The sequence below is a fragment of the Podarcis filfolensis genome, assembly GCF_964270895.1.
Source record: "Podarcis filfolensis genome assembly, chromosome: 10".
Classification (NCBI taxonomy): domain Eukaryota; kingdom Metazoa; phylum Chordata; class Lepidosauria; order Squamata; family Lacertidae; genus Podarcis; species Podarcis filfolensis.
Genome location: NC_139612.1, coordinates 18,868,329 through 18,940,417, shown reverse-complemented (window position 1 = coordinate 18,940,417; position 72,089 = coordinate 18,868,329). Strand labels below are relative to the sequence as shown.

General features: G+C 44.4%; 1 long non-coding RNA gene across 1 annotated transcript; it reads left to right on the top strand.

Annotated features, from left to right (window-relative positions):
* The first annotated feature begins 59,719 nt into the window (after nucleotides 1–59,719).
* On the top strand, nucleotides 59,720–61,239 carry LOC310743988. Its single transcript, XR_014539302.1, has 2 exons — nucleotides 59,720–60,158; nucleotides 60,845–61,239. It is a non-coding gene; the product is annotated as an uncharacterized lncRNA (long non-coding RNA).
* Nucleotides 61,240–72,089: the final 10,850 nt, after the last annotated feature.

Genomic DNA, 72,089 nt, shown 5'->3' with positions numbered 1-72,089 from the left:
CATGAATTTTTATTTTTTATTTTAAAAAAGTTTTTGAAACTGGCTTCTGTAGGCAAAACTAATTGTTCAATCTGGGACTGGAGGTCCATTGCAGATAATTTTGCTATAGAAAAATGGATCACCAAGGACTTTTAAAAGTTGCTGCTAAACATACTGTAGCATATATAGATTTTCTTCAACTCTTTTACCTCTTTCTTTGCTTGTGCATTTTCTCCTTTTTGGCAAACAGTAAGCTGCTATTCTACCCGCTTTTTAACCCTCGGAAAAGAAGACTCACTTTTCCAAGTCAGAGACACAAGTCACAGCAAGGGCACTGAGGAAATTTGGTCCTAAAATGCCCCACGACAGCTTCCAGGTTGGGGCTAGTTTGCAAGGAGAGAATCCCTTGGTTAGATGCTGGTGGGTGAAGGGACTGGTGGCTGCCCAGTCCACTAGGGGGCGCAACACTTACCTTGCCCCGGGCACCGGCAATGCACGCTGGCCCCTGGCTAAGAGAGCTGGTTAGATCTTTACAAGCAAATGAATTTGAACATCCCTTTCAACACATGCATTCCCCGCCACAACTTGTGAAGACCTAAGTCAGGGGTCAGCAAACTATTTCAGCAGGGGCTGGTCCACTGTCCCTCAGACCTTGTGGGGGGCCGGACTATATTTTTTTTTGTGGGGGAGAACAAATTCCTATGCCCCACAAATAACCCAGAGATGCATTTTAAATAAAAGCACACATTCTATTCATGTGAAAACACCAGGCAGGCCTCACAAATAACCCAGAGATGCATTTTAAATAAAAGGACACATTCTACTCATGTAAAAACACGCTGATTCCTGGACTGTCCACGGGCCGGATTGAGAAGGCGATTGGGCCGGATCTGGCCCCCGGGCCTTAGTTTGCCTACCCATGACTAAGTTGTTAATGAGTGGGGGTTGTCATGCAAAACGTAAAATAAAATTTACAATAGATGCATAGGATAACTCAAGAGGAGAAGTCGTCTGCAACAGTTACTAGCAATGGAAGATTTTGCTTGGTTGGGTTTAAGAGATCATAATTTACAGCACATCAAGCCTCATTAAGTGCATTTCTGAATGCCCAGATATTTCCTTCAGAGTATGCATTTTTTCTCAATGGTGTGGTGCTAGATGGGTTCCTCTTACTTTCCCTTCCGAGTCTTTCCTTTCAAACACCAACTCCCCACCTTCTGCACCAGACCAAGCCGGGAAACAGGAAAGCTGGGTGGAACTTCCTCCTATTCTCCTGGCTAATCTATGTGCCGAGATATGCTGAGGCCAGGCCCAGTGAAACTTCAAGGCTCTCCATGAGAATTTTAACTCTTTGTTCTCACAAAGAAAGCTATGGTGAGCCTAGGAACCTGCTCAGCTAGTGGAAACCACAAACTAAGCAGGTTTGCAACTGAAATGGTTCTGATCTCGAGGTTGCCCTTTGGGTTGCTTCCATAATGTTTATTGTCATTGTCCCATATAGAACAACGAAATTGAAAAAATCTGCATCAGACATTCAAAAACCAACAAACCTGCTATCCCAACTATCCCAGTCTAGTTAGCCCCTAAAAACTCCGATACCCAATAACTGAATACAATATACTCACATAGAGACTACATTGCGTCTTTCCAAACTCAGATGCCTCCAGAAGGGGAACAGAAGGACAAGAGAAGGAGGCCCTCTTCTGCTCTGTATTCTTCCTCCTCCATCCACCCCCAGGTTTCTACTAGGGAAGTAGACACTCTGCTAGAGAAGTGGACCCTCTGCTAGGGAAGAAAACCAGCCTTTGAGAGCACGTATCACAAGGTTAAGGTATAAAAATAAACCCCAAGCCCAGGTCGTTGTTGGAAGGAAAGGCTTTGTGGGGTTGGAGCTTTCACAGTTTTGTATTCTACCTTTCTGTTATCCTGTTGGCAGTAGCAATCATACTCCCTGCTGCTACTGGGTGTGATGTGCTTCACCCACAACACAGTCATACCTTTGTTTTCGTACGGCTTAGTTCTCAAACGTTTAGGCTCCCGAATGCCGCAAACCTGGAAGTGAGTCTTACGGTTTGCGAACATTCTTTGGAACCCAAATGTCTGACGGGGCTCCTGTGGCTTCTGATTGGCTGCAGGAGCTTCCTGCAGCCAATCAGAAGCCATGATTTGGTTTTTGAACATTTTGGCAGTCAGACACACTTCCGGAAAGGATTCCGTTCAACTTCCAAGGTACGACTGTATTACAGTTTAAAGGCTTGAAGTTTTGCTCTCATTCTGTTTTGGCTTCAGATGCTATCACTTGATGATGTCATAAAGCCAAATTGGAGCAAGGGCAATGCTTCCTGCCCTCATTTTTGGGCTCTTAAATAATAACAATCATTCATTCATCCCCCCCATGTCCTACTTTGAAACCCATGAACAGGGTGGTGAAGTTTGGGAGAAGGTAGCACTTTGGCTTAGAGCAATAAAAAACAACTTTCCAGAAACCACAAGTTGCACCAGTTTGCACCCCTAAAAAAGTTCTGAAGCAGTGAATGCAGATTGAGAATGAGTTAAAATCTCTCCTGAACACCTGGCCTACCTGGCAGCAAGTCAGTATGTCAAGTCCCCAGTTCAGGGTCAATCCAGGTGCCCAAAGCCCAGTCCCATTGAGATTCTGGAGCATCCAAGCGGAGGCCTTGCAGCATGGACAGTTGAGCAGTTCCAGCACCTCAGCTCTGCTTCCCTTTTGTCTTTAGCATGCTAATTCCAGCATCTGGGCTTGACGAGGCAGATTGTGCTGATCCCGGGGGCTAACCGAGAGGCGAGGTCCGAGTCCAGTCCGAGGTCAATGGTGCAGTGTGGAGACTGTCTGTCAAAGCTGTAGCTGGGTCCAAGGCGGGGAGTCGGGAGGAGTCAGGAACTCTGGCAGAAGAGCAGGACAGGGTGCAGGCAGGAACGGGTGAGCAACAACGTTGCTCCCGCAACCTGGGACTGGGGCTGACTGGCTTTTATCTGCCCCAAGGCATAGGGCGGCCCCGATCCACAGGTGACTCGCCTCTCCTGGCCTGGAGGCGAGCATTCCTCCTGCAGGAACTTAGTTCCCTCCGCCTCTCTGCCCTGAGCCTCTGCAGCTCAGGAGAGGCTGGAGGGTTATCGGACCCAGAGGCAACCTCCTCTTCCCCTGAAGGGGGCTGAGAGTGCAGGCAATGGGTCTTCCATCACCTCAGGAGCCAGAGCAGACTCAGCTGGTGCCTGCACCTGAGGAGCCAGCGCAGGTGAGGACCCTTCAGGCTCAGGCCCCAGCCCTGGCTCAGCTGGTTCTGGAGGTGGGGACTCCTGTGCAGGCTGGGATTCCTCAGGTTCAGCCTCTGAGTCTGAATCCCAGGCCATCACACAGATGAAACTCACCTGCTACAAGCTGAGGAATCACACACTTTCTCTCAGAGCTAGCGAGCCCCACCTGGCCAACTATGGAGCTGGGCTGTGGGCCCTTGCCTGCCTCTGCCTTCAGGAGCACCCTGCCAGCTTTTCCCTATTCCTCAGAATCCACCATGGTCATGGAGACAGGGGCCTCTCTGGCTCTGGTGATGGGTCCTGCTGCTCTGGTTCCTTTGCAGTGACCCCCATTCCCTCATCATCCTCTGTCACCCTATGAGTATTTTCTACACCAACCCCTCCTTCCCCATCCCCAGCTTGGCCCAGTGTGTCCCAGTCCCAGTTGCACCCCTTGCCGGGGTCCTCTTCCTTCTGCCCATTGTCCTGCCAGTTCATGACAAAATATCAGCCCATGTGACCACAGAGCAGGAAGACCCACACAATATTGATGGGGAAAAGGAAGGAAGCAGCGTTATCCTGAGTGGGCGAGTGGGTGAGAATGGAAGTACAGTGGTACCTCAGGTTACATACGCTTCAGGTTACAGACTCCGCTAACCCAGAAATAGTACCTCGGGTTAAGAACTTTGCTTCAGGATGAGAACAGAAATTGTGCAGTGACGGCACGGCGGCAGCGGGAGGCCCCATTAGCTAAAGTGGTGCTTCAGGTTAAGAATAGTTTCAGGTTAAGAACGGACCTCCAGAACCAATTAAGTACTTAACCCGAGGTTCCACTGTATATTTGTGGTGAGTGAATGGACGTTTCCCTTCTGGCAGTTCCCTCACTGCGAGAAGTGAAGCTATAGGAAACCAGGCAGAGGGCCTTCTCAGTAGTAGTGCCTGCCCTGTGGAATGCCCTCCCATTAGATGCCAAGGAAATAAACAACTATGACTTTTAGAAGACATCTGGAGGCAGCCCTGTTTAGGGAAGTTTTTAATGTTTGATGTTTTATCGTGTTTTTAATATTCTGTTGGGAGCTGCCCAGAGTGGCTGGGAGAAACCCAGCCAGGATGGGTGGGGTATAAATAATAAATGCTTGTGGTGATGTGTACAGAAGTTGCACAGTGTGTGAATGAATAGTGTGCATTTGCGTGAGAATGGATATTTGTGTGAGGAATGCAGACTGATCTCAAGACTGTGTCACACAAAAAAGACAACCCTACATTGTTATTATTATTATTTATTTACATGTTTATAAACCACTTCACTGCCTGAGGCCATCAGAGCAGTCATAAATATAAAAAATACACATTTTAAAAACAATTACAACAATTCCTTCATGCAGTCGTACCTTGGATCTCAAACGCCTTGGCTCCCGAACAAATCGGCTCCCGAACGCCGCAAACCCAGAAGTGAGTGTTCCAGTTTGTGAACTATTTTTGGAAGCCGAACGTCCGACGCGGCTTCTGTGGCTTCCGATTGGTTGCAGGAGCTTCCTGCAGCCAATCGGAAGCCGTGCTTTGGTTTCAGAACATTTTGGAAGTCGAACGGACTTCCAGAACGGATTCCGTTTGACTTCCAAGCTACGACTGTACTCTAAAATGCATAGATGTACAATTAATATTTCATAAATGACTGAGCCGCACCTCCTCGAGGTCACACCTGAAGGAAAGCCTTCTTAAACAAGAATGCCATCACATCTCTGCTTGTGGTGTGTGTGTGTGTGCATACACCGGCACACAATTCATTTTGCCTTCCTAGCACGCATTTGGTAATCATCACATCAATAGCTACGGTGTAAAATGACACACTGGCCGATTAAAATGGTAAAACAGTTGCATCAGGCGTGACACCAGTGTGTAATAAATGCACTTGATTCTCAGCAGGCTTTACTGAGAGAGGCGCTTTATACATTGATTGCCTGGGATGCAACTGGCATCTGGTAATTTTCTACGTGGAGACTGATTATATCTGCAGCAGAACAGGATCTTTAAAAGGCATTACTGGAAGAGAAATGATCTTCATAACTAATTTATGATCAAAGTGGATTTTGAGAGAGATGTATTAGACCAAAGACTTCTTCCACCCACTCATCCGCAGCTTGGAATTAGCCTACTGGTTAACTATGTTGTTAAAAGAGAAGTGTTCCAATAATCAGAGCGCTCCCAACCTTGAGCTGTTCCAAGGCTCACATTGCATGCAAATGCCCAGTACACACACACACACACACACACACACACACACAGGCATTCTGCCATCCTTACGGAAGCATCCCATGGGAACCATACTCTTCTCAACAGCATGGACAGAGCACTAGCAACAAAAGCACCAGCAGTAGAAACATAGTATCGCAAGATCTAGGCAATACAGTGGTACCTTGGTTCTCAAAATGCTTTGGTACTCAAACAACTTGGAACCCAAATACTGCAAACCTGGAAGTAAGTGTAACTTTTTTCAGAAGCCGAACGTGCTCCATTTTGAGTGTTATGCTTCCACTTTGAGTGCCACACTTCCGTTTTGAGTGTTACACTGAGGTCTGTCTGCTTTTGCTATTTATTTTGCATTTTTGTTTTTGTGGCTTCTTTTGTTTTGTTTTTGTGACTGTGTGGAACCCAGTTCAGCTACTGATTGATTGATTGATTGTGTGATTGCAGTACATTGTTTATTGCTTTCATTTTATGGATCAATGGTCTCGTTAGATAGTAAAATTCATGTTAAATTGCTGTTTTAGGGGTTGTTTTTAAATGTCTGAAGGCTCCAGAACAGAAGAATACCCCTCAGCCAGTCCAACCTGAGCGTGGCATCCCAGAATAACAGAAGCCATCTCAGCTTCTTATTGGATCCTGGATTGTCTCAATCTGAGTGCCAAACCAAAGACACTTGATTTTTGCTCTTGTGTCAATCAGCTACCTCATGCCAGAGCGTCAGACCCAATTTTGATCAGTGGGCTGTTGGAGGGTATGCAGAAGTCAATTTTGCAAAATTAGACTCCAAAGTCTTCCAATCCATTAAGGCCTTTGCTTCCACAGCGGTACTAGAGAAGAATGCTTCTAGAAGAGGACGAATATTCTTAAACAAATGTATATTTCCAGCTGTTCTCCTGAATTTGATTTGTGCCCCACTATGAGTTCATATGCAACTGTTTAAATGCAGTCTTGATCTATCTTCTTCAAGGAAAGATAACCAGAAGCAAACACACAGGAATGCATAAGGAATGTCTTAGTCCCTCTAGTTACAGATAGGTAGCTGTGTTGGTCTGCCATAGTCAAAACAAAAAATTTTTTTCCCTTCCAGTAGCACCTTAAAGACCAACTAAGTTAGTTCTTGGTATGAGCTTTCGTGTGCATGCACACTTCTTCAGATACACTGGAGCTTTCGTGTGCATGCACACTTCTTCAGATACACTCCAGTGTATCTTCTTCAAGGAAAGAAACAGCCTTACCTGCAGACACCTGGGGCCTTTGCAAAGCAGTTCCTCTACCAGTGAGCTACAGCTGATTCTATCTTAAGTGAGTTATGACAAAGACCCCACCAAAACTAATGATTTCATTTCGGGTGCTACTTATTCCCTGCTTTTCAAGGGAAGAACATTACAGTGGTACCTCGGGTTACATATGCTTCAGGTTACAGACTCTGCTAACCCAGAAATAGTACCTCGGGTTAAGAGCGTTGCTTCAGGATGAGAACAGAAATCGTGCTCCGTCGGCACAGCGGCAGTGGGAGGCCCCATTAGCTAAAGTGGTGCTTCAGGTTAAGAACAGTTTCAGGTTAAGAACGGACCTCCAGAATGGAGAATGGAATGGCAGGCTAAATTTTTTGAGTATACAGAATTAGCTAAAATGACTTACAGAATTCGAGACAAAAAAGGGAAAAAGTTTGAAGAAGAGTGGGGTAAATTTGTGGCATATATAAGAACTAACTGCACAATTTTAAAAACTATAACAGGGTTGACATAAATCCAGTGATGTGTATAGAAGGTGAATAAGAATCTACAAGAGAAGATATATATTAAGAAAACTGAAGCGGGAAGGAAGGAAGTCTGGGCGTGAATATGCGCAGTAAAATAAGACGACATAAAATGATGACTGTAAAAGATTGTTTTATTTTGTTTTATTTTTGTTTGTGAAAAACTCAATAAAAAGCATTAAAAAAAAGAAAGAACGGACCTCCAGAATGAATTAAGTTCTTAACCCGAGGTACCACTGTAGTTGTGACCAGTTAACATTCAGCTGTTTTTACTGAGACATGCAACCTTTGCTTAAGCGCATGTGACTCCTCTGAATTCAGTGGGATCTAATCTCAGATACGCATGCAGCCCTGTGACAAACCACAGCCACACGACTGTCACAAACTATAGTGTATGCCGCTTTTCTAACAAGCAAAGGAAGTCACTTAATTAAGTGGCAAGCATTTCATCTTCCTCAGCCTAGTCTGGATTTGTCAGCGTCAATAATTTTAATTTCCTTTTCCACGAAGGCATACCGTGGCTATTAAAACTCCCACCTGAATGATAGAAATACACTGCTCTCGGTTTGCAAACAGATCCTGGCCTAAGCCACCATCATGTACCGTAGATTCCCTTTTTTTGCACACCGCAGTTACCTCACAGTCTTTATCTGTTGTAAACAGAACGCACACTTAAACAGCCTGGATTGGGTGGTTAAATGAGAGTCAATTCAATACACGGAACCAAACTCACAAAGGACAAGGAATAAAATATGAGCTCCAGTGGGGGGTGGTGAAACCTAATGATGGCCATATGCTCTCATTATTTGCTCTTTGCCTTCCCACTGTTAGCCCCCCAACCCCCAGCTGCTTATAGTTCTGATTTTCCCTTTTTGCCCTTTCTTTAATGGCAAGACCCACTCAACGGTCACTTCTCATTTTAATAGGTTTTCCTATTCAGCTGTGCCTGGTGCTTCTGTTATTATCTTCATATTTAAACAACACACAACCACTTCCTGCGGTATGAAGCAGGGGCACCCTATTCAACACTAATAATAATAATAATAATAATAATAATAATAATAATAATAATAATATTTATACCCTACCCACCTGACTGGGTTGCCCCAGCCACTCTGGGCAGCTTCCAACATATATAAAAACATCTTAAACATTAAAAAAACTTCCCTGTACAGTGGTACCTCGGGTTAAGTACTTAATTCGTTCCAGAGGTCTGTTCTTAACCTGAAACTGTTCTTAACCTGAAGCACCATTTTAGCTAATGGGGCCTCCTGCTGCCGCCGCGCCGCCAGAGCACGATTTCTGTTCTCATCCTGAAGCAAAGTTCTTAACCTGAAGCACTATTTCTGGGTTAGCGGAGTCTGTAACCTAAAGCGTATGTAACCTGAAGAATATGTAACCTGAGGTACCACTGTATTGGGCTGCCTTCAGCTGTCTTCGAAAGGTTGTACAGTTACTTATCTCCTTGGCTCGGGAGGTCCAACATTTCTCTGATGAAAATAGGGATGTCCTAAGGAAAAGCTGGACATTCTGGGATCGAATAAAAAACTGGGGGTGGCTTCTGCAAATCCTGGACTGTCCCTGGAAAATAGAGACACTTGGAGGGTCTGAAAGCTCCCTACACAGTATATATGCCAAAGGGTAGCATTTGGGTGCGGGGTGGGGTGGGAGAAATGAGCTCCCACCATTTTTCAAATCACGTGTGATAATTCCCCAGGTAGAATTATACCTCTGGTTATTATGAGCTATAAAGGCCAAAAATGTCACCTTTACAATTTACGAAAAGAATACATTCAAATGCTCTTAATTCATGCTGATTTACCTTTCCCTCTCCACACCTTTTAATACTGAAGAGTCGACTGTTGGTCTTGCTGTGGTTTTCGTTCCTCCCCACCGCCACCTGAAATGTTATTTCTCCTTTCATGGCATTTCTTTTTCCAATAGGTGACGATGGGAATGTGTGCGCAGAATGCCAGAGATGGCTCCCGAAACCTGGAGACACTGCGCAGATCAAGTCAGACACGGCACATCTGTGAAACTCAGAAGTGCGGAACAGACTTTTGATTGCACTGTTGGCAAAACAGAGCAGAATACATTGACATATGCAAGCAAGGGAAACATGGCTATGTTTCTAGAAAAATACAAACAAACAAACAAACAAACAGGCAAAAGCACATCTACAAAGAACAGGAGCTTGCTGTAAAACTGAAATTCAGGGTCCTGTAGGATTTTTTGCAGCAGAAAAGATCGTACTCCTCTCAGACCCTCCAATTGTCCCTATTTTCCAGGGATAGTCCAGATTTACAGAAGCTGTCCCGGTTTCTGATTTGATCCTGGAATCTCCCACTTTTCCTTGGGACATCCCTATTTTCACTGGAGAAATGTTGGAGAAAGATGTCATGATTCTATCTTAGTAAACAATACATCCAAGGAAAAAAATACCAGTCTGGTGGGGCTCTTTATTTAATTAATTGCCTTGCATTGGCTCGTTAAATAGCCTCTATGCAAAGAAAGGGATGTGTGTGGCAGTGTGGGTTAAACCACAGAGCCTAGGACCTGCCGATCAGCAGGTCGGCAGTTGGAATCCCCATGACGGGGTGAGCTCCCGTTGCTCGGTCCCAGCTCCTGCCAAGCTATCAGTTCGAAAGCACGTCAAAATGCAAGTAGATAAATAGGTACCGCTTTGGCGGGAAGGTAAACAGCGTTTCTGTGCGCTGCTCTGGTTTGCCAGAAGCAGCTTAGTCATGCTGGCCACATGATCTGGAAGCTGTACGCCGGCTCCCTCGGTCAATAAAGGAAGATGAGCGCCGTAACCCTAGAGTCGGTCACAGCTGGACCTAATGGTCAGGGGTCCCTTTACCTTTGCCTATGCAAAGAAAAGAAGGCAATTCTCTGCACCACCCATCGGACACCTCCATTTTCATTATTATTTTGTTCAAAAGGAGAGGGGAAACTACACTCTCTTCCCAGTCCACACAAGCATGTGATTAGGGATCAAGCTTTACCAGGCTTTTCTGTATGTGGAAGAAGTATTGCACGTTTAACTGATGCTTCCTGTCCTCAACCCGCAAATAGCAACATGGGATGGGCAGGTGCTGTCAGAGTTGCACGCAGTCACCAATGCCATCCTCACCATACTGTCGACATGCAGAGGGCCAGGAGGCCAGCTGATAAGCCCCCGCTGTGCCGTCTCCTTCCATAGGCCCATGCTCCGACGTAACTCAGTGACCCAGACTTCAAAAGCCAGGGCATGCAATTAGCAGAGTGTACTGCGCACACAGAAGTAGGCGTGAGGCTGTGCAAATGTTCTATTACTACAGATTTATTAAACATAAATCAGAACAAAGAAACACGCCGTCTCTTTCTCTCATGTCATCTCAGAGGGAACAGCAAAAGCAAAAGCTATACACAAACAGAAGTTCCCAGCAAGCTGTGCTGGAATGTAAACAGACATGTGACACACACCTGCTCCTTAAGGTGGAATGGAAATGTCAACACATACAACAAGCCCACAAGTGGAATGCTAGAGCCAAGGACGGTTCACACTAGCAAAGACTGCACTGAAATTATGGTGAAAGTTTTAAGAAACCCAACAACTATGTGAGAAATGAAGACCAGTGGCGTAGCATGGGTTGCCAGTGCCCAGGGCCACCTGGAGGGAGTGGGTGGGAGGGAAACGGACAGAGTACGCATGCACATCCAACTGCCTAACAGCATCCATGCCACCCAGGAGATCACAGCCACAGAGTTAAGAAAACAAAAGTGGTTCCAATGTCCAGAGAGGTCACTTCCTGGTCTGCATGGAGAAGCCATTTTCAACGGAGCCCAGCAACGGAAGTGCACAGCTGTACAGAGGTAGCACCAGGTGCTGAAATTTTGCGCCCCCTAACAATTTTGCACCCGGGGCAACCGCCCCGTGGGTCCCCCCCATACTACACCACTGATGAAGACTTGGACCAAAAGTGGCAACTAGGAGAACACAGGAATGACACTCTTTGGGGTTAGGAATGGACTTATTTCTGAGGAATAAAGGGGCAAGTAAGAAGGTCAATAAACTGAGAAAACATTCTTTTCATCGCTTAAACTACTGTTCATTAGTGGTCAGGCTGACAATGCATTCAACATGGTGCCCTGAGTTTTTAAGCAGTCATTCACCAGGTCATCTACAGAGAATAAGAAAAGCTTCCATGGAAACAGACAAGGAAGGTTTTTGAGGAGTTTCTGGGAATCATAAGTGAGCATGCTGCTGCACTCAACTCCTGCTTGTGGGTTTTTCATATGCTGGGGTTCCTAAACGTTCTCTCCTCACTGAGGCCCACCAGTCACAAACTGTGGTGTTGAGGGCAGAGTCTGTCACAAAATGGTGGCAGATAGAACTGGCAATGACTGACATTGCTCATAATCCACCTTTGGAAATTGCTAAATTCTTTGCCACAGCATTTTCCTTGTGGCAAGAAGTCCCATAGTTTCCTCAGGCTAAGTACAGACATTGGGTTGTATCCAACTAAGTTATCCTCAGAGTAAAGGTAAAGGTATCCTTGACCGTTAGGTCCAGTCAGGGACGACTCTGGGAGTTGCGCGCTCATCTCACTCTATAGGCCAAGGGAGCCGGCATTTGTTCGCAGACAGCTTCTGGGTCATGTGGCCAGCATGACTAAGCCACTTCTGGAGAACCAGAGCAGTGCACGGAAACGCCGTTTACCTTCCTGCCAGAGCGGTACCTATTTATCTACTTGCACTTGACGTGCTTTTGAACTGCTAGGTGGGCAGGAGCTGGGACCGAACAACGGGTGCTCACCCTGTAGCGGGGATTCGAACTGCCAACATTCCGATCAGCAAGCCCTAGGCTCTGTGATTTAGACCACAGCACCACCCGCGTCGCTTATCCTCAGAGTAGGCCCTTGAAATAAATGGACCCAAATTAGTCATGTAAATTAATTTCTGTAGGCCTACTTTGACTAACTCAAGGCCCGCTGATTGAAAAACAGTGCTATGGGTATCTGCTTAGCCACTGTGAGGACAGGATATTGGACTAGACAGACTTTGGCCTGATCCCGCAGGGCTCTTGTTATGTTCTTAAGTTAGTCAGAAATGATTAACACCAGGTAGCTTGTGGCCTACTAAGAATTCTTATGGGCAAGTTATTTTTGTGGGTTGATTAGAATGCCTGTTTTTAACAATGGCATAGCAACTGGTATGCAGTTGTCAGGGTCTGGGCAGAGGAGGAATGGTGGAGACCGCCTCCCCAGCCTGACCCTTCCAGAGAAGAAGACAGTTCAGAAATACAACAGGGGTTTGAGGGAGGTCACAGCTCAGAGGCAGATGAGGAGGAAAGCTGGGAAATAACGAAAGAAGAGGAAGAAGAAGCACTGGAGGGGTGACAGCTGACAGACTCAGTGTCTTTAGAAAGCATTCCAGACCCCCCTCTCCCAGAACCCAGTGAGCAATGAAAGTAGGAGAACAGAAGGCTCAGAAGCAGAGGGTACTTCTCAGCACCCATAGTGATGACACATGAAAGAAGAGAAGGAGGGGGTGGAGACTCACTCAGGGCAACACCATTATTCCAAAGAGGCTGCATTTCCAAGCCTCTCTCTGTGAATACTGAATCAAAAGCAGCTGGTAAGAACTTTTCCTTGTCTTATCTGTTCCTGGCGACCTGCCATGGGGGTTGGATCTTCTGCCACCTGACAGTTAAAGTTCTCCTTTTCTCCTCTTTCCCATTTTAAATGCTCTCCACATTTCTAAAGCCAATTGCTTTTTTTTTAAAGAAACCCATGAACATTTTAGTGTGAATTTCTCAGAATATAGCTGTTATGCAGTATGGATTTCCTCTGAGAGGATGCCCTTTTGCATGCTATTTACACCAATGTATACATTTTTATGCACAGTTTGCCTTAATATACACATTTTGTACACATTATTTGGCTAAAAAGCTGCAGTGCAAAATTCAGAAATGTGAAAATTTCAAAAGATGGTAGTGTTCTGTTTGCAAACTGGAAAGCACAAATCAGTGTGCACTGAAATGGATTTCTCCTCCATACCCCAACCACGAGGCAACCAAAGCACACTCTGGCTAACAACTAGGCAATCAAGGATCACTAGGAGGCTGAACCCCCTGCCCCCCAGGAAGACTCCATGGCAAAGGCAAGACCAGCTTGGGCCACCCATCGATCAGAAATGAAGCACCTTCAGGGAACTTGCTTCATGCTCTCTACCAGAAAGAGCATTCAGCTCCTGCTGACAATCCCCTTTGGATGGCAACATCAGAGGTAAGCATCACCCACCAGCCAATCCACCTGAACAAAGTCATTTAGTGGCTTTGGGCATTTCCCTGATGAGATTAGAATACACAAGCGCTACCTGCAACATAATGTTGCAGCACTGAATTAATTTGTTCAGGGTTCAGTACTTCATTTTGGGCACTTCCATGTGACCTTTTTTGTGTGTGCTAGTGTTTACCCTGTCATTAATTTCAGTGGGTTTACTCTGAGTAGAAATCAGTTGGATACTGATAGTTGCTTTTCTGTCCCTGCTTAGTTGACAAACCATAACCAAAAATCCATAAAAAGGATGGATTGCCATTTTACTTCCTGTATCTTTTGTTCTCATATAGTGTTTTTCTACACTCACGAGCATTTTATGAAAACACTTGTAGGACTTTCTTAAGAACCATGTTTCCATTCTAAATCCATTGGCAGGTCCATCATATTCAGAAGTTAAGAAGGCTTTTTCTCCAGAAGGGTTTGCTTTACAGAATCTGGAAGGGAATATGCACTCCAGAAAAGTGGAATGGGTATTTATCATCTGAATAATCCTCGTGGGATGTAATGTCATCAATCTGTTGCCCCTGGCAATCAGTGTGCTTGTGTACATTTTTTCTTACCAGAAAGGCTAAATACAACATGCCTGTTCTACAAAGGTTATGCGCAGTTTCTAACGTGTGCCATTGTTTTGAGAAAATTGGTTTAATGAACAGATGCATTCTGCAAAAAACAAAAAAACAAAACAGGCCCTGCAAGGCTGACATTATTCCAAAATCGAAGATTTCAGTTTGCAAGTAAATAGTGGGATTTTCTAACTGCAAACCTAGAAACTCAAAGCAAGCTGGGAGGAAAGCTGTAATCCTTTGGTTTAATCATTATTGATCAGTGATTGCATTTTTGCAAATCTCTTTTTCCACACAAAATGAACAGAGTAAAGGAGGGAAAGTGGTCAACAATAGTTGAGATTGCAGAGATCCCATCTCTGAGGAAGGAAAGCATCATTCTTACATGGGAAATATACTGTAGCTGTGGAGTAGTAAATATAAGCTGCAGAATCAATTGATAAAGCTGTTTTTCAACTGCAATACTTCTAACCAGGTTTGAATACTCCCCTATACAGTAAATTTCAAGCACATGCAAAACAAGCCCGTTGTGGAGAACGATGCCTGACATGATACAATCTAGGAAACTCTTCTATTACTCTGATTATGCTGAATAAATAAATTGGCCCCAGTTCAGATGCTGAGATGATGCAAAGTTGCTCACGTTTTGAATTTCAGACCAAGATTAGGCACCTTGTAGAATTTGCATTTGGAGCAGAGGAAGGCTTATCTTGAGTGAGTCATTCTTCAAGCTTCCTTAAGGGCTGAATGAAAATAGAAGAATGCTGCATTTGCTTTCATGAGGACTTGAACTTTGACTTGACAGGGATTTGTTCCAGCAGAATGAGCTTTGAACTGACAAATAATGATGGGCTGGTTGGATGCAGAGGAATGATGGAAGGAACCAGCTGGGGAAGAACCAAGGGAAGAAGGCTCAGAGCCCAAGGAGTGCTGGGACAATGATGAGTGGTCACAGGGAGAAGACTGGGAAGAGGAGTTGTTGGAAGCTGAAGAGGTAACACGGTTTAGTGAGCTGGGAGAGTCTGTGGCAGAGAGAAGTTCAGAATCAGGGGCAGAAGCTGAAGCTGAAGCAGTAGGATGGGATGAGGAAGGCCAGGAGACAGAGGTGGGTTAGGCTGGCGAAGAGTCATGGGTGTCTTCCCCTACTGTTGTGACAAGCTCCCCTCCTCGCTTGTGTCCCAGAACCAGAAGAGGCATGAAAAGAGCAGTGAAGAGGTTGGCTGAATGCAGTCACAGTCTCTGATTGCTTGGGGAAAGTCCTGGAGAGGAAGGGACCTAGACCAGGCATAGGCAAACTTGCCCCTCCAGATGTTTGGGGACTGCAACTCCCATGATCCCTAGCTAACAGGACCAGTGGTCAGGGATGATGAGAATTGTAGTCCCAAAACATCTGGAGAGCCGAGTTTGCCTATGCCTGACTTAGACAGCTGTGAGGAGGCAGGGAATTAAAGTCTTGGCAACTGATTTTCATGAAGACCACCAGGAATAAGTTGTTCTTCTCATTAGGCTTGATGCTTAACCAACTCTGTGGAGGTTGTGGTTTTGCCAATAAAACTTTGAACTGTGTGATTACTGACCAGCACACTCCTATGACAGCCAGCCCACATGGTTCCCTACAGATGTTCTTAGATTCAAACTCCCATCGGCCCCAGCCAACATGTAGACCCACAACATCTGGAGTTGGCTACCCCCAAGTCCTGCTGTATCATCTTAGTGTTATGCATGTTTCCTTAGGCACAATTCCCATCAAATGCTCAGTTTAGCAAATTTAGGAAAATCCTAAAATAATTCAACCTATTGATTACTGTAGATGGTGACAGCAGCCACGAAATTAAAAGACGCCTGCTTCTTGGAAGAAAAGCAATGACAAAGCTAGACAGCATCTTAAAAAGTAGAGACATCACCTTGCCAACAAAGGTCCATATAGTAAAAGCTATGGTTTTCCCAGTAGTGATGTATGGAAGTGAAAGCTGGACCATAAAGAAGGCCGAAGAATTGATGCTTTTGAATTATGGTGCTGGAGGAGACTCTTGGGAGTCCCATGGACTGCAAGAAGATCAAACCTATCCATTCTTAAGGAAATCAGCCCTGAGTGCTCACTGGAAGGACAGATCGTGAAGATGAGGCTCCAGTATTTTGGCCACCTCATGAGAAGAGAAGACTCCCTGGAAAAGACCCTGATGTTGGGAAAAATGGAGGGCACAAGGCGAAGGGGACGACAGAGGATGAGATGGTTGGACAGTGTTCTCGAAGCTACTAACATGAGTTTGACCAAACTGGGGGAGGCAGTGGAAGACAGAAGTGCCTGGTGTGCTCTGGTCCATGGGGTCACGAAGAGTTGGACACGACTAAATGACTAAACAACTAAACAACAACAACATTTCTTTGCTCAGTAGCTTTTACTTGTTGTGGCTGCTTTTAACACAACAATGGACATCCTTGATTATAAACGCTGACGGCAGCCATATTTCCAAGCTGGACAAACACAGCCCATTCATATTGTCAAAACGGGCATCTCATAATTAAACAGTTGGTTTTGGAAATAGCTCAAAGCCATCTGGAAGGCTTAGAAAGAAGGAATCGGCTGGCAAACTCGCTGCAGGGGAAACAAATAAGGCTTCTCTCCCCCCCCACCCTTTATTGTTTTTCATAAGTTGCTAATGGGGGGGGGGGAACCACACAAACAATTTGAGCAACCAGATGACAAACTTGCGTAACAGTCACTGTAAAGAAAAATTAGACACAAAATGTAATCTAAGTCGTTTTGCTTTTAATGGTTATTATATAAGTATAATGAAGCCATTGTTTTGAAGATTAATAACTGGACCTCAGGCCCAATCTGAAGCTAGCAACATCTGCGAACGCCTGTCCATTGATTTTAAAGTTAGATAGATAAATCAGGCCCATTAATTTAAGAACAAAATTACTGCAAAAAACTGGGAGGGAGGAAGCCCCCTTCCATGCCTTGACTGCATCTTGTTTAAATGAATTCTTTATTAGTTAATTTAACTTGTGCCACACTAAGATGCCCTACAGTCGTCGCCAGAATTGATTATTGCTTTGTGATGCACATTAATCTCTTGGTCAAAAGAGAGGGAAGGGAAGGAGAGGAAAAGAGTAAGATTTAGTCATAGACAACCTCTGTAAAATTCTGCTGTTTGCAACAGTCCAATTTGATTCGAAACATCTCACAATAGCACCAATTGTTAACTATTGTATTTCAGCACCCTTTGTAACCATGATGAGATTGAATTACATTATCACTATAAAAATCAGATTTCTTTGTTGGAATGATGAACTGGTAATATATTTCACTTGGAGTATGTGTGTGTGCGCTAAAGCCCCCCCCCCCGCACTTCTCATATTACTAAATCACTCAGCACATCGCAAGAGGCCAAGTTTGTGTTTTTCTTTCATATTATATTCAAGAAGAAGAATTTTGGATTTATGCTTCACCAGTGTCCTCACATTTGATCTCCCCCCCAACCTCAGTTGCAAAATTGATTGAACAATATTGTACGCAGCTTGAATTGGCAAAAATGATTTAAATAGCCTCTCTGTTTGAGGAGCCTGAGTGGAATTCAGAAGGGTAAAGATATTTTCTAGGAGGGCGTTGAGATGATTTCTCTACACATCCGAGTGCCGCAGCCTGAGTAAAGATGATGAGCAAATCGTTCCGGCAGAGTGGAAAGGAACCAGGTGCAATGAATTCTGGGTCGTCTTAGGGATGCAAAAGACAAGAATAACAGACAAATACTTGTCTGGAATACTGGCAGAAAACCAAAAACGCCAAACACTTGCTATTTTTAGTTGTCTTGGAGAAAAATCCAGGACTGAAACATGGGTGCCTCCTTTTCAGCGTAAGGGGTCCTGTTTATATTTATTCCAGATTTACTGAACCCGGAGCAGCTGGGATTTGCAGTACTGCCAGGAGCTGACCCCATTGTTCCTGGGTAGGTGGCTTAGAATACAGTTGCATGGTTGGTTGGTGGGTGTAGGATTAGGCAAGCAGGGCGTGGAACAAAAGACTCCAGTCAGCCAATAACATCTCTCCGACCCACACGAGGTAATTTGGAGGCTATGATGGGGGTAATTAGCCTCCTAAACCCCACCCCCCAGGATTATGGGGGGGACGGCCCTTGCCTGCTGTGCCCTATACCACCCCCGAATTTGTGGGGGTGGGGGCACTAGGCACAAAGCCCTCCTGTGGGATTCCGGCACTCCTTGATGCCGTCTCCGATCCGCGCCTCTAGTTTGCAAGAATCTTCAAAAGAAACAATTTGGACGAGATAAATTGCACATACTTCAAGGAAAAAGGGGGAGTAAAGACTGCTGACAGAAGAGATCTCTGATGACAAGGCAAGAATAAAATATGAGAAGATACGACAAGATACGGTATTGCAAATGACTGAGGGGGGGGGGAACCTTCCATTCCTTTTCACGTGATTTAACAAGAATCCCCTCCCCTAATAAGTCAGAACTTTAAGGACTTAAGCTGTGATTTAAGGCTGTGTGGAGATAAACTTTCGAACCAAAGCAATGTTTCAAGACGAAGCTGGAAAGTTAAGAGTTTTGGAATGACGCAGTTAAAAATGCCGTCGCCATCTTGGGAGGCATTGTTGGAGCTCTTGGGTCTGGGAGGAGAAAGAGAGAAATAGTGCTGTTTATATATCGTGGATAAATTCCTCTGTGGGATTTAAGAGCGAAAAATGCCTGATTTATGATGGAAAGAGTGATGTTATCTACGAAGGAGATATATGGAAACCATCTGGACTTAGATTGGAAGAACGGGAAATTCACACAGGATTATTATATTTGCTTATCTGCTTAAGCAGACTAACAGAAGAGATCGTAAAAGAAAAAGAGAAATTATATGAACAAGATATGATGTGGAAACACCAAGATAAGACTGGATAGAATTATGAACTTTGTCTGGACTGATTGGGACTGATTTGGACACTAACGCAGTAATAAGAAGATGATTTGAATCCCCCTTTGGATCTTGAAGTATGGGTTCCCCCAACAAAATTTAAAAATTTGGCTTTGTAATTTGGAATTTATGTGATGTGATTTAATTTGATGTGATTGGCCAGTTAATAAAAATTATTTAAAAAAAACAAACAAAAGACTCCAGTCAGCAATGGCTATAACCACCTGCCTTTTCCACCCCTGCTTGGCTTCTGCCCGTTCTTCTCTCACTTCCATCTCCACTTCTCAGTCGGAACAAATCTCCTGAAATCTCCCTTCTTTGTGGTTCATTCCCACATATTCTGACCCAAAAATAGTTTGGAATGTTTCCACTGCTCCAGTCCTCGAGAATGACAATGTTAGCATGCCGCATGAAGAAAAATAAACACAATAGCACCTTTAAATTAAAAAGGATGCGGGTGGCGCTGTGGGTTAAACCACAGAGCCTAGGATTTGCTGATCAGAAGATCAGCGGTTTGAATCCCCGCGATGGGGTGAGCTCCTGTTGCTCGGTCCCTGCTCCTGCCAACCTAGCAGTTCGAAAGCACGTCAAAGTGCAAGGAGATAACTAGGCACCGCTCCAGTGGGAAGGTAAACAGTGTTTCCGTGCGCTGCTCTGGTTTGCCAGAAGTGGCTTAGTCATCCTGGCCACATGACCCAGAAGCTGTACATTGGCTTCCTCGGCCAATAAAGCAAGATGAGTGCCACAACCCCAGAGTCAGCCATGACTGGACCTAATGGTCAGGGGTCCCTTTAGCTTTACCTTTAAATTGCAAAGATAGGGAGAGGGACGTATTAAGTGACAAAAATCAGGAAAGAGGGGGGCAGTTTGAGCTTTAGACCTTTGGCCTTCCAGATGTTGATTTCCAGTTCCCCAGCATCATTCTTGACCATTGGGCTAAGCTGGTTGGTTGGTTGGTTGGGGGTGATGGGTATTGGAGTCACATTTCCTCGTGGACAACTTACTAGACGGTAGTGAGTGGGGTCAAAGATAAAAGTGGGGAGGACCAGAGATGTGACTCTTTGTACAAGAGGCGGTTTTTGACCTTTAAAGCCCTTTGTGGCTTAGGGCGCTTGTATTTACAGGACTGCCTCTCCTGGTATGCCCCGCAGAGGACCTTAAGGTCCATGAATAACCATAGTTTAGAGGTCCCGGGCCCTAAGGAAGTCAGACTATCCTCCACCAGGGCCAGGGCCTTCTCAGTGATGGTTCCAACCTGGTGGAATGCTCTGTCCCATGAGACTAGGGCCCTTCAGGATTTAACCTCCTTCCGTCGGGCCTGTAAGACAGAGCTATTCCGCCTGGCCTTTAATTTGAATTCAGCCCGATCTTTTATTTCCCTTCTCTTCCCTCCCTCTCCCCTTTTATGAAGATTACCCGCTCTGAGACCCCACAGCTAATTCTCCCCTGGCCTTCTCGCTGGCTCAAGTAGGACCAATTCAGCCAGCTAGCCCTGGTGACTATCTAATGCTTATTAGATGGATTTCTGAATTGATTTCTGAACTTTGCATTTTATTGTTATTCATGTTTTTATACTGTATTTTATGCTGCTTTTACAATTAAGTGTTTCAAATTTGTTGTTAGCTGCCCTGAGCCCGGTCTTCTGAACCAGGAAGGGCGGGGTATAAATAAATTATTATTATTATTATTTCAGTCATGCAAGAGCCCGGGTCACAATGTCCCCTCCATCCTTTATCCAGACAAGCAAGTGGCATTGTCTCAGGATACATCCTAGCCAGGCAAAAACACTACAGGAAAACACAGGGCAAGGCCAGTGAGGAGGGTGACTTGGGTTTGGGTAGGTATGTGTCAAAGTGAGGGGCCCTAGAGGGTTAGTTGGACAGCGAGACTAGATATCCATATTTAGCTCCCAGGCCCACCAACATCACTAGGTAAGAGGAAGAGGGCAGTGATCGAGTCTGGTTAGCTTTGTGATGGAAAGAGAAACACACAACTAGTTAGGGCTCTCTGCTTTGCAGTTTCCCAAAACGAACCTTTGGTCACTGTAAAACAGCAGCCTATGCCAAGCAAACTCAGACCCTCCAAGTGTCCCTATTTTCTAGCGACAGTCCCAGATTTACAGAAGCCTTCCTGGTTTCTGATTTGATCCTGGAATGTCCCCCCTTTCCCTTATGACGTCCCTATTTTTATCAGAGAAATGTTGGAGGGTATGGCAAGATGGCCCTATTTTCCTCAGAGAAATGTTGGGGGGTATGGAGTTATGTGACCCCCGAGCCATTTGAAGGCAGCACTGTATCAGGAAGTATTTTTTTTAAAAAAAATGTTTACTGTTTTATTATGTTGGAAGCTGATCAGAGTGACTGGGGCAACCCAATCAGATTTGTGGGGTATAAATATAAAAATTATCACCATGGAATAGGATGTCCCTATTTTCATCAGAGAAATGTTGGAGGATATGGAACAAGAGTTTAAAAACATTGCTCCTGTTCACATTTACATGTATGCTTGTTTTTTTCTGAGCAATTCACGAAGCCCACAAAAGGAAGTAATTGGTAATCCAGTATATTTGATCAGGCCTTTTATTTTCCCCATGGGTGGGGGTTATTAAAACAAGCTGACAGGCATTACAGCTTAATCAACAATACAGAAAGAAATCAAAATGGTTAGGCAGAGACAGGAAGGAAATAAAATTATATGGTTTTAGTGAATTTGACCTTAACTCTTGACTCAGTAACTTTCCTCTTTCTTCCAGACCACACTTACTTTCACAGTTTGGGATTGCTCTGCATTATTTAACCTATGGTCACCCTGCTGGAGGTCACGGCCATTTCTTCAGGGAAGCTCAGAAGGGCTTCTTTCCCATCTAAAGATCTCTGAAAAGAGGTTGCCTGTAGCATACATCAGAACAAGGTCACCATAATTGCAGAAAGGGCTGCACCTGGGACCCCTGAGCTTCTGAACTGACAAATTAGCAAAACAGAGGGTAATGGTTGTGCAGCCGTAAATAATGCTGTAAGTAGACTGTTTGGTTACACAAACTGCCCGTCCTCCCTGTTTTTGTAGTGCTTGGCATTTGACAGTGAATAATAGGATCATGATTAATGATCTGTCGTGGCCAAGGATAACTCCAAGCTTCTAGCATGCGGATGACATCCCACTTGTTTCAGCGAGAAATGATGAAACAGTTGTTTGAAGTTTTGAATCCATGCTCAAATTACAGAGCTGTTATGTACTGAGCTGAATCCTAGAACGATAGGATCCAGAATGCAGCCGTCTGATTGGTCTGCAGGAGCCACCCAATCCAGCTCCAGGTGGAAGTGAACCAGTGACCTGATTGGCCTGCAGGAGGGCGGGTGACATTGCACGCCCCTGGATGCTCGCTGCATGGGCGGTGGGCCGCTAGGGATGATGCTGCCACTGTTGGCTAGCGGTGCCCCCTGGCACTCGGCGGCAGACGACTAGGGAAGCTCGCCGTATGGGCAGCAAATGGTGCCCCCCCCCATGCTCCCCATATGGGCAGCAGGCGGCTGGGGACGGGCGGCTAGCAGGGGCCCCCATGCTCACCACACAGGCAGTGGTCAGCTAAGGACACTCGTCGTGCAAGTGGCTAGCCCTGCCCCTGCGGGTCATCTAGCCCCGTCCCACTCCAGGAGTCAGGGCAGGTAGCTCCGCCCCTGGCTACTGGCCATTTCCTGTGGGAGAGAGTACCACAGTTCAACTATGTACTGCATGAAGAAGTGCTTTCTTTTCTCTGTCCTGAACCTTCCGACTTTCAGCTTCAGGGGTGCCAACTAGATGGACCTGGGGGACCGAGCTCCTCCCCCCAAATTTTCAAGGAGGGGACTGGGCCCCCTCAAAATTCTGTGATGGCCATGCATGCACACAATGCAACGTGCTCACCTCACTTGCGCATGCCGCACGGCGTGCTCGCATCACTTGTGCACGCCGTGTTATGTCCGCACGACACATCGGCATGTCGGCCGGCGTGCACGAGTGAAGTCAGCCATTCCACACACCCCACCCAGTGTGTGCAAGTGATGTCAGCACATCACACAGTGTGCACGCATGGCGAGAGCATGACGTGCTTGCACACTTGTTCAGCTTCATTGAATGTACAAGACTTCTAATGTTATGAGAGAGGGAGAATTTCTCTCTCTCTCTCTGCTTCCTCCAAGCTATGCACAATTTTACAAACTTCTAGCATGGCACCTCTTACCCAACTTTCCTGTCATCTAAAAGTCCCTTTCAACTGCAATCTTTCTTCATGGGGAGTTGCTCAATCCTCTTGAACATTTTGCTTTCCCTTTTCTGAATCTTTTCCTACTCAATATGCTTTTGGAGGTGGAGAAACCAGACCTGCAAACAGTCTTCCAAATGTGATCACCCCAGAGATTTCTATAGTGACATTATGATAGTGGAAGTCTTATTTCCAATTTATTTTATTTTTATTTTCAATTTCTAAACTACACTGATTCCTCCCCCCCCCCTGAATTCCCAAGCAACGCTGGGTATGAGGCTGCTAATAAATAATGAATGTAGTCAGCTGGCAATGCATAAAATTATGGAAGCGGGTGGTGCTGTGGTCTAAAGCACTGAGCCTCTTGGGTTGCTCTTTCCCAGCTTCTGCCAACCTCGCAGTTCGAAAGCACACCAGCGCAAGTAGATAAATAGGTACCACTGTGGCAGGAAGATAAATGGCATTTCCGTGGGCTCTGGCTTCCCTCACGGTGTTCCATTGCGCCAGAAGCGGTTTAGATGACTAAACCACATGACTGGCCACATGACCCGGAAAGCTGTCTGTGGACAAACGCCAGCTCCCTCAGCCTGAAAGCGAGATGAGCGCTGCAACCCCATAGTCGCCTTTGACTGGACTTAACTGTTCAGGGGTCCTTTACCCTTTTACCTTTTACATAAGATGATAACATTTAACCATGAAATACAATACAAAGCAAGACTCACAGAGAGGAGGCAGATTCTTTACCTATGAAATGCAAGCAAAGGCTATGTGCTACTTTGCATGAAAAGCTTAAGGGCAGGTCAAAACTAGACCTTTGACACCATCTGCATAGTCTGAAGCACACGGGATATAGCACATATATCATCTTCAAAGTTAATTGCTAGCTAGCACAATTAAAAGATAGGAGGAAGCTATCTAAATCAAGGAAAGATTTCAAAAATTCTACAGAACCTCAGAACACTGAAATTAATTCCAAGTGTGAGATAAGGCGTGTGTTTCTATACATCATTCTATACACCAACAGTTCTGTATATTTTGCCGTGGCAAAGATACCAGAGTATGGCTGGCTGCTTTCTTTGTTTGTCTTTTGATTCATGTGGGCATCTTGGCTTGTTTTATGGTTTTATTATTTTGTAGTTTCATGGTAGGGGAAATATCTGGTCTCCATCTCCTGCACCTGTTTCTCTTTTTTCTTTTTACTGTCTAAAGCCAAAAGGTTGTTACATGTGCATTTTATTGCTTATCTTCTGCTTCACAGAGATGCTTGTGTCTAGAAAAGAGCCAGCTTTCATTCTCTGAGCAATAGTTCAAACTGACCAGAATTGGGCCGGGGAAAATGTTTAACTGGATCTGGTGCCTTAGTCACTTTGATACAGGTACGCCCCATTGAAGAAAATATTGGGGTCACAGGATTAATATTTTTCATTGACAAAAATATTGGGGTGACAGGATTTCCTCTACTCGCTCCACCCCCCTGCACACATACCCCTTCCAGCTCCAATCCCAGAGGCCATAAGAAATGATGTCAGAGGTTTTTGTCCAATCCCAGCTCTCTTGCCACCCAGCAACCCTTTTACAAGTTTGTTTACGGGGCTTGTTGGGAAATGAAGTCCAAACATGTAAAAGAAAGAAAAGCAGAGATGCCTGTTAACTTGGGTGGGGGCTCAAATGCTTTATGGGGTGGGCAGGAGAAGGGAGTTGGAGCCTATGCTCTGATACAACAAAGAATAGTTTGTCCCTAACCTGCTACAGGTGTGCCAGGATTTGTATCCACCTTCTTTGCAACAGGTGTGTGGTGGCACCCTGACCTTGGAAGGCCATCTCCAAGGAGACATGCTTGATATCAGCACGGCAAGGACAATTTCAGTTTCTCATTTTCCCAGTCTCAGATTCAGTTCTCTGCAGCTTTGGAAATTAGCCCATTTCTTTTCTATCCTTCGCACGGCTTTGGTGCTTCTATTTTCAGCTTCTATTTTTATTGCTGCTTGGGTTGATCGAGATTGCATTATTCCATGGCTATTTAATTCTTTTTTTTCCAGATTGTGAAGCGCTTTTGGAATGAGCAAGGAAAGTTCTAAAATGAAGATATATGTAAATTGTGCCATCACGTCGGAAGATTGTGGCCCACACCTGGGATACAGTTCCCACCTCTGTTTTTTTAAGTCAGCTTGGAAGGTACTGGTGACAAATTGTGGAACAGTGAGGACGTGTTTTCTCCATTGTTTGCTGTTATGTACTGAGTTGAATAGGATCCAAATTGCAGCAGTCTGATTGGTCCTAGAACAATAGGATGCAGAATGCAGCAGTCTGATTGGTCCGCAGGAGTCACCCAATCCAACTCCAGGTGGAAGTGAATCCGCAACCTGATTGGCCTACAGGAGAATCCCGGAACTAGCCAATCATGTGGGGCCCATTGTGTAAATAATGTATATAAAGCAGACATTTCAGAGGAACTTCCATTCCTCACTACTATGAGCTGAATAAAGAGCATGAAATCCACACTTGACTCAGAGTATATTTCATTTGCTGAGGTACATTTGTTCTATTATGTCACTTCGTTTAAGCATTGATTCATACATTATGGTTGTCATCCATCAGTCTTGAGAGACAATGGAGTGCACTTCTGGGGGTGAAGTCAATTCACTACATTAGTGGTTTGTAAGCCTAGGCAGTGTGTATGGAAATCCTGGGCTACACAGGTAACAAGATCCCACCCCCCTGGCCTTGCTGATGTGGTCCAAAGGAAAGGAAAGCAATATGTTTGGCATCAGCTTCACCACAGGAGTTGCTGGAAGGTGGTGTACAAGGAGCTATCCAACTGTCTCAGGGACTCTGCTCTGGATTTATGTAGAGTTGGTTTACTTCCTCAACCTTGGCCCTCCAGATGTTTTTGGCCTACAACTCCCATGATCCCTAGCTAGCAGGATCAGTGGTCAGGGATGATGGGAATTGTAGTCTCAAAGCATCTGGAGGGCCGAGGTTGAGGAAGCCTGGTTTACTCGTTAGCTTTTCCTTCTCCTGAAGATACCCCGCAAGGCAACGGAGGTATAGGATCATAGTTTACCTTCTCCTAGATGGGCGACCTTCTCAGGTTGGTGAGCCCCATCTGCACTTCATGCATTTATGATTAATTATTGTAATCATTTAATAGATTTCCAGGGTTGAGTGTGTGTGTAGGTTCAGTGCAAAAGCATACACCAGGGATGTATGCTTATACATCAGTGATGGCAAACCTATGGCCCTGCTGGACTACAAATCCCATCAGTCCCAGCCAGCATGGTGTGGGATGTCAATGAGTTGTAGTCAAACAATATCCGAAAGGCCACAGATCCTTGTGATACACAGTTCCCTGGGAATAAGGCCGCAATAGTACATGCAGTTCCCAGAGAGTGAAGTCAATGGGGCTTATTACTGAGTAGCCATAGAACTGCACTCCTAGTGACAAAGGCAGTAAAGTGGTCCTCTCACGACCTCCCTAGAGAATTTAGACTGGTTCCCTCCTTGTTGTCCTTCCACCAGCTGGAAGGTCTTTTCCCCAGCAGGCTTTTGGGAACTGACAGCTTTTAATGCAAGGGGCTGGTGCGGTGCTGTTTTTATTGCAATGATTTGTGTGGTTTTAATAGATTTTATATACTTTTAAATCTATTCATGTTTAATTTTTTGGTTTCTTTTTTTTAAAAAAAAAGATTGCTTTTTTCCCTGTGTTTTTAGTGGTTCTTGATTTTATCTATAAACCACCTTGAGTCCCGTTGAGGGAAAAGGCAGGGTATAAACAAATATATAACAACAACAATAATAAAGTCTGCTCTTGCCAATGTCAAACATCAAGCAAAATTTCCCTTGAAGCTCACAGTTTGAAGTGTGTTGGAACTCTTCCAGATAAATAAGATGTGCAGCCGATTGAGATATCACTCTCCCCTCCTCCTGGCGTCAGATCAGCTACAATGGCTGAGTGCAAAGCTGCTCCGCGGTACTCGATTGGATGGAGAGAGAACCGCGAAGAGGCTCAATTTGGGCTGGGTAACAGATGTTACCCAGATGAGAAGAGAAGACTCCCTGGAAAAGGCCCTGATGTTGGGAAAGATGGTGGGCACAAGGAGAAGGGGACAACAGAGGATGAGAAGGCCGGATAGTGTTCTCAAAGCTACCAGCATGAGTTTGACCAAACTGCAGGAGGCAGTGGAAGACAGGAGTGCCTGGCATGCTCTGGTCCATGGGGTCACGAAGAGTCGGACACAACTAAACGACTAAACTACAACAACAACAACAGATGTGGTATGTGGAAAGTAGGCCTGCCGTATTCTGAAGAGCAAAAAAGAGGACGCATTTGTTGACTTCTACTTTTAACCAGTGCTTTTTTCCTGGGGGGACGCAGGAGGACGCATACCCCTAAACATTTCAGATTCAGGTAGGTAGCCGTGTTGGTCTGACGCTGTCGAAATAAATTAAAAAATTGTCCAGTAGCACCTTAGAGACCAGCATTCCTGGGATGCAAGGAGGCCTCTCAACAGTTGGTGCTACTGCCAGATAAGTGGGAAGATGGCAATGGGCAGGGTCCAGGGATGAAGTGAATCTCTTTCCCAGCTCAGATTTTGATCTGACCCAAAAAATAACTCAAGCAGCATGTGTGGTGTTCGGCTTACTCAAAATTGGGCCACTTGGTATTCTGAATCGTCTCCCCTTCCTGAGTTTTGGCGATATCAATTTTGATTCCTCGCAGCCCTACCCACAAGGTCTCCTTTAGTCCCCACATGTAATCTTGTCTTTTGTCTACATGCACACAACTGCAAACCTCCACAAAGAGATTTACTTGTCAGACATCTCAGAAACACTGACATTTACAAGACAAAAAAAAAGTGTTTTTAATATAACTGTCATCACTTCCTGCAACTTGGCTTCAGTTCAAAATCTATAATGAATTGGAATGTCTGGCTGATGAGAATGTTTCTGAGACATTTTCCAGAATATGACAAGAAATCTATTTAATACCTTAAAAAAAACCACAACACATAGCCTGGTGCTGGGCTTTCGCATTTGGATTTAGGAATAATTCCCCAATCAGTATGATTATTCATATCCAGCAACTATTCTTTTTAGTAGGTACAATTGAGCATACTGTCCCCAGATGTTTAGCCTCATAAAAGCAAATATTTGCACTGTGTGTAACTTAAAAAGGAATTAAATCGATGCTAGATTCAACTCCCCTCCATTCCCCCCAATTTACTGGCATACTATAAAGAGAATTCTAGAGATCCACGTTCAAATATCAATTGAAAAATGAAAGGTTTCTATCTGACAAGGAAATTCAGACATTGCAGTACTAACTATAGTGAGCAACAGTGCCATCTAGTAGGTTAGTCTGCATTTCATGCATATTTAGGAAAAACAGGGAGATGTCTTAAGTGTGGTTAGAATCATAGAGTTAAAAGGGACCATGAGGGTCATCTAGTCCAACCCCCTGGGATGAAGGAATCTTTTGCGCAACGTGGGGCTCGAACTCATGGCATATACATCCCAGCATTGTAAGTTAATCTGTGGCAGGCTTTGGATGCACATGCTTTGGATGCAGAAGGTCCCTGATTCAATCTCTGGTATTTCCAGGTAGAATTGTTGAAGAGATTGAGACTGAGGTCCAGTGCCGAGGGCCTTCTGGCGGTTCCCTCGGTGCAAGAAGCCAGGTTACAGGGAACCAGGCAGAGGGCCTTCTCGGTAGTGGCACCCGCCCTGTGGAATGTCCTCCCACCAGATGTCAAAGAGAAAAACAACTACCAGACTTTTAGAAGACATCTGAAGGCTGCCCTGTTTAGGGAAGCTTTTAATGTTTAACAGACTATTGTAGTTTAATATTCTGTTGAAAGCCGCCCAGAGTGGCTGGGGAAACCCAGCCAGATGGGTGGGGTATAAATAATAAATTATTATTATTATATTATATGAGATATTGTTGAACCCCATCAGCCTCAGGCAGCATAGCCAGTGGTGGGAGTCGTAGTCCAACAACGTCCACAGGGCCACAGACTCTCCATACTTGTCGTAAACCCCCTGTCAGCTGGTGAAGACAATGCTATGCTAGATGGACCAATGATATGATTTGCTATAAGGCAGCTATATTACTCCAGTGTACAACTGCTCAGGACCGCAATACCTCAAGGACCACCTCTTTCCATATGAACCTACTTGGACCTCAGATCACCTTCTGAGGCCCTCCTTCGTGTGCCTCCTCCTTGAGAGGTCTGAAGGGTGGTGACACAAAAACGGGCCTTCTCTGCAGTGGCTCCCCATCTGCGGAATGCTCTCCCCAGGGAAGTTGGCCTGGAGCTTTCATTATACACTTTTAGGCACCAGGCAATAATGTTCCTTTTTAATTAGGCCTTTGGTTGATTTGACTGACATCCTATGCCCTTTTAAAATGGGTTGGGGGGAGTTTATTGAGCTGTTTTTGTTTTGAGTATGTATTTTGTGGTTTTATATTCTGATTTTATTCTGTGAACCCTGAGACCTGCAGGTATAGGGCGGTATATAAATTCAACAAATAAATAAAGAAATAATTTGAGGAGAAAGCATCAGAGAGGTTCGGTGTTTCTTATGTCAGACCTTGAACATAGCAGGGAGACAGTCAACCAAACGTACAGTGGCAAAATAAAAAAAATCCCTAACAACTGCACAGCCAATCAGGGCATGTGATACCTCAGTAAACATCACGCTACTCTGCCCGGTTGCTAAGCAACATCTCCCCTCCCTCCCCTAGTTGACTTTGACAGAATTATCTCTTAAGCTGCACACAGAATCATCTCTGCTGTTTTGTTTCCACCATCCCTCACATTGTTCTTGTTATACAGTGGTACCTCTGGTTACGAACACTTCTGGTTACACACGCTTTGGGTTACGAGCTCCGCTAACCCGGAAGTAGTTGCCCCTGGTTGCGAACTTTGCCCCAGGATGAGAGTAGAAGTTGCGCACCAGAAGCACGCATGCAGCGAGAGGCGCCATTAGCGAAAGCGCACCTCAGAATAAGAATGGTTTCAGCTTAAGAACGGACCTCCGGAACAAATTAAGTTCGAAACCAGAGGTACCACTGTAGTTTGGCACTCGCAGGGCAAAGACGTATAGGTCAAAACCTGCATGTAGAATTGTTGTTAAAGATACAGTGGTACCTCGGGTTAAGAACTTAATTCGTTCCGGAGGTCCGTTCTTAAACTGAAACTGTTCTTAATCTGAAGCAGCACTTTAGCTAATGGCACCTCCCGCTGCCACCACGCCACCGGAGCACAAATAATAATAATAATAATAATACTAACAATAATAATAATATTAATATTAATAATAATAATAATAATAATAATAATAATAATAATATCTTTATTGTCATTGCCCCCTCTCGGGGACAACGAAATTACTTGACTGCTCCATAAAAACACTAATTAAACAATACAGTATAGTACAGCAAGGAAGATTAGATGACTTTCAAAGTCCAGGCTTCCCATTCAGGGCCGAGATCGCTCTGGAGAAGAAGCTGTTCTTAAGACGGCTCGTTCTTGTCTTCATCGTCCTGTATCTCCGTCCCGACGGCAGAAGCTCGAAGAGACAGTGACCAGGATGCGATGGATCTTTTACTATGTCCAGTGCCTTCCTATGGCACCTTGTGGCATAAATCTGCTCTAAGGTGGAGAGTGGGCAGCCAACAATGCTCTCTGCTGCCTTAATTTCTGTTGTTATCCTGAAGCAAAGTTCTTAACCCTTATTTCTGGATTAGCGGAATGTGTAACCTGAAGCATCTGTAACCTGAAGTGTCTGTAACCCGAGGTACCACTGTATTGGGGAAGATCTGCAAATAAAGTTCGCAGCAGCAAAGGAGACAAATGTCTGCAAAACAAAGCAGCCTTCCAGACTGGCAGATAGCACTTCAATCCTCCTTCTCATCTAACTGAAGATCAGCAAGGGATATAGACTGCTGGTTAATTGGAACAAATAATTTTAACAAGCCAACTGTCAATATGTAAGTATTCCATCAAATGAATGGGCAGAGGGAAATCAATAGAAGATCAGCAGGAAGCAGTTAGTAATTGGCAATTGGAGAGTTAATTGAAGAGAGGGGCTCTCCCTAAATAAGAGTCAGATCAGAGGATAACATAAAGAGACACATAGAGAGATCCAAGCCTTCCACTCAGCTTAAAAAAACATTGGACGTTTTTTTCCTTTTAAACAAAGCTTCTGCTGAGATTCAGTGGAGTCTTAACAACTTTGCATGGTAGAAAAGAAGTTACACAACATCAGTGCTATTTTTCTAGAAAAAGAGGAGCTGGAAATCACCAGAAATGCCTCCCTTGTTCCCTTAAAATGACAATGGCGCCCACCTGAGAGGGGCTGGAGTTCCAGTGAGTTCCGGCTGAAAAAACACAACCCTGCATGATTAAGCTTGCTCTGTTGTCAGGCTTCAGGGAATCAGCTTCCTCCCCCATGGCCACAAATGGGCAGATCAAACTAAAGGAATTCTTACCAGTTAGTCTCTTTAATAAACACAGCTAAGGACAAAGAAAGCATCCGCCCAGAATGGCGGTGCTCCCAATTAAGCTTACATCCCCTCCATCCCTATTAATCTACGTCACTCCTGCGTTTCATAACCTGAGTTTGTACCCTCTGTGCTTTCTGTTCTGAAACTTCCTGAGCCCTTCGTGAACTTGGGGAGATTAGAGGAATGCTATCCAGCAACTGTGAATCAGTTAATCCTCTCTCTTCTGGTGTTTCTTCACCTAGCTGTTCCCCATCCAGTATTCCCCAACTTCTGCCTTCTGAACTATGCCCCTCTACAAACCACTGTTCCAAATCTATACTGTTCTCCTGCTCTTGGGGAGATTCAGGATCCCGATCAGGATCAGGGGGAAGGGGTGGCTCCCACCATGCCTCCTCAGTGCAGCCCTCCTCAGCACGGTCCTGGACAGCTGCCTACAGGGGTCCCTTTACCTTTATATTCGAAGGGACACAGGTGGTGCTGTGGGTTAAACCACAGAGCCTAGGGCTTGCCGATCAGAAGGTCAGCGGTTCAAATCCCCGTGACGGGGTGAGCTCCTGTTGCTCAGTCCCAGCTCCTACCAACCTAGCAGTTCGAAAGCACGTCAAAGTGCAAGTAGATAAATAGGTACCACTCCGGCGGGAAGGTAAACGGCGTTTCCGTGTGCTGCTCTGGTTTGTCAGAAGTGGCTTAGTCATGCTGGCCACATGACCCAGAAGCTGTACACCGGCTCCCTCGGCCAATAAAGTGAGATGAGTGCCACAACCCCAGAGTTGGCCATGACTGGACCTAATGGTCAGGGGTCCCTTTACCTTTATATTCAGAAAATAAGAGTTGCCTTGATTTGGTGCCAAACAGTGCAGTCATAGGTGGCAGTAGACCTGCAGCAGCGATGCGGGTGCATGCAGTCAGGTAAGCATCACCAGCCACAATTGAGAAAGTCTACCTGGGGTTACATATCTTTAGGTTACAGGCAAAAATATTCCTCTTTTCCAGTGCTTTGGCTAATTAAACAATCAATGGCCCTTTTAACTATGTAGGGGGCATTGATTTTGCTTGTTACTATGTTGTGTATTTTTGCATTTTTTTAAAATTGTAAACCACCCCACGATCCTCAGATGAAGGGTTGCATCATAGGCAACTCTATGGGACTGAGGACATGTGAGGCCCCCCCCCAAAGTATGTGGGGACAGGGCTGAGCTCCCCAATTTTGATGGGCTGGGTTGCAGTGGTGATGGCACGCCCTGTTGTGCTTCCCCCACAATGGCGGAGGGCCCCACTGGTCCTCCATATAGGGGCAGAGGGCCCCATCAGGCCTCACGACCTCCTCCTGATGCACATGATGTAACACACACATGATGAACCTCCCCCCCATGTCAGGTAGAACTCGCAGCCTCTGGGTGGTATAGAAATCTAATAAACTCAATAGATACTCTTATTAATGCAATGAGAAACAGCTACTTTCCTCTCAAGGTCAGTGTAGTAATTGACAATATAGTCTTAGCAAGGTACTGTTATGGTCCCTGTGCCCAGGCCCCAGTGTCTCCCCCAGGAAAGATTTGAATCCAGAGGAATCACAAGTCTCCCCACCCAGCTTTTGGCCCTCCTTCCTATACTGTCCTGGCCCAAGTACATTGCTTTCTCATCATCCTCGCACTAAAGGGATGATTTCCTGTGGTTTCTCCTATTCCACAATAGAATCAAGTGATTACAGAACTGGTTACAGGTCCTTTAAGGATTACAGACAGCAGTGGCGTAGCGTGGGTTGTCAGCACCCGGGGCAATGCAAGTAATCTGCGCCCCCTAACCCGTGGATTTGTGCCCCGTAACCCGTGGATTTGCGCCCCCTAACCCCCAGATGTTGCGCCCGGTGCGGCCGGCCCCCCCTGCACCCCCCACGCTACGCCACTGACAGACAGCAGAACCACTGGACTTGCCAACTTTTTGAAGGCTTAAGTTGCTTCTGGTCCTCTGTAGAGGAAACAACCTTTGAGTGGAGAACATTTGGAGCTGTCCATGGTCCTGCTCACTAGTCATCAGAACCTACTGTGATCAAGCCAAGCACTGCCTTGCTTTGCCTTGCCTTTTCATACCTAGACCTGACTCAAGTTGACTTTGACCTGACTCATTTGATCAGATGCAACTTACTGCGGAGGCAGTTTTTGAGTAGCACAACCGGTTCAGCCACACTGGGCAAGGTCTCCTAGGTTTTCACATGTTTTGGGTGACACTGGAAATGAATTGGGAGAGAAAGGATTTCCTTTCAGACAAAAACTAGTACACAATCACTAATCTCAAACCAAGCATTTTACAACAGGAACTAGCAATACAGTAACCAGTAACCATGCAATCATCATATGTAACTCTTAAATATTCACTCCAGACCATTGTTTGGTTTTTAAAAGCCCTAATTAGACTGGTTTTCTATTCTCTTAAGAGTTCTGTTCAAATGCCTATAAATACTATGTAAAAAAAACAACATCATTTGTCTAATTCTTACAACTTGCTATTGCTTTGAATGCTGCATGTTTGATATTTTCTTTTAAAAACACTCGCTTTTATACAATATTTATAGCAGCTTCTTATGAGAATATTGCTCAGCTTTCATATTGGCATGAATAAGAATTTGTTTCTTTAATTTAAAACCAAAAATAAAGAATGATGTGAGCCTTTATGTGAACATTGGTATCAATATATTGGGAACTTTATATAAAACAGAGTTGAGAGCAGTGGGCTTAAGTGCTCTCAACTCTTTATTGGACCGTAGCCTGCAAGGAATAGCTTCATCCTGTTGGAAAATTATACTTGCTTGACATTATGATATTTTGTCTGGCAGCATTGCCATCTGCAGACATCAGGATGCAACATCTGTTGAGTGTATTAAATCTATTCACATGTTTTAAAAGAGCCAAGAGCCACCTGATTGTGCAATTAAAATATATCAGCAAGCAAAATTGCTAGATCAAATCTGTTGCCGCCACACCTAATTCAGTGCATTTATGTTAAATGTTTAAGGACAAACACATTGTTTCTCCAGGGAAAACAATCAAATTAAAGCAAAAACAAGCATTATTTTTTACAATCAACCCAGTAAATTTAATATTTGCACTGGCAAACAGAAGTTCGGACTCTGATCATCTAAACTGGACACTCTAGTTAATGGAAGCAACTGATTTCAACTCTTTTCATCGCCTGCAAATTGACCAAAGGGATTTCTGTAATGACTTTGTTTTGCTAACTTCCCATTTCTCATTGTGTCAAGCTTTCCTGCGAGGGCTCAGGTTCATCTTCTTTCCTGCTTCTTGCTATTTAGCAGCTGCTGAAAAGACCAGATTAATAGAGAAGGCAAGCAAAGGCGAGTATATTGCGTTGGGCAACACATACTGTGTTATGTGTTTTCCTTCATAGTAAGCCAAGGGGGGAGGAAATCATTGTGAGCATTTATACATTTTAAATGAGCTCATGTAGATAAGAAATTGACTTAGCCAGACCAGTTTCAGTTCTTGTGGAGTAAACACATTTCCAGAGGACAGGCTGAGCGTCAACAGCCTTTCACGTGATGAAGGGATTAGTTTGAGACCTTGGTAAAGTGGTAAACATCGCCCTAGAATATAGAACAATAGCAGGCGACAAAATTCCTGGATACTATCTTTACCTTGTGCTACTGATGTGCCATAACGTATCCACGGGTCAATTATTGCAGGGGATTGAAGTTTTAGTGGCTTGAAGATAATGTTTGTTTACAGAAAGTGGCTTTGTGTTTTTATATAGCGGACAGATGAGGAATCAGAAGTCCTTTCATTTCTGAACCTTATTTTTCTATCTTTCTCTTTCAACCTCTATTCTTTTCTCTCTTTTCCGCCTTCTCTATTCTGCCCCCCTTTTGTGTTTTTATTGAATCTATATAAAAGTCTTAGTTTGGTTTTTAAAAAAGGGGAAAGGTATTACATTTTGTATTTTTCTCTATAAACCTTAATAAATTTATTTTAGAAACAAGAACCATGTGGCATTTGGGAAGGGATGTGGCTCACTGGTTCTTTGCTTTGCATGCAAAGAACCCCAGGTTCAATTCTTGGCAGCTCCAGGTAGGGCTTCCTGAAACCCTGGAGAGCAGCTGTCAGTCAGCAGAGGCAACAATGAGCTAAGCAAACTAATGGTCTGATTCAGTATAAGGAGTATGTGTATACGAACACAGGAAACTGCCTATGTTCACAGGGGGTGAAACTGGGTAGACAGTTTTGCTGAATATTCTTCTGGGTAGGACAGAAATTCTCAAATAGTTCAGGAAAAGAAAAGAAAAAAGAAAAAGACGAAAAGAAAAGAAAAGAAAAGAAAAGGGAGGAAGAGGAGAGGATCAGAACTTTCCCAACAAATGCAGGCTAAGCCTCTAAACCAGGGGTCAGCAACCTTTTTCAGCCATGGGCCGGTCCACCATCCCTCAGACCATGTGATGGGCCAGACTATCTTTTGAAGAAAAAAATGAACGAATTCCTACGCCCCACAAATAACCCAGAGATGCATTTTAAATAAAAGAACACATTCTACTCATGTAAAAACACCAGGCAGGCCTCACAAATACCCCAGAGATGCATTTTAAATAAAAGCACACATTCTACTCATGTAAAAACACCAGGCAGGCCCCACGAATAACCAAGAGATACATTTTAAATAAAAGGACACATTCTATTCATGTAAAGACACGCTGATTCCCGGACCATCCATGGGCTGGATTTAGAAGGCGATTGGGCCGCATCCGGCCCCCGGGCCTTAGGTTGCCTACCTCTGCTCTAAACCAAGTCCTTATTGCAAAACACATTATTTTTCTTAGTTGTTTGCTGTTTCAGAGTCCATGCTCTCTTCAGGACAAAAATTCACAGTGTTAGGAAAACGTCGGTGTAAAGTTTACATGCACTTTCTGTTGTACAAAGGTCAGGGAAAAGGGATCCTTCGCATGGTTTACTTCCCCGTTCTCACTAGACTTCTAGAATTTAAAGCATGAGCCGCTTGGATTCAGCAACTCAGAAGCAGACTCTGAGGAAACTGCAATAGCCAACACATGCAATTCCTTGCAATCTTTCAAAACAGGAGACATCCTAATTAACGCAATCCAACTTTTCTGGCAAGAAGGCTCTTTGTTCCATTTTTAGAAAACTCCTTTCCATGGCAGCTAGGATAATGCTCCTTCCACAGCTCTGTCTTAATGGATCTCAAACAGAATGCAATGCTATTCAGATCGACCCCTCTCTGACACGTCCCTTCCCCAAGTACACTTTCTCCTTTAATCAATCCCATCATTTTCATCCTAAATTAATATTCATGGCTTATAGCTCGCAGTCTAAATCAAATTCATTTACAGAGCACAGAGCAGTATGACACCATAATTGCCCTGTGCATATATTGGCGAAGCTATTGTCCTTTGAACTGTTATGCTCGATTTCAGCTACCTCGCACTTTTGAGTTTGTCCTCAGCAATTCAAAGGAAGTTTTTTCAATCCCATTTCCTATGTTGCACATACAAATGACTATATTTCTGAACAGAACTAAGAGCACTAAACATGTATCCGACTTCATTTTCCTATATCTTGCCAATAGAAGATGCAAGGTGACATGGGAGACTGCATATTATGTAAACCTAAAAGGCAAATACAAAGGTCCGTATAGTTAAAGCTATGGTTTTCCCAGTAGTGATGTATGGAAGTGAGAGCTGGACCATAAAAAAGGCTGCTCGCCGAAGAATTGATGCTTTTGAATTATGGTGTTGGAGGAGACTCTTGAGAGTACCATGGACTGCAAGAAGATCAAACTTATCCATTCTGAAGGAAATCAGCCCAGAGTGCTCACTTGAAGGACAGATCGTGAAGCTGAGGCTCCAGTACTTTGGCCACCTCATGAGAAGAGAAGACTCCCTGGAAAAGACCCTGATACTGGGAAAGATGGAGGGCACAAGGAGAAGGGGACGACAGAGGACGAGATGGTTGGACAGTGTTCTCGAAGCCACTAACATGAGTTTGACCAAACTGGGGGAGGCAGTGGAAGACAGGAGTGCCTGGCGTGCTCTGGTCCATGGGGTCACGAAGAGTCAGACAGGACTAAACGACTAAACAACAACAAAAGGCAAATTACAATTTAAAATCAAATACTTGGGAGTAAGTGGGGTGTGTGTGTGAAAAGCAGCTCTGGGAGGGAGTGATTTTGAGCAGCAAGAGGGGGTGCTTAATGCTTTCCCCACCAGGCATTCTGTTCAAAATAGACAAAGATGTGTTTGGGCTTGCAGGGTTCTAAATGCACATTTACCACCACACACACTCTTGAAACACTGCAGGGGGGGTAGCCAATGTGGTGCCCTTCAGATGTTGCAAACTACAACTCCCATCAGCCCCAGCCAGCAGGAAGCCAACCAAGGATGCTTCTTCCCCAGAGATGGAAAGAAGAAGGACCGACCAGAGAAGAGTGGCAGACCAAGCTGATGGATTACGCAGAAATGGCAAGACTGACGGGAGAGATCAAAAATCAGGAAGACCAATGTTTTTTTAAAAGACTGGAATAACCTTCTAACATATCTGAGAGATCACTGTAAACAGCTGAAATCATTGGCAAGAACACAAGGACACTTGTAACGTAACATGGATTTTGGATACTATGATTATATAATGGATAGAAAGATGCATGAATAAAATAGAATTGGAACCCATGGAGGGAAGGAAGGAGGTTTCAAAGTTCGAAAGAACCCTTTTTTTAATGTGTGGAAATTTTATGTTTATGGTGTACAGTGGTACCTCAGGTTAAGTACTTAATTCGTTCTGGAGGTCCGTACTTAACCTGAAACTGTTCTTAACCTGAAGCACCACTTTAGCTAATGGGGCCTCCTGCTGCCGCTGCGCCACCAGAGCACGATTTCTGTTCTCGTCCTGAAGCAAAGTTCTTAACCTGAGATAATATTTCTGGGTTAGCGGAGTCTGTAACCTGAAGCATATGTAACCTGAAGTGTATGTAACCCGAGGTACCACTGTATAACTTTTATGTAAAATGAATAAAAATTATTTTTTTAATAAAGCATGGAAGCCAACCAGGGAAGATGATAATTGTCGTTCAACGTCTGAAAGACACCATGTTGGCTGCTATAAAAGGGAAAGCAGCCCAAGGTGACAATTTTGCGTGAGAAAGTGGTGGGGAGGGAAAGGATTAAGTAGCACCTCTTTCCTCCAGGCTGCTTCTCCGCTCAAATCCATGCCTCCTGAAGATGCTTTTCTTTAAAAGGCAAAGCTGTTGGAGCTTCCATTCACCTTTGTGTACATGGCATAAAGTTTGGCTCTGACGGTGAAATTGTTTTGCCCATACCAGTGTTTCTGGTTTAATTTCTCGTGATATTTGCAGACAAACTTGGTGACTACCAAAAGTAGGAGGAAATCAATGCATCTCCCCTCCTGACTCCACCTCGGAAACTTCCTCACAGCCCTTACAGAATATGACAATTTAGCTTGATTCCTCAATATTACCAAGTCAGCTGAATTCCAAATTTTCACCTACTTTGTCGTTTTCGTTTTGCAGCACAATGCCGTATTGTTCCTGGATTAACTTCACCAGAATCCTTTTAAAGACATTTACCATGCAATCTAATTCAGAACTAAGCCCCGATGAATCCAGTGGGGTTTACTCCCTGGTAAGCATGCCTAGGGCTGGAGCCTCAGTCTGTCATATAAAGGCTGGGGAAAACAAACCACCATAACAATATTACTTTGCAATTATATGGCAGAAAATGCTCAATTTGTTTCACTTTACCTCAGTAATCTCCATATTATCCATGGGGACTGAGGTTGAGTGCCAGTGGCTTGGCAAAGTTTAAAGCCACTAGAACACAGGGAGATGTTGTTTTGTTTTGCCTTGCCAAAGAGGCTGTTCTACAAAGCAATCTAGTTCTTCCTTCCAAATTATCATCATTCTGCAACAAAGGAAGAAGAAGAAAACAATCTCATCTTACCAAACACACTCTTTTTACTCTTGAAAAAGCTCTTGCAAGACTGTGGCTCAGTGGTACAGCCCTTCCCCATACCCCCCAACATCTCTGCACCTTTCAGTCAGGCAAGCAAAAGGCTTGTGACTATGGACTCTCTTTGGGGGTATCACTGCAGGGGCATCACAATAAGCTCCCCCGCTTCAAATTTTACCACCACATCTCTGGCATTTAGGATCTGGGAGGTTCACTGATCCTTCCTAAGATTCCCTTCAAAGCCTAACCTGCAGTCACGCTCATAACCGACAGCAGTTGTGTGCCACAGCTTATTTCAGTGGATTTTCAACTAAAGGAGAAGGCTCAGCTCTCTATCAGCACCGGCTGAACTCTCCACACAAAATGATTTCTTGCCAGGCAACATGATGGAGAGCTCAAGCTCAGAATTTTATGAAGCTCTAAGCAGAGCATCCATAAAGGTACCATTGCCCCAATGACCTGACACTCAACGTTTTTTGATGTATCTCAGTAGTGGTGCTGGACAGTAAGTTCACTTCAGACATTAGCATCCCTCCGCTGCACTTTTTGATGTTTCTGTCATGCTTAGCAGATGGTTCCTTTTGTAATCTTGCATCCGCCTTTCTGGGGGAATGCTTGGTGCACGGCCAAGAGGTTTATTTGTTGTAGCTCTTTACTTTAAAGCTTTAGAGCTAACAGTTTCAACATATTTGTTGTAGAAAGATAAACACTTTTAAATGAAAATGTTCATAAAGCAATTTGGGTTCGGGTGCTCTGGCTGTGAAAGTGGGAGGGGAGAGGGAGCGGAGCCTTAAATGGTGATTTACATAATCTGCCATTTGTCTGTTATCGGGAACATTTTCTAAAGCAAAATCGTAGAATTTAAAATGTCATCTCATGAACTCATCTTAGCCAAATGAAATAAGTTCCACTTAGCTCATAGTATAAAGCAGCCAGCAAAGCATACTTTTAAAAGGCAAAATTGCATTTTGTTTTGAGGTCGCCCTGTTGGTTTACCTCTCGTATTTGAAGCTTGTGCACTATATGCATGGAAACTACTTAGAATTGTTATTCAGGCTTCCTTCTTTCCACCCTGAAAACATATGTAATATTCTTGGCGAGTGTTTTCACCACTGGTGTGAACCTGTCTGCTCACCTTCCCTGGTGGGTGATGTTGCGGCCAGGCATCCGGGACCTTCCAGTGACCCAGCTGGAGGGTGGAGGGACACCGCCCGCATCCTGGGGACTCCCCGCCATGTCATGCCCCCGGCTGTCCAATCGACACGGCCAGGGCATGGCCCCAGTCTCTTTAAACTGTGGCATGGCCAAGGACATCCTCCTTTCGCCTCCTCACCGGATCTCCCAGCTCATCCGGTTGCTATGACAGCGATCTTGCTATGGACATATGTTGGCCGCCATATTGATGGGGCCGGGTAGAAATTTTTCCACTTGGCAAATTGGCACCAGCCATTTGGTTTTGTCTACCTTTTAGCAATTGTGAGGTCAGGCATTGGGTAAGCCTTTGTTTATGGGAGGGGAGGTTGTAGCCTCCTCCTGCCCCTCCTTGATAAGGGCATCCTTTTAAAGGGATCTGGAGGTGTGGATCCTGTCCAAAGCCTAGACGTGAGCCACAGCCATGCCACAATCCCATTGGGGACCCTGGGGGTGCACCGATTTGATGTATGTCATAGGCCTCCCCCTACTGGTGGTTTACCCTTAGTGAGACTCCCTGCGGATGGGCAGGAGTTGGGATATAGTTTCACCCAATGCCTAAGCCAAACTGCTCACATCTATAACCAATAAAGCTGTGGCCTATTTTATCCCATTAACCTAAAATATTCGTGTCCGTGTCTTTATTATATAAGGGACCTGTGAGGCCTGGGGCCTTGACAAGCAATTTGCATGGCACATGCAAGTTCTATCAAGTCCAATGCTGTTTCATGCGATTGTGTCAAGATTTATGTGGGCTGCCTGCCTTTTTATTTTTATTTTATTTTTAAGCATCATATATGAGCCCATTCATCACCCTCCCCTTTATTAGAAAGCCCCCAACAACCTGGATATATACATATATATTCAGAAAGGCTGCAAAACATCTTCAGGAATGGTGTGTGTTTTGGAAATGACACGGGTTCTAACCAGATGGCAGCATTCAGAACTGACTTTTGCTGCAGCTTTATCCTACTGATTCCCCACTTCCAATGACTCCACATTGGAGAGAGAAATGTAGTGAAATGTGATTCTCCTTCACCTCTTTTTTTATTTGGAAATGGCTTAGCAAACTATGGTGGCAATATAATAGAGACAGGCAGGGCTTCTCCTCTAGAAAAACAGGTGCCTGTAATTAATAATAATAATAATAAAATTTTATTTATATCCCACCCTCCCCAGCTGAAGCCAGGCTCAGAGCAGCTAACAACAGTAAAAATAACACAGTTTACATAAAATCACAATCAATTAATTGAAATACATTCTAAAATCAATTCAGAGTCAAATTAATGGCAATCATTGGGCTAGAGTTCTATGAGGATTACAGAAGGAGGGGGTCAGACTGTGCCTTGGCCAAAGGCCTGGTGGAACAGCTCCGTCTTGCCGGCCCTGCAGAAAGATATCAAGTCCCACAGGGCCCTAGTCTCTTGTGACAGAGCATTCCACCAGATCGGGGCCACGGCTGAGAAAGCCCTGGCTCTGGTTGAGGCCAGCCTAACCTCCCTGTGGCCCAGGATCTCCAAGATGTTTTTATTTGAAGATTGTAAGATCCTCCGTGGGACATACCAGGAGAATGTATGTACTCACCATGAAGTTGTTACAGTAAGTGCCATACTTTTTAATAACAAAGGAAGAGGTGCTGGTACTGCGTACCCTGGAGTACCCCTTTAAAAAGTACGGGATATGGGAAATTCTTAAAGCAAAACATTTCAGCTTCTACTTTCTTCAGTAGATGCTGTAGTCAAGGCAGCAGTTAGACAACACCGAGGATGGGATACAGAGAAGAGTGGCATTTGCTGTAGGCGAATGATGTCAAGAATTAACCCACAGGTTGAAGCCACACAGGGTAAAGCTATCAAGCCTATAGTTTCAGCACTTATCTTTTGTTCCCAATCTTCTTGGTTCAGATGGCATTTTCTGTTACAATAACTGACCAATAAGAGAAACTGTGATTAAGACATAGACCCCTTTCCCACTTCTCTTCAAAAAGAGATGGCATTCCTTTCTTTTGCGATATTAGAAAAACTGAGAAGTAGAATGGTGGTTTTCTGAATAGTCCATGGGACTACAAATCAATACATGACCTTAGAAAAAAAGTTGTGCCACCATTTCTCCAAGTAACCGAACACCACCTAAATATAACCACCTTCCATATACCTTCAGTTGTAAACGTAAGGGTTTTTCTTCCCCGGACCATTAGCTTGCAGTTTCTTTGTTGACACCATTCTCATAACTTATTTTCACATATGCAATCACAGAAACCGTGGGGATGGGAAAAATATGTTGACTGGAAGGGTTTTTTCTTTCAAAAATAAAGGAAACAGCACATCCACTGGTAATTAAAGTTCCATTAATCTAAAAGTGATTTAGGCACTGCTTTCAGCTTCAGAGGTGTGAAGTATTAAATTTATGGTTTAAGATGATAATATCCACGTATTAGGAAATTCAGCTCCCTCTTTATTACCTTCAACCTTGAAGTTTACTTTTTACTTTTAATTTTTATATATTAAAAAGTGAAGCCTAAAAAAAAAGGAGGTTATCTTTCACCAGGCAGCCATCGCTATTCTATTTCATTGCAAGACTTTTTGTTGTTGTTAAAAAAAAGGCTGCATGTCACTCCTACAGGCTATTATTGTAATATATCACCAGCAAAAGGGCTAGCTGAAATGTTCTCTTCCATTATGGACCTCTTTCATAAGTTTTATTAAAAAGAAAAAAATATATATAATGGAAAAGTTGCACTGGGAGTTTGGCAGAGCTATTAATAGTCTATATAGACCCATAAAACATTTCAAACAACATGGGCAATTTCTTTCTCTCTGGAAGTAAAATACATTTAAACATTTTAATAGTGGTGGAATATGACTGCATTTCAAGTAGCTGGTAACCCCAGTGGATAAAAACCCCCACATTTCCTCGCCTAAAATATCACTGGGGGCAGGAGTTCTAAGGCTCTTTCCAGGTCTTGTTCTACCCAGGGGTTGAAAAGTTATATTGGTAAAACCTATTTGGTGTTTCGCAACTTCCTGACTAGTTGCAGGACCTTAGTCAGACCTAGCAGAGTACACGCAGAAGCAATTGGCGACTTTAGATGAAGCAGGAACCAAGAACTTGTAGTTAGGTGTTTATTATACACAGTGGACTACTTACAGGAACAGAACACGGATCTTTTGCTAGCTCTCTCTGACACAACTCACAACTCCTACACTGACACAGAACTCTGAACTCACGAACCACGAATGCATTCCAGTTAGTAGGCCATTAATTACCACTCCCTTAAGAGAGCTTGACCAATCAGGGAGCGGTCTCCATGTCTCTGTTATCTCCAGGCAGACTTACTCCTTCAGATTGCCTTCTGGCTGTCTGCTAAACCTTAATTGACTCTGTGTGAGTAGCTGCATGTACACAGTTTCCCAACAAGTTATTGCCATATTTTAAAATGCATTCTGCCCACCAACCAAACCAGGATCTACTGATCTGTCCCATCTATACCATTATTATACAAAGAGGACATAATCCAGTTCTAGCAGTATGCAACATCTAGGCCACATTCGTATCAAACATTTAAAGCACTATGATACGATTAAGGGGCTATCTTTGGAGGTGACCCGGAAACTACAACTAATCCAGAATGCAGCAGCTAGTCTAGTGACTAAGAGTGGCTGCCGAGACCATATAACACTAGTCCTGAAAGACCTACATTGGCTCCCAGTGTGTTTCTGAGCACAATTCAAAGTGTTGGTGCTGAACTTTAAAGCCCTAAATGGCCTTGGCCCGATATATCTGAAGGAGCGTCTCCACCCCCATCGTTCTGTCCGGACATCGAGGTCCAGCTCCAAGGGCCTTCTGGCAGTTCCCTCACTGCGAGAAGTGAGGTTACAGGGAACCAGGCAGAGGGCCTTCTTGGTAGTGTCGCCTGCCCTGTGGAATGCCCTCCCATCAGATGTCAAGGAAATAAACAACTATCTGACTTTTAGAAGACATCTGAAGGCAGCCATGTTTAGGAAAATTTTAAATGTTTGATGTTTTATTGTGTTTTTAATATTCTGTTGGGAGCCACCCAGAGTGCTGGGAAAACCCAGCCAGATGGGCAGGGTATAAATAACTTATTATATTATTATACAGTCATGGCTTCCCTCAAAGGATTATGGGAAGTGGTTTGTTAAGGGTGCTGAGAGTTGTTAGGCAACCCCAAAGAGATCCCAGAGCTACAATTCCTAGAACAATTTAACAACCAATCACTTTCATTGTTGCTCCGTGAGGGGGAAAGAGGTCTCCTACAACTCTTAACAAACCACAGCTCCCAGAATTCTTTGGGGGAAGCCACCACTGCTAAAAGTGGTATTATAGCATCCTAGCACCTCCAGTTAGAAGTCTTTTCAAACAGCACCCAAAATTATCTACCCTTTTGGGGGGGTTGGGGGGGAACCATTTCACTGATTTCCCTCAGATGCAGAAAAAAAATCCCCAACAGTTGTCGGGGGGGGGACAAGGGATGGGAAATAACTTTAGTTCAGTTAGAATTTTAATGTCAACCTAGATAATTCACACTTTCAGAAACAATATACGAACCAAAACACAGCTATATTTCAAAATTCACCACCCTCTGAATTTTGTAAAGCAGTTTTCAAAGCAAATAATGTGTACAATGCAATGAGTCCTGCTAATGCAATGGGGCTTCCCTCCCTCTTTTCCCACACGTACCCCCCACCTCTCAAAGTTGGCTTATGGGGGGGCGGGGAGAACAGGAGAAGCACCAAAACAGAGTGCAGAAGGAGAGGGGAGATTATTCCTTGTCTCTGAAGTGCTTCGGTTGACAGAACTTTCGTAATAGTGCAAAGTTGAATTCCGTTATATTGGGAGAAATTACTTGTGAAAATGTGTATATTGGGCTACATTTCATAAAAATAATTTGTATGTTAGGAGAAACATACACTAAAATATGCTGGAAAGTTTCCATGAGGATTTAATTCCCCCCCCCCCCATAAAAATCACAAACTGATGCAGAAATGTAGAATACTAAATTTATGACTGGAAAAATGAGAAACAAAAATATTCAGGTTCAATTTCTAGGTGGGAAGACTACAATTTTTCTCCCTCACCCAAGAATAAGGTCAAACATCTGCACTTCTCTACTTTCAACAGGCCTTCCACTCCAAAGGGTCAATAGTCTAGCAGCACTTTTCATACAACTTAAGATGAAAATTTAAAAAAGGTAAAGGACCCCTGGACAGTATGGGATAGTGGTGCTCATCTAGCTTTCAAACTGAGAGAGCTGGCATTTGTCCACAGACAGCTTTCTGGGTCATGTGGCCAGCATGACTAAACCGCTTCTGGCACAACAGGACACCGTGATGGAAACCAGAGCGCACTGAAACGCCATTTACCTTCCTGCTACAGTGGTACCTATTTATCTACTTGCACTGCTGTGCTTTCAAACTGCTAGGTTGGCAGGAGCTGGGGCAGAGCAACAGGAGCTCACTCTGTCACAGGGATTTGAACCGCCAACCTTCTGATCAGCAAGCCCAAAAGGCTCAGTGGTTTAGACAACAGCGCCACCTGTGTAAGATGACAGACAGGCTGCTAGCACCTAATCTTACCTACAAAAATAAAGATGTGTTAAACCCCTAAGAAACATCCCAAAATCCACAGTGACCAAATCAAATTTCTGCCCCATCCCTCTCTGGGACAAAACTCAACCATCAAAGAGTTGATATTTTACACATGTAGTTTCAACATCCCAGACTGCTGTGGAATGAGTAACTTTCCATTTCATTATGCATTTTCATTGTCTCAGAGGATTCATTTCTTCAGAAGAAACTTGAGCTATCTGATGATCAGCCTTACTTCAATGTGGGACTGTTCTACCCCAAGGGGGTTTCATCTCCCAGAAATCTTAATTGGAGTTTTCAGTAATTGACATCCAGCTAATCTGCTACATCTTCTTCCTCTGTACTTATGAAAAATTTCAGAACTGCTGACAAGCTTCTTGCGCATGGTAAATGTGATAATTATGGAAGCTGGGCTTTCATATAATGGGCTTTGCTTCGTTGGTAAGATGGGAAATGATTGCTGATCATAACCAGAATGGAAAACTTTAATATTAGGAATAAATGTGCAGAGGCCTGGTACCCAGCTGGTGAAAACCAGCACATTAAGAAACAGACCTATATTGACTTTAGCCAATAATGATATTACAATAATTTATTATTTATGTGCTGCCCATCTGACAGGGTTGCCCCAACCACCCTGGCTGGCTTCCAATAAATTAAAGCACAGTAAGACATCAAACATTAAAAACTTCCTTAAGCAGGGCTGACTTCAGATGTGGGTGGGCCTTCTCCCTGCAGGTAATGACAAACATAGCCCTACCCCTGTGTGCAAAATCACCCTTTCCTATAATCTCTGGGGCACCCACAGCCAACTCTTCCCCTGCTACCTTTCCCTGCTGCTCAAAGAAGTAAAGGTAAAATGTAAAGGAGCCCTGGAGAGTTAAGTCCAGTCAAAGTTGACTATGGGGTTGCTGCACTCAGCTCACTTCCAGGCTGCAGGAGCCGGCGTTCGTCCATAGGCAGCTTTCCGGGTCATGTGGCCAGCATGACTAAACTGTTTCTGGCACAATGGAACAATGGAACAGCGTGATGGAAGCCAGAGCTCATGGAAACACTGTTTACCTTCCTGCCACAGCGGTACCTATTAATCTACTTGCACTGGTGTGCTAGGTTGGCAGGAGCTGGGACAGAGCAATGGGAGCTCACTCTGTCACGGGGATTAGAACTGCCTACCTTCTGATCAGCAAACCCAAGAGGTTCAGTGGTTTAGACCACAGTGCCACCAGCATCCCTCAAAGAAGTACCACCCTACGAGCTATAGTTGGTGGTGGAATTGTGAGCTGTGTCTCCTCTGCACATGGGCTAGCCGCCAATGGGAGAAGAGTTCTTGCAACTGTCTATGACTTGTTAGAATGTCTCTTTGGCTCTTTAGGAACAAAGCACAAAAGTTGGCATTGCTATTTGTTGTGATGCAAATGTTAATAGGATCATTGGGTTTGCGTGCTCCCCATGTTACTCACATAGAGAAAGCAGCATCTGAAGACAGCTTTAGTTTTCTACAACCTGTTCTCCCTCTTGGAGTCCACACTCTGGGTCCCTGAGTCTCCTTTCAATAACCAAGTCTTATCTCTTGAGGTGCTATGTTCACATGGGTCACCCATGACCAACTCCCAGTAGGCCCTGGCGCTCAGGCTGCAAATTGGTAACACAGATATACAACTTTTCAAAAGGAAAGTTTTGAATGGAAAGATTCTTTGGGCCTTCCAGCCACGAGATCGCACAGACATCTGAGGCTACATTAAATGGGAAAATTGAGACTGAAACCTCAAAATGGTGGCTCAGCAGGCAGCCCAATTGACTGGAATTCAGGAAACAATTCACTCCTTTCCCTCCCACAGCCCAAATTGGAAGAGAGCTAAAGGCATCATAAAGCAACAATATCAGCCTTCCCATGGCACAGATAACACCTTTTAAGAGCAAGAGAGCAGATTAGACTCTGCCTTATCACAAAATCCCCGTTAAGCAAACTGCAGGCAAGTCATGGTAGATCAGCCTAGCGGGCAGCTTTGAGCTATTAGGTGGTAATTTGCACTGACACCACAGACACTGATAAAATTCTCCAGATGTCTGAGGAGGAGAAATTATAAATTAGATATACAGAGGAGCTCTACTGTGAATGTGTTCACTGCTAGTAGGTCTGGGGAAAAACAACACAGATGGGTCAGGAACATCTGTGGCATCTATATAATGGGCAGCATTGCCTCAGGAAAGAGCAGTGATGAAGCCGTTTCCATAAATTGCGATACTACCATGTATAAGGATTTCATGGCATCCAAAATGGGAATACCACTGCTTTTGGAAGGACTTAACATCCCACCTTATTTTTCTAGAATTGACCTCCTACAAATTACATTGGGTTTGATCCTTAAAACAAGTTAAATAAGGAGACTAGAACTTTGCAGAAATTTAATAATAATAATAATAATAATAATAATAATAATAGTAATAATAATTTATTATTTATACCCCGCCCATCTGGCTGGGTTTCCCTAGCCACTCTGGGCGGCTTCCAACAGAACACTAAAATACAATAACCTATTAAACATTAACCCCTTCATGGATCACTGCCTTGTTGTGGTGAAGGGGCTTGAATAACTCAGAGAAGCTATGAGCTATGCCATGCATGGCCACCCAAGACTGACAGGTCATAGCCGAGAGTTTAGACTAAATGTGATCCACCTGGAGAAGGAATGGGCAAACCACTCCAGTATTTTGCCAAGAAAACTCCATGGACATAAAAAAGGAGAAGCTTTGAGAAGAAAGTGAGAGTTTCCAAGGCATGCTCTGGTTCATGGGGTCACGGAGAGTCCAACACTACTAAGACGACTAAACAACAACAATTAAACATTAAAAGCTTTCCTAAACAGGGCTGTCTTCAGATGTCCTCTAAAAATTTGATAGTTATTTTTCTCTTTGACATCTGGTGGGAGGGCGTTCCACAGGGCGAGTGCCACTACCGAGAAGGTCCTCTGCCTGGTTCCCTGCAACTTGGCTTCTCGTAGCGAGGGAACTGCCAGAAGGCCCTCAGCGCTGGACCTCAGTGTCCGGGCAGAAGGATGGAGGTGGAGATGCTCCTTCAGGTATGCTGCACCGAGGCTGTTTAGGGCTTTAAAGGTCAGAACCAACACTTTTAATTGTGCTCGGAAACATATAACAATAGAAAGGGCTCGATTGGCGGATAGGCATTGGGTAAGCCTAGGTCTTACCTCAAAAAAACAAAGATCATGGCCACTGGTCCCATCACCTCCTGGCAAATAGAAGGGGAAGAAATGGAGGCAATGAGAGATTTTACTTTCTTGGGCTCCATGATCACTGCAGATGGTGACAGCAGCCACGAAATTAAGAGACGCCTGCTTCTTGGGAGGAAAGCAATGACCAACCTAGACAGCATCTTAAAAAGTAGAGACATCACCTTGCCAACAAAGGTCCGTATAGTTAAAGCTATGGTTTTCCCAGTAGTGATTTATGGAAGTGAGAGCTGGACCATAAAGAAGGCTGATCACCGAAGAATTGATGCTTTTGAATTATGGTGCTGGAGGAGACTCTTGAGAGTCCCATGGACTGCAAGAAGATCAAACCTCTCCATTCTGAAGGAAATCAGCCCTGAGTGCTCACTGGAAGGACAGATCGTGAAGCTGAGGCTCCAATACTTTGGCCACCTCATGAGAAGAGAAGACTCCCTGGAAAAGACCCTGATGTTGGGAAAGATGGAGGGCACAAGGAGAAGGGGACGACAGAGGACGAGATGGTTGGATAGTGTCTTCGAAGCTACAAACATGAGTCTGAACAAACTGCGGGAGGCAGTGGAAGACAGGAGTGCCTGGCGTGCTCTGGTCCATGGGGTCACGAAGAGTCGGACACGACTAAACGACTAAACAACAACAACAACAACAAGCCTAGGTCTTGGTTGGAGGGAAGGTTGTAGCCTCCACCAGCTGCCCCATGTGTAAGGGTTTCCTGTTAAAAGGACTTGGGAGGAGTGGGTCCTGTCTGATGCCCAGAGGGGACTAGGGCCATACCACTCCTCCAATGAGAACCACTTGCAGAACGCCGATTTGACATAGGTCATAGGGCATCCCTTCTGGCTGGCTTTACCCTTAGTGACACTATCAGCAGATGGGCTGGACTGAAATATGAAGTTGCTTACTCCAATGCCTACGGCCCAGGGATCAGCAACCTTTTTCAGCCATGGGCCGGTCCACCATCCCTCAGACCATGTGGTGGGCCGGACTATATTTTGAAGGGAAAATAATGAATGAATTCCTATGCCCCACAAATAAAATAAAACGCATTTTAAATAAAACGACACATTCTACTCTTGTAAAAACACACTGATTCCCAGACTGAGAAGGCGATTGGGCCGCATCTGGCCCCCAGGCCTTAGGTTGCCTACCTCTGCTATAGCCAAACCTTCACATCTTTGACCAATAAAGTTGTGACCTTATTTGATCCCAAACCAATATTATGTGTGTTGCCTAGTCATTTGTACCTTAGGAAACAAGGGGGGTCACAGGGCCTCGACATGCAATTGACCTCCTATGAATTATGTTGGGTTTCATCCTCAAAACAGCTAAATGAGGAGACTAGAACTTTACAGAAAATCTTACAATAGAAAACTTTCAAGTGAAACTGCTGACAAAATATTGGAGCATGGAGTGCACCAACTTGGGGTTCCAGTTGGCCAAGCACACCTTCCTTTAGGATACCATACTCTAGCCCATCCCACTTTTTAATTATTTTTATTTATTTATTAAATTTGTATACTGCCCTTCATCTGAAGATTTCAGGGCAATTCCCTTGTCAACGGCCATCTTTCCATCCTCACTGAGCATGCTCAGTCCTCATTGTGCTATTCTTTGGCTTACTTCCCCCCCGGGTTTTCCTTGTCCTAAATATTTTGTGTACTTCTGCAAACTTCAGGGTCCCCGCCAGAGTGGTGCATGCTCTAGTTATCTCTCGCATGGACTACTGCAATGCGCTCTATGTGGGGCTACCTTTGAAGGTGACCCGGAAACTACAACTAATCCAGAATGCGGCAGCTAGACTGGTGACTGGGAGCAGCCACCGAGACCATATAACATATATAGGTCTTGAAAGACCTACATTGGCTCCCAGTACGTTTCCAAGCACAATTCAAAGTGTTGGTGCTGACCTTTAAAGCCCTAAATGGCCTTGGTCCAGTATACCTGAAGGAGTGTCTCCACCTCCACCGTTCTGCCTGGACACTGAGGTCCAGCGCTGAGGGCCTTCTGGCAGTTGCCTCACCACAAGAAGTGAGGTTACAGGGAACCAGGCAGAGGGCCTTCTCGGTAGTAGCACCCGCCCTGTGGAACGCCCTCCCACCAGATGTCAAAGAGAAGAATAACTACCAAACTTTTAGAAGACATCTGAAGGCAGCCCTGAAGGCAACAAAGCTTTTAATGTTTAATAGGTTATTGTATTTTAGTGTTTTGTTGGAAGCCGCCCAGAGTGGCTGGGGAAACCCAGCTAGATGGGCGGGGTATAAATATTAACTTATTATTATTATTATGAAACCCTAGGACATGAAACCAGTCACTATAGTATAGACCAGTGTTTCCCAAACTTGGGTCTCCAGCTGGTTTTGGACTACAATTCCCATCATCCCTGACTATTGGTCCTGCTAGCTAGGGATGATGGGAGCTGTAGTCCTAAAACATCTGGAGGGCCAAGTTTGGGAAACCCTTGTGTAGACAGTACAGAGTTAGGCTGCGTCAAGCCATGGGTACATGTAAGTCAGCTTCCTATGAACCTATAAGCATTCTAAATATCAAGTCTTGTTTTGAATTTTCTGGTATTCAGTGTGAAAATTGACATAAATGGGCTATTGAAGACTTGCCGGTATAGCAGAGATATCAGCCGAATTTGATCTGCCTGCTTTATGTCAAGGGAATGATGAAAACATTTAGGTTATCGAATCTGAGCAGTATCCTCCTGAGCAGTATTGCTGCCAATAATGTTGCCTTTCTGGACCAGTAATATGGCTGGATGACTTGCAAAAGTGCTACCAAGATCCTATTATAAAATGGTAGCTGGAACATTCAGGTCTGGCAAGAGAAACTTCATGGATGGCCATACTGCTTGCGACGTGAATGTGGAACTTATTCTAATAGCAGTAGATCTTATTTTGACGCTCTAAAATGAAGGCTGCTGTTTTGGCGAAGTGGTATCGAGTGACATATAAATGTACGGGAAAAGTGGCAGATGAAGGGGAAAATATGAGAAACCACAGAACAAATGATGTGGCCTTTTATTTTAAGTGAATGCAATTGGATTAGATTGCTGAATAATTGGCTACCCAGTAACAGGTGAGATAGACCTACGTTGTAAAATTGTGTCAATGCAGAAATACATCTTTGAGGCATTTGAGGGTACCAAAAATAAAGTATTCCTCCCTGCAGTTAGTGATGAGTCCCTTTTCAATTCTGACACATAGAAATGTAGAAACACATTTATTCTGGAGAAGCATTTGGGAAATCAAAGGATGTATTTATGCAGGAAACATGAATCTCCATGAAGGCACCAGGAACTGAAATTTATGTATTTATTCACATTACTGAAAACTCTATAGAAGTTTTCTAAGGGCCTATGCAGTCCTAGCACTCTAAATCTTAGGTGAAGTTCTTGTAACGTAGGCATAAAAGGGGGGGGGGACACTTTGCGAAGCTCAATTTAATGCTTTTTCCGTAAGTTAAATTATAGAGTAGTTAGACAGAACCCAGCAATAGATGGTTATATTAATGGGCCCAACAGAAGGAGGAATAGATCTCTCAGGGTATTATCAGGCACATCAGGTTCTACAGTATTTTTAATTACATAGTTCTGTCAATTTTAGACTAATTACCAAATGTGCCATTGGAAGTAAAGAAAGGAAGTGCAGTCTATCCATTTATTTCAAAAAGTCTGTATCCTTTCAGGGGTCCACATCTCCCTGCGCCCAATGTTAATAGGGAAGAGAAGGCAAAGCAAAGTGACAGACAGACCATTATCATGCTGAACTTCGCTTGTCTTCTCCATCCCTGAGTTTTGCTTGAACTGCCTAAGAGATATCATTGGCAGGATTATTAAAAACATTGGCAGGATTATTGCAACAACCTGCAGTTTCATAAGAGTATATATTTAAAGAAGATGAATAACTGAGCAAATTAAGTTAATTTGGATATGCAGAAGATATTAAAAACAAATTGAAGGAATCGCAGAAAGAGGGGGGAAGGAAGTCAAATTTTGAAATGTCAAAATGATTGTAAAATTGGTGAACGTATAAAATTAGCGAAATGTATAAACTTGAAAAGTCTAAATAAAAACTCAAATATTAAAAAAGAGAAAGGGTAAAGGTAAAGGGACCCCTGACCATTAGGTCCAGTCGTGACCGACTCTGGGGTTGTGGTGCTCATCTCGCTTTATTGGCTGAGGGAGCCGGCATACAGCTTCCAGGTCATGTGGCCAGCATGACTAAGCCGCTTCTGGCGAACCAGAGCAGCGCACAGAAACTCTGTTTACTTTCCCACCAGAGTGGTACCTATTTATCTACTTGCACTTTGACAGTCTTTCGAACTGCTAGGTTGGCACGCGCAGGGACTGAGCAACGGGAGCTTACCCCGTTGCAGGAATTCGAACCGCTGACCTTCTGATCGGCAAGTCCTAGGCTCTGTGGTTCAACCCACAGCGCCACCCGCGTCCCCCCAAGAGAAAGGGTAGCTTGGCTCCATTTGCTGAACTGGAGCAGTCAAAAAGGACAGGAGTGGAAGAGGCTTGGCAAGGAGGGTGCATGTTTGCGGGTTCCGACTTGTGACCCTCAAGAGATGCTTTTTTTGTAGGCACCAGAGTTTTCAGAAGGAAGAAAAATAAAGCCCGCTGAATAAAGAAAATCCCATCTTGCAATCTTTGAATCCAAGCGGTCAGGGTTCTGCTTTCAGGGGAGGGGGGAGAGACAGGAACGTACAGACAGCCTCCTCCTCCGTTGAGCAGCTGCACTTCATCAGAGTCTGGGGAGGGGGAGCTTTCAGGAGACACGGACGACGACAGAAAGGGGGGGACGTTGCAAAGGCTCAGTCAGGCTGAGGGGAGCCAAGATACCTCTCCCAGGGAAGTGGATGTGCTGCTTCCGTTGCATAGGGCAGCTGTTTACCAGCTCCATCTGGTACGCAGGCTGAGACCCTATCTGCCAGCAGACTGCCTCGCCAGAGTGGTGCATGCTCTGGTTATCTCCCGCTTGGACTACTGCAATGTGCTCTATATGGGGCTACCTTTGAAGGTGACCCGGAAACTGCAACTAATCCAGAACGCGGCAGCCAAACTGCTGACTGGGAGTGGCCGCCGAGACCATATAACACCGGTCTTGAAAGACCTACATTGGCTCCCAGTACATTTCCGAGCACAATTCAAAGTGTTGGTGCTGACCTTTAAAACCCTAAACGGCCTTGGTCCAGTATATCTGAAGGAGCGTCTCCACCCCCATCATTTTACCCGGACACTGAGGTCCAGCACTGAGGGCCTTCTGGCAGTTCCCTCACTGCGAGAAGCCAAGTTACAGGGAACCAGGCAGAGGGCCTTCTCGGTAGTGGCGACCTCCCTGTGGAACGCCCTCCCACCAGATGTCAAAGAGAAAAATAACTACCAAACTTTTAGAAGACATCTGAAGGCAGCCCTGTTTAGGGAAGCTTTTAGTGTTTGATGTATTACAGCATTTTAATATTTTTTTGGAAGCCGCCCAGAGTGGCTGGGGAAGCCCAGCCAGATGGGCGGGGTATAAATAATAAATAATAAGAATAACAGTAACAATAATAATAATAGTTTCTCCCTAACTATCCAGCCCTTCATCCACAGCCTGTCTTCCTACGCATCAATAACCTGAAACAAGCATTAAAAATATCTATAAAACATCAGCACAGCTGATAAAACCACAGCAGAACCAGCAATATAAAAATACCGATAGTTATAAATGGGGAAACCTAAAGCTTGTGGAAATCTAATTTTAAGCTATTTAGATCATTAAAAAACCCAAAAAAACTATGCAAGTGGGATCAGCCTATTTCATTCTCCTTTCCCCCATGGTTTAATTTCAGCTATCAAGTTTATCATCTTTGCAGTAAGGGATGGAAAGTTGAAACAACAATAGATGCCACAAAAGGTAGCAGATAAAAGTGTTATCAGTGTTATTCGTATGTTAACTTAGAAAAGGGTTATTGTTAGCTACATCACTAGGAGCACTGATTGCATGGTATCTTTTCCTTTGTGCAGTGCAGAAAAAGCAAGAGTGATTCTAATGAAGCAGCTATGCCCATTGCATAATAATTATAGAAGGGGAGGTGGCTAAACAGTGATTGGTCAGCCATATGCAGTTCTGGACAAGTTTTTTAAAAAGGTTTGCAGAGAGCGAAAAGGATATTAAGCCATAGTTTGCAGTTGGCTTAAGATCATAGCTTGCTCCAAAGCCGGCAACTATAGTTCTATGGTGCAGGCAAAGTGGGAAACTGGTGAAATGAAGGCTTCCTGGTTTATTTTTTAAAATTGAAACTCACTGCAAAGGGAGGAGTGAAAGGGCTGCATACATGAGGAAAAGGCTTGTACATTTTGTTGTTTAATAAGGTGAGATAAAAGAAACTGCAACAGTTCACTGTGTCGCTTTGGACTTGCCTTTTGCCCTGCTCTTTCCAGGCACAGGTCTGTGCTTTAAAGCTCCAGAGAGAAGTTCGAAGTGCTAATTTTGAATTAGTTCAAAGCTCTAATTTTGAATTAGTTTGAAGCTCTAACTTCGAATTAGTTCAAAGTTCAAATTGGTTCACAGCTCTAAGTTTGAGTTAGTTCAAAGTTTGAATTAGTTCTAAGTATTGCATTCCTGAGCCACTTAAGGCTTTATAGGTCAAAACCAGCACTTGGAACTGTGCCCAGAAACTAACTGGCAGTCAGTGCACTAAGGCCAGGATTTGTGCTATATATTCAAGCCATCTTGCCCTGGCGAAAATCCTGCCTGCTGAATTCTACATCTCATTTCTTAAGGCACAAAATAGCATCTAAGATTAAATGCTGACAACCCCGGTTGCTGAAGACAGACACAACAACAGCGACCCCCTCCCCACAATACTAGATTAATTGTTGTTTGTTTGAAAAAAGTTTTGTGTGCCTTCATTTTTAATTGCATTTTTTATCATTATGTACTACATAGGCCACATTTCTAATTATGCCACATGTAAAAAACACATTGTAAAACAATGCACACAACCCAATTTAAGTTTTATCAGCTTGGTGGTGTTTAAAGTTCATTGTATATTTTTATTTGGGTGCCAAAGCCCATTCAAGTGAATGGGAGAGCAAAGATTCTTGATGTGTGCTTGAGATTGTTGTTATTTTGTTGTGCAGGCAGCTCCTCTACTTCTGTTTGTAGAAGCAGGTGCAACTGAAAACATTCTTCCTCTACTTAATATTAGATGACTATTAGATTAGGAGTTAAGGGGCTTTGAAGATCTGTTTATTTCTTGTCCTCCAAGGTGCTTTGAAGAGGTAGGGACTGCAAAGAACAGAAGGGATGAGACTGAAACTCAGTGGTAGAGCACATGCTTTGAATGCATAAGGTCTTAGGTTCAGTCGCTGCTAAAACATTCAGGAAGCAGGGTGACGGGAAATACTTCTGCCTGAGAGTAGACCATACTGGGCTTCTATGGACCAACAAATCTGACTTGGTATACGACCAAGCATTATGAAGTCTCATTACAGAACCAGTGATTGCAATTTTCATTCTACCAAGTCAAAGCTTTCGGACACCGTTGAAATGAAGTCAGACTTGCCTCCACTTATTTCGTAATTGCTAAAGGTAAAGGGACCCCTGACCATTAGGTCCAGTCGTGGCCGACTCTGGGGTTGCGGCACGCATCTCGCTTTATTGGCCGAGGGAACCGGTGTACAGCTTCCGGGTCATGTGGCCAGCACGACCAAGCCACTTCTGGCAAACCAGAGCAGCGCACGGAAATGCCGTTTACCTTCCCGCCAGAGCGGTACCTATTTATCTACTTGCATTTTGACATGCTTTCGAACTGCTAGGTTTTCAGGAGCAGGGACCGAGCAACGGGAGCTCACCCTGTCATGGGGATTTGAACCGCCGACCTTTTGATCAGCAAGTCCTAGGCTCTGTGGTTTAACCCACAGTGCCACCTGCGTCCTGTTACGGACCTGCGTCAGGTTATGGACCGCCAAAACCCAGAAGTATCAGAACGCTTTGCGCATGCGCAGAAGCACTGAATCGCAACCCGCACATGCGCAGACGCAGGTTGTGAACACTGCGGGTTGCGAACATGCATCCCGCACGGATCACGTTCGCAACCTGGGCGTCCACTGTAGTTGCTTCCTGCTGCTACCTAAGACCCCTCCAAGTTAAAACCAATAGTCCGGTTCTAAGATATCTCTTTAAAATTGTTGTTCTACTCATTTATTCTTCTCACCCCATGTTTTTCATGGCACAAGGGGGATGACTTGTTGGCCCTGACTTTCTGCCTACAGCCCCTTGTGTACGTCTGCTGAATGTCTGCTTCAGGAGAACCTTCTGCATCCCTAGATGATGCAGAGGCAGAAAGGGGCTATAGATGCTGGAAGGGAAACAACACAGAACATTTTTGTAAAAAATAAAAATAAAATCTTGGAAGGTTCATGCAGCACCGCCGCTCCGACTATAGGTGTGGAAGCTTCCAGATGATGCAGATAAAAGGTGAAAAAATAGATTCATATAATAGAAAGGGAAGGAGGGCAGAAACCTTTCTTGTCCGGTCTAGCGATCTGCAAAATAACCTCAATTTGGGTGGTAATTAGTTGCACATTGTGAACACCATTGTCAAAATGCTTGAAAAATATCCAGCTTTTCTTCTAAGAGTTCTCAGTGTTTTGTTCTCTTAACGATGCCTGAGAATTTCAGTGCATGGGAGTAAGCAGTGCTATTTTTTTTGTAGAAAAAGAGGTGCTGGAACTGAGTTCCGGCAAATTCCTGCTGAAAAAAATCCCTGGGAGTAAGAGAAGCCAGTTCAATGGGTTTAGTCAGTTATGGCCCAGGAGGACCCTGACTGATCACCATAGCTGTCAACTTACAGATTTGAAAATAAGGGACCAGCAGCCTTGAAAATAAGGGATCAGCAGCCAAAATAAGGGATTTTCGAACACAGGTATTTTCAACTTCTGAGCCCCTCCGAGCCAAAAGCAGAAAGCCCAGCCAGCAGCCAAACAAAGCCTCAAGTGGTGGTTCCCACAGCGCAGCAACCCGGCAAAGGGGATGCAGCAAGGGAAACCACCGTCACCTTTCCGCTAGGAAGCGCTAAGCAAAGGCGAGTCCCCAGGCAATGCGGCCGATTTGATCGGCACAAGGCATGCAAGCTCCACCCCCAGTCGTTCTTAGACTCCTTATTGGGTGAGCAACGCAGCCAAGCAACACAATTGGAGCCTCCCTCCTCCCTGGCCAGCAGGGAGGGAGGGAGAGGAGCTGCTTCCTTTGAAATAAGGGACAGCAGCGGGACACAGCGCTGGGAGATAAGGGACTTTCCCGCCAAATAAGGGATGGTTGACACCTATGCTGATCACATTGCCTCCAGGGAATGTAGGCAGCCATGAAACATGAACCTTTCTGGAATCTCCAACAAAGCCTCTTGGTAACAGGGCTCAAGCTGGACCGAGAGCTGATACAGATCCACACACAACCCCAAAACAGCATGTGGCATTCCCAAGCAATCAATTGGCAATCAAGCCAATTGATTGCCTCAGAGTTAAAGTATTGGTTCTGTAAATGCATTTCCATTTTATAATTCCAGGTCAGTTCCAGCAATCAATGACCATTTCAGTCAAGAGTAAGGGGATGAAGTAATCAACTTTTGTCCTGGGCTACCAGCTTTGGAAACCTAGGGTGGTATTCACCCCATTGAAGTTAATGACCATGACTAAATGAGGCCCATTCATTTCAATAGGTCTAATTCTGAGTAAAACAGAGTCAGATGCCAGCCCCTAGCATGATGAATGCTGAGCACACATATTCAGAATTGACACATATTTGGGGAATAAATCTTCAACTACGAAGTGCATAAGCTCGCCTTTCAGTATCACTGAGTATATTCATGTTTTTGCTATGTTCTTTTTCAGAATTCAGCACAGCAGAATCATCTGAGGCAACAGAAGCATCAGAATAAGATCCCACGGGCTATCATTCTGCAATACTCTCCCTGGGGATGCTTCCCTGGAGCCAATGCATTATTTTGGCAGCAGACGAAGATATTTTTATTCTCTCAGGAATTTGGGCAGCAGCTTCAGCATTGTGGTTTCTGTGGCCATTTTGGCTGTATCTTAGGGATCATCTTCCTGCTAAGAATGGCAAAGAGTATTTTATTTCTAAATTGTTTTTTTGTGGATGAACACTTTTAGTTTGCAGTAATATTTTTAAACGGCAAATTTGTGGCAATTGTGGTATTTTTTTTATTGTTTTAAAATGCCTGGAGTCTTTCCTTTGCTGGCAGCAATGAACAAATTCAGTGAATGAATAACTGGTGGATTTCTCCTGAAGAATAAACCCTCCTGATACACTCTTTGGTATGGAACATGATTTTCAAAATAATAATAATGGCAATAATGATGATTTGATTTCTTATGCACCCTCCAGCGTGACGTACCTGGATCGGTTACAGGAATTTAAGAATACAATATCGAAAACCGTTTGAAGCAAATTACCACCAAGAATTGGGCGGCTCCTCTATTTACATATCTCTGGTGTCTTAGGCCAGGGCAGGCATAGATAAACTCGGCCCTCCAGATGTTTTGGGACTACAACTCCCATCATCCCTAGCTAACAGGGATGATGGGAGTTGTAGTCCTAAAACATAGGGAGGGCCGAGTTTGCTTGTGCCTGGGCCAGGGTAAAGAGGCACATCTTCAGCACAGGATGGAAACTAAACAATGAAGGTGCCAGACACACCTTTGTGGAGAGGGAATTCCATACATTAGGGCTGGCACAGAAAATTCCCACTCCTAGGCTGCCATGCGCTGAACTTCTGAGGGGTTGAAACGACCAAGAAAGCTCCCTCTGCTGATTTCAGCACCCAAGAGTGTCTGAGGGAAGGAAGTAGTAACTGAAGTAGAAGTCTGACAAGTTAAGGCAAAAACAAAACCCCAAGTTTGGCTGCACATTGCAGAGAAGCAACTATATTTAGAACACGTCACCTTCGTCATTTCTCTTTCTCGTAACATCCCTCTCTGTTCCTTGTCTTTCATTATCTCAGGCAATTATGAGGACTGAGGAAGACCAGCACTAAATCCAAATGCCAGGACAACACTGCATGAATTGGAAATAAATACGTCACCTCACTTGGTCTGACTTCTTGAGAAGATGATGTATGGAGCACATTCTAACCAAAACTTGAACCCTGGACTGTGAAGGGAATGGCTCGCAACATTTGGATGACAAAGAGAAACTTCTCATCCATATTTGCTGTCAAGCAGATGACCAGTTCTGTTTACTGTCAGAATAGCAACATGGGAGAAGCACAACACATTTACTTCTCTTCTCGTGACGAATCTAACCATTGATCCATCTAATTCAGAGTTGTGTATCATGACCCTACCTGAAAGTGCCAGGTGATAAAACCTGCAAAGCAGGCAGTCTAGCAATGGATAAGAGATGGGGAGAAATTCAGTTCAATTCGCATTTCAAGGAGCACCTGCCTAAATCACAGTTTGTGAAACAATATGATAACCGAAATCCTTCAAAATTTGCTGCATTTTGAAATGTAGTTCTCCAGCCAAGAAATACCTAGAAAAAAATGTGCATACTGGGGCAGGGTGTTCATAAAAATGCCCGTTTTAAGTGAAAACAACAGACAAAACAAATTCAGTACATTATGGGAAATTGCTCTGCAAAAATGTGGGCATTGGGCAAAACTGCAGGCATGCATTCACATGTTTGTAGAAATTCACACTGAAATGCTGGTGAATTTTCACAAGGAGCTAAATATACTGTATTTTTCGCTCTATAAGACGCACCAGACCACAAGACACACTTAGTTTTTGGAGGAGGAAAACAAGAAAAAAATTATTCTGAATCTCAGAAGCCAGAACAGCAAGAGGGATTGCTGCGCAGTGAAAGCAGCAATCCCTCTTGCTGTTCTGGCTTCTGGGATAGCTGTGCAGCCTGCATTCGCTCCATAAGACGCACACACATTTCCCCTTACTTTTTAGGAGGGAAAAGGTGAGTCTTATAGAGCAAAAAATACGGTATAGATAGCGAACTGGAAATGGGGAGAACCGAAGACAGGAAAAATGAGAAACTGAGAGAACTCAGAATGGACAGGTTTGCCCATCCCAACCACAAGCTACAGCACTGGATTCAAAATTAATCCAAAAGCTCTGTATACTTCTTCATCCCACTGTCTCGTTTTTTATTTGTTTATCCTACACATTTTAAACTCAATCTTGCTCCTAATTGCCCTTTATAGGAGATAGGGAATGCAATGACGTAGGAGTTTCTCTGCTGCTTCTGCCCCCGAACTTGGGTGCTCTCCGTTTAAAGTCGCATCCGATTAATTTGTTTCTCGTTCACAAGGTATTTTTAGTACAAGGCCATCAAGACTGATGTGAGCAGATATAAAAGGAGGCAGGTGTAGACTTTCCTTTGCTCCCATCCCAATGCTATGCCTGATCACTCCACCAATAGTGAAAACAACAGCCAGTCATCCCATTTTTGAAAAAGGTTCCCTCCCCCCCAGTACCCTTGGGAAAGGCTGTTTGTATGATTAATAATGGTCATGGAAAGTTCAGGATATTGAACCAGCCCTCTCCCCCTTTCCCCCTCTCTCTCGTTGTTTGGCTCTGTGAAAAGAGGAGAGATTCATTACACCAGTGGCGGGGTGGGGGTGGGGAGATGCAGTATGTGTGTGTGTGAAAGAGAGAGAGGGGGGTGATTTAATGCCATCTTAAAAAGGTAAAGGGACCCCTGACAATTAGGTCCAGTCATGACCGTCTTTGGGGTTGCGGCGCTCATCTCACTTTATTGGCCGAGGGAGCCGGTTTACAGCTTCCAGGTCATGTGGCCAGCATGACTAAGCTGCTTCTGGCAAACCAGCGCATGGAAACGCCATTTACTTATCCGCCGGAGCGGTACCTATTTATCTACTTGCACTTTGACATGCTTTCGAACTGCTAGGTTGGCAGGAGCTGGGACTGAGCAACAGGAGCTCACCCCGTCACGGGGATTCCAACCACCAACCTTCTGATCGGAAAGTCCTAGGCTCTGTGGTTTAACCCACAGTGCCACCTGTGTCCCTAACGCCATCTTAGGGTTGCTTTATTGGATAACTTCACTCAAAAGAATTGTCTGGATTTAATGCTGATTAAGGGAGCTTTAAGAGAGAGTAGTAAAGTATCATGAGTCATTGCTGGGTGAAACTCTTTTAGCTTTGGGGATGTGGGTGGCGCTGTGGTCTAAACCACTGAGCCTCTTGGGCTTGTCAATCAGAAGGTTGGCAGTTCTAATCCCTGCGATGGGGTGACCTCCTGCTGCTCTGTCCCAGCTCCTGCCAACCTAGCAGTTCGAAAGCACGCCAGTGCAAGTAGATAAATAGGTACCACTGCAGTGGGAAGGTAAATGGTGTTTTCATGCACTGCTCTGGTTTTGCCAGAAGCGGCTTAGTCACGCTGGCCACATGACCTGGAAAAACTGTCTGCGGAGAAACATCGGCTCCCTCAGCCAGTAAAGCGAGATGAGCGCCGCAACCCCAGAGTCGTTCGTGACTGGACTTAACTGTCAGGGGTCCTTTACCTTTACCTTTTAACTGAATTCTAGATAATTCCCTAGTAGTTCTCATGTGATTGGCTAATGATGGTCACATGGGAGGTATCTAGTGGAAAAAAGAGTGCATTTTACGCGAAGCAAGATGACTGTGCTTTAGAATCCACTGTGAACACTGCTAAGTTGAACGGAGTGTTGGGGTGTTTCTTCTCTTCTTGAAAGAAAGAGAGCAAAACTGCAGGAGAAGGTAAAAGTGGAAATCATAGACACTGCAAGGCATGGCTTAATTGAGATACAGAAGGCTGAAAGTGCTGAGCTCTGAAAAGAGGGGAAAACACAGCTGTTTGGAAGTTAGAAGAGACTGAGCCCATGGAGAAGCGTGTGACCATAAATACCATGCTTTAATGAATGTATAAAAAGGTAAAGGGGCCCCTGACCAATAGGTCCAGTCGTGGCCAACTCTGGGGTTGCGGCACTCATCTCGCTTTATTGGCCGAGGGAGCTGGCGTACAGCTTCCGGGTCATGTGGCCAGCATGACTAAGCCGCTTCTGGCAAACCAGAGCAGCGCACGAAAACGCCGTTTACCTTCCTGCCAGAGTGGTACCTATTTATCTACTTGCACTTTGACGTGCTTTCGAACTGCTAGGTTGGCAGGAGCAGGGACCGAGCAGCGGGAGCTCACCCCATCAGGGGGATTCAAACCGCCAACCTTCTGATCGGCAAGTCCTAGGCTCTGTGGTTTAACCCACAGCGCCACCCGTGTCCCCTAATGAATGTATAATGTTACATTAAAAACTTACATTTGCATTCCACTCTTCCCCCGTGGAATTCAGGGAATACATAGGGGTTTCCCATATTGTGCTCACATCACCCCTGTAAAGCAAGTTAAGCTAAGGCAGAGTGGCTTGTTCAAGGATACCCAAGGAGTTTCTTGTCTGAAGTAGGATTTGAACCTAGTTCTCCCTGGCTCAGGTTGACTCATTACATGATGCTGCCTCTCAGATGCTGCCTTCCGGCCAATAATTAATATCCTTATAGCTGTAGCTTGTGAAATAAAGTACATTTGTCAGGCCATTTATCTTGCTCCCCCAGACCAGCCATGATAGCTGTTGTTTATTTGGACGTGTATACATTATATTAGGCACCTGAGACATAGCACTTCATTGTTGTCCCTGTCCCTAATGTTTCCTAGCCGTTGATCACATTCATTTTTAGCTCCTAGCTCCTGTGGGCTTGTGTGGCATGCATGCTGACTCCTTAATTAAAATTGCATGCCAGGAAGCAAACCGACAGCTGAAGCCTTACCTCCTACTGTTGCATTCTGGCAGTTCAGGGAATTTCTTTTCTTTCATGTTTCTTCCCCTCCCCCCCCCCCAAAAAAAGAAAGAAAATGTCAACTGCTTTCTCGGAAATAAGATCTGAAAATGTCTAGAAAAATGCAGAGTAAGGGATTCAATCTGGGATGAAAAAGAGCACATTCACGGATCCAAGTACGGGACACAGATTAAGGGAGGAAAGATGCAAGGTTGCATCGTATTTGCTTATTTACATGGTTTATATACCATCCTCATACCCTGAGCTGAATAAAGAGCATGAAATCCATTCTCGACTCTGAGTATACAGTGGTACCTCGGGTTACATATGCTTCAGGTTACATACGCTTCAGGTTACAGACTCCGCTAACCCAGATATAGTGCTTCTGGTTAAGAACTTTGCTTCAGGATGAGAACAGAAATTGAGCTCTGGCGGTGCAGTGGCAGCAGGAGGCCCCATTAGCTAAAGTGGTGTTTAGGTTAAGAACAGTTTCAGGTTAAGAATGGACCTCCAGAACGAATTAATTACTTAACCCGAGGTACCACTATATTTCAGGGTGCCTCACTGGCTGCGTAGAGGAGGAAAAGGAGCCGGCAGCATGCATATGTGTGTGCAGGCATGTGTGTGTGAGATGCCGCACATCCGTGTTGCGGTGGTGTGTTGGGTTGAAATAACGACAGACAGGTAGCGAGTGTCATCTGGGAGGCATCTCCCGAGCAAGTCTCGGGGAGTCCCTTTTATTGAATATTACAGCATTGCCACACATGTGCTTATTGCTGATTGGTTAACACAAGTACAAAGCAAAAGGTTGCATATAGGCATTAATCACCGATAGATTAAGGGCTGGGAAAGGGAGCACAGAACTAGACAGGCATGAAAACCTCCTAATTAAAATATAACTAATGATTGATAATGCAAAACTTAAACAATTACGTTCCAATAGATGTGGTCAACTATGCATTAAGGACAGGTCAGGGTACGGTGTTTCATGAACTCAATGTGAACTGAACATTCTGGGGTGGTGAGGGAATGTCTTAGTATTGGGACGGTTTGTGCAGCATTATGTGCAGGAGCGAAGCGTGAGAGCAAGACTTCCCATTAGGCCACAGTCGTGTATTAGGATCATAGCATCCAGCATCCCATCAGTGGTGAGCCCCCACAATCCTGAGGGCAAAATGGCACTCCTGGAACTCAGTGTCTGGGCTGAATGATGGGGGTGGAAACACTCCTTCAGGTATACTGGGCCAAGGTATGCAGGTTTACTGACCCTTTTCTTCACCTTTTCCAGCTCTAACTATTCTTTTTGAGGACAGATTGATGGAGGAGAGAGCTCAGTGAGCCTAAATACTATGTCATTCCTTTTCCCTCCCTTGAACTGATGTCGGCAAGTTCCAGAAAAAGAGCTCATGGCAAGGTTATCAACAATGGGAGCTGGCAGATTTAATTTTTATATCTATATATCTTTTTTATGTCTTCGTGACTGGACAATTCTAAAGCTAGGGACAGATGGTTATTAAAATGTGCTCTCAATTCTGCTTCTTCGCTCTTTAAAATATCATTTTTCCTATATCATATGATTTTCACATTGTAAAACCTGGGCATGAGGAACACAATTAGAAGTCTCTTTAGCTAGAATGGAGTTTAATCTTTGCAGTGGACAGAAAAGTGATGGTAAAATCAGCGCTTTCTCTTAACGTGGAGAAATGGGCAATGCAATGAGTCATGCCTACTTTTAAAATTATAGCTCACAATTCTGGGAAAACATAGATGTCTTTCCTCCATTATATCAATGGATTTATGGATTCTGTCTCCAGAGATCCAGTCTGATTTCCTGTTGCGCCTCTGCACTGTAACACTGTCAATGCTGTGGGCTCTATTACAATACAGAAAAAGTGAGCTGTAAATATATACTTTTGCTTCATACACTGAGAAGTTTTAGTTTCCGACTTTCAACAATGCAACACAAAATTCTTTGAGGACATGATCCAGTCTTGCATTTGAAAGTCCCACGCACTCCAATGGGTGAAAGGGTGGGCTTAATTTCCCCAGCAACAGATCAGAAAGCTCAGCAAATCATCTAGATGCTTTTCAACATCTACATGAAATCGTTGGTAGAAATCATCAGTGGGGTTGGGCTCGGTGTGCACCAATATGCGGATGAGACCCAGTTCTTCCTCTGTTTTAAATCGGAACCAGTGGAGGCAGTGAACGTCCTTTGTGAGTGTCTGGAGGTGGTTGGAGGATGGATGGCAGCAAACAGATTGAGGTTGAATCCTAACAAGACAGAAGTACCGTTTCTGGGGGACGGGGCGGGCAGGTGTGGAGAATTCCCTGCTCCTGAATGAGGTAACTATGCCCCTAAAGGATCCTGGGAGTTATTTTGGACTCACAGCTGTCCATGGAGGCACAGGTCAATTCGGTATCCAGGGCAGCTGTTTATCAGCTACCACGCCAGCTGAGACCCCACCTTCTTGTGGACTGTCTCACTAGAGTGGTAGATGCTCTGGTTATCTCCTGCTTGGACTACTGTAATGCACAGTTTGTAGGGCTACCTTTGAAGATGACTTGGAAACTACAAATAATCTAGAATGTGGCTGCTGGACTGCTGGTTGGGAGCGGCCACTGGGACCGTATAACACCAGTCCTAAAGGATCCACATAGGCTTCCGGTATGTTTCCAAGCACAATTCAAAGTGTTGGTGCTGACCTTTAAAACCCTAAACACTTTGGACCCACTGACCTGGAGGAGTGTCTCCACTCCCATCATTCAGCCTGGACAATGAGGTCCAGCTCTGAGGGCCTTCTGGTGGTTCCCTCACTGCGAGAAGTGAGGTTACAGGGAACCAGGCAGAGGGCCTTCTCAGTAGTCGCACCCGCCCTGAGGAACACCCTCCCATTAGAAGTCAAGGAAATAAACAACTATCTGACTTTTCGAAGACCTCTGAAGGGAACCATGTGTAGGGAAGTTTTTAATGTTTGATGTCTTACTGTGCTTTAATTTATTGGAAGCTGCTCAGAGTGGCTGGGGCAACCCAGTCAGATTTGCAGCATGTAAATAATAAATTATTAGTAGTATTATTTATTAGGAAATGTCTAGGTACCAGTGAAAGGAGTGAGCAACAGCATATTAAGCAATAAATATAAAGCAAATGATTCTAATGTACTGCAGGCTGTATGATAGGATTACAAATGTCACACTGAAGAGCTGGCATGCTGTAATTATCCAGGACTATGAAAATTAGTTCCATGGATAATTACCGAGCACAGCTAAGGTCCCAAATTGAGATTATGGGGTGAACATCTAATCAGATCAGGGGCCAACTTGAACATAGCAATGAAAGGCGTATGGGGAATACAATATAACCAGAAACAGCATAAAACCTATCAAAACCAGGGAAGAATAAACTGCGCTGTAGCTGCCTCAAAACTTCAGGCAAAAAAAACAGAAGAGTAGATCTTTGTGAAGAGCAGCCTGCAGTCATGGGACCACTTGGGGAAAATACCAGTTCTTGGCATTTCTCTTCTGAAATGGTTCTATAACACAACCAAGATGATTTAAAAAATAAATTAAAAAATACCATATTGAAACCACATTATAGCAGGTTTATAAATCTGAAGGAAAGAGGTCATTCTATATTTGAAAATCCAAACGGAGCAAATAATATCTTCCAAATTCGTGCTCCAAACTGAGCAAATAATATCTCTCTTATTTCAAATTCATGCTCAAACCATCTTGCCTCAGGAAGCAACCTGGCTGCTGAATTCTTCACCAGCTTAAGTTTCCAAACCGTCTTCAGAGGCAGCCCTGTCCTCCATCCCCGTCCTCAAGTATCAGGCAGTGGTGTATTGCTACTTTACCATCTGTACATGCCTCTTCAGGGTGATTAAATAAGCCACACAAGAGTTTCAATGCAAAACCTTCCCTATTTAAAATATTAGCCTATAAAAAGACTCTGATAGGTACACGCGGCTGTCCTGACAAGCACATTAATTATCCGTCTCTGGTCTACTACTTAGCAGCTTTGATTAATAACAGTGGCATTTAAAAGACTCAAGGCAGGCCATTTGCACCATGCTCTTGCTCTTAGAAGCATGTCAGAGTTCGGATGTATTCCGGTTGTAGCTGCCAGATCAAAATATGGGGAAATGTGGGCAAACGGTGACACCAGGGAACTGTGCTATTTGTCAAACAGATTTCAATGGAATGGCATCATTCTGAAAGAAAGATTCTTTGTTGTCTCTAACCAGACAAGTGATAGCATGTAACTATATTTCTATACATAGATACATAGAATTTCTAGATACATAGATTTCTATACAGTGGTACCTCGGGTTACATACGCTTCAGGTTACATACGCTTCAGGTTACAGACTCCGCTAACCCAGAAATAGTGCTTCAGGTTAAGAACAGAAATCGTGTTCCGGCGGCGCGGCAGCAGGAGGAGGCCCTATTAGCTAAAGTGGTGCTTCAGGTTAAGAACAGTTTCAGGTTAAGAACGGACCTCCGGAACGAATTAAGTACTTAACCCGAGGTACCACTGTACATAGATATCCCCACCTTAGAGTTTTCTTCCTTGGTTTGTGTGTACTTTCCACAAAACTCAGAACCTGCCAAGGCTTCTTCCTCCTGCTTGCATGGCGGTGTTTTGGCCACATAATGATAGGCAGAGTGCTATTTTTCTAGAAAAAGGGGGGCCAGAACTCACCATGAATTGTTATCTTATACAGTAGTACCTCGGGTTAAGTACTTAATTCATTCCGGAAGTCCGTTCTTAACCTGAAACTGTTCTTAACCTGAAGCACCACTTTAGCTAATGGGGCCTCCTGCTGCTGCCGCACCGCTGGAGCACAATTTCTGTTCTCATCCTGAAGCAAAGATCTTAACCCAAGGTAATATTTCTGGGTTAGCAGAGTCTGTAACCTGAAGTGTATGTAACCTGAAGCGTATGTAACCCGAGGTACCACTGTAATGGCAATGGTGCCAACCTGAGAGATGCCAGAATTGAGTTCCGGAGAGTTCCAGCTAAAAAAAAAGCCCTGCTCCTGAAGCAACGAGAGGAGTGGTGTGTCCCTGTTAGCGGCCGTGAAATGCTAAAGGGGATGTCTATTTACATAGAGTAACAGATGCAAAAGGGGGCTTGGGAAAAGGCCCAGGATCTCTGCCTCAAGGAGCTTACACACTACCAACAACAACAACAAGTTTTATATGCCACCTATCTGACCGAATTTCCCTAGCCACTTTGGGCTGCTCCCAACAGAATATTAAAAACACAATAAATCATGCAATTCTAGGTATGTTTACTCAGAAATAATTTTCACTGTGGAATGGAGCTTTCTTCTAGGTAAAGGGTTATAGGTCAGGTTACCCAAGTCTTACTTTTGCAAAAGGAACAGCGGTGGGGTGAAAATGGTGAAAGGGAGAGGGAAGATTAAAAAGCGATAAATGAGAACAAATCTCATGGAGTGAAATGACCGCTAATAAAAAATTTAAGGATCTATCATTTTCTGCCGCTCCACTGTATTCTATTACATCTTCTAATAAGAAGAGCCAGTTGTTTTGAATTCTCTCTACATGACATCAGTAGTATTACCCAAGGCAAAGGCAGCCATTAAATTAATGTTTGTGTTTTTGTGTATTGCTCAAGGAAAGTGGGGGTGGGAGGAAGATGGGGAATAGTAAAATGTCAGCAAGATAGCAGACAAAGACCCACATATATTTACTGACCTTTATTCCCAGAGACGGGTTTGTATCCTGATAATGCTAGAGATGCTCTCTTAAATAATGTAACGTTATTGTCTCATGCTTAGGGACAGCGAGCACTTGGTACAGCTAACAAGAAAGAAAGAAAAGAAAAAACGTCCAGAAAAAGTAAATAATGTGCTCCCATGGTGCATTTATGCATTTTTTATTTGCTCCAAGCTGAGGATGCCCAGTCTCTAACTATAGATGGGGCCTATAGTTTCAAAAGTTTCAAAATGGCACCATTCACTCACCCTTCTTCTCTGGGGTACAAGTAGGCTCCTTCTTCTACAACAGGCAGGGAAAGGAAAGCAGGCAAAGTCAGTGGTTGTTGCAGAACAATTTCCGCCATCTATAATGCAGCCAGATGCAAAGGAATGCAGGGCTGCTCTGCCTTTAACAGCTGTGTAGAATTTCAGCATAACAAGCTGCACCTGATGAAATCTCTACACAGCCATTAAAGGAGCAGGAGTCCTGGTCTTATTTCATACCCACCAACATTTCTCCAATGAAAATAGGAAAGTCCTATTCAGCAGCAGCAGCAAAAACAACAACAACTTTATTAATTATATCCCACCCATCTGATTGGGTTGTTCCAGCCACTCTGGGTGGCTTCCAACATATATAAAAACGTAAGAAAACAATAAACATTTTTTTTAAAAAACTTCCCTATAGAGAGCTGCCTTCAGATGCCTTCTTAAGGTTGTGTTTATACTACTTGGCTCGGTGGCCGCATAATTCCATACCCTCCAACATTTCTCCAGTGAAAATAGAGGCATCCTAAGGAAAAGCGGTAGGGTGGCGCAGTGGTCTAAACCACTGAGCCTAGGGCACTAGCTACCACTGACTGAGCACAGGGATGGCAACGTCCAACTGGCATCGTTTCAGTCTTATGACTTCCTCTAGATTTAGCACAAGCCAATGTGGGTGGTGCTGTGGTCTAAACCACAGAGCCTAGGGCTTGCCGATCAGAAGGTTGGTGGTTCAAATCCCCGTGATGGGGTGAGCTCCTGTTGCTCGGTCCCTGCTCCTGCCAACCTAGCAGTTTGAAAGCACATTAAAGTGCAAGTAGATAAACAGGTACCGTTCCGGCAGGAAGGTAAACGCCATTTCCGTGCGCTGCTTTGGTTCGCCAGAAGCGGCTTAGTCATGCTGGCCACATGACCGGAAGCTGTACGCCAGCTCCCTCAGCCAATAAAGTGAGATGAGCGTCGCAACCCCAGAGTCGGCCATGACTGGACCTAATGGTCAGGGCTCCCTTTACCTTTACCTTTAAGGAAAAGCGGGACATTCCAGGATCAAATCAGAAACCGGGACAGCTTCTGTAAATCCGGGACTGTCCCTGGAAAATAGGGGCACTTGGAGGGACTGCAAGCAGCCTCATGGAGTGTGGGGAGTTTCAAAGCAGGGGCGCTCCATGTGAGAATGCCAGTCCCTGGTTGTTACTTACCAATGCTCACAAGTGGGAATGGCTGAAGGGCTTCTCTGGATATTATTATTGTTTGTTTTAAAAATGTACACTTGCTTTAAATCCCCCGCTGCCGCTGACATGAGATAGCTGGGATGATTGCAAAAAAACAGCTTTATTCATATGGCAGCAATTGGTCTTTAGGTCCCCAGATCTCACGTTATATAGGCCTTTCCTTTATAAGAAAAAGCCACCATTTGATTTATGCCAGCCTTAAAA